At 45.0% G+C, this 72,089-nt stretch overlaps 1 protein-coding gene across 1 annotated transcript; it reads left to right on the top strand.

Annotated features, from left to right (window-relative positions):
• Positions 1-19,168: 19,168 nt before the first annotated feature.
• LOC138667409 (oocyte zinc finger protein XlCOF8.4-like) lies at positions 19,169-45,984 on the top strand. Its single transcript, XM_069755628.1, has 7 exons — positions 19,169-19,201; positions 35,453-35,603; positions 35,735-35,911; positions 35,995-36,118; positions 36,207-36,304; positions 36,503-36,593; positions 44,699-45,984. The coding sequence occupies exons 2-7, from the start codon at positions 35,526-35,528 to the stop codon at positions 45,625-45,627; spliced, it is 1,497 nt and encodes a 498-aa protein (XP_069611729.1). The 5' UTR covers positions 19,169-19,201; positions 35,453-35,525; the 3' UTR covers positions 45,628-45,984.
• The last annotated feature ends 26,105 nt before the right edge of the window (positions 45,985-72,089 follow it).

The following is a 72,089-nucleotide window of genomic DNA, read 5'->3' as shown; positions in this document are numbered from 1 at the left end:
CCTCTTCTAGCTCGTGTGCAACTTCGTCTGTGTCACCGTGTAGGTCGGTGGTATAGCGTTCGTGACAGGGCAACATAGTCTCATCAGGGTCTGATTCTGGATCAGTACCCTGAGAGGGCAATGTTGTGGTCTGAGTCAAAGGACCAGCATAGTAGTCTGGCTGTGGCTGTGCATCAGTGCACTCCATGTCAGAATCTACTTGTAATGGGCATGGCCTGTTAACTGTTTCACTTTCTAAGCCAGGGACGGTATGTGTAAAGAGCTCCATGGAGTAACCCGTTGTGTCGCCTGCTGCATCCTTCTCTCTTGTTGTTGTTTTTGCTGAAGAGGACAAGGAAGCGACTTGTCCCTGACCGTGAACATCCACAAACGACGCGCTGCTTTTACATTTACCAGTTTCAGAAGAGGAGGCAAAAGAGCTAGAGGCTGAGTCAGCAAGGTAAGCCAAAACTTGCTGTTGCTGCTCTGGCTTTAAAAGCGGTTTTCCTACTCCCAGAAAAGGGAGCGTTCGAGGCCTTGTGTAGCCAGATGACGAACCTGGCTCCACAGCTCCAGACTTAGGTGGAATATTTTTTTTCCCAAGACCACCTGATGCTCCACTACCATCATTACCAGCTGACAATGAACGCCCACGGCCACGACCTCTTCCACCAGACTTCCTCATTGTTTTAAAAACTTAACCAAAGTAACTTTATTTGTTGCTGTCAAACAACTTACACGGTGAGCTATAACTTCAGTATGATTTCGATATCCCTTTACAGGTTGGTGAAACCGCAAGGAAAATCAGGCACAATGTTACACACTCTGTTTTCTGTGGCACCAAATCAGAGAGATGCCACACACGCAGGACTGTCACTCAAGCACAAATGTCAATATTAATCTCCCACTGTATTTTTTTTTTCAGGGAGAATTTAGAAACCAAATTTAAAAAAAATTGCCTTTATATGGCCCAGTGCCCACTATTTGAGAGAGAGAGATGGCACACCCAGGAGTCAAGACTGGCACACAAGCAGAAAGGGCAATATTAATCTCCCACTGATTTTTATTTTTTTTTTCAGGGAGACTTTACAAACAAAATAAAATAAAATGATTTTTTCAGGAAGAATTTAGAAACCAAATAAAATATAATGATTTTTTCAGGTAGAATTTAGAAACCAAATCAACCAAAAAAATAAATAGGCTTTCTATGGCCCACTGAGTGAGAGATGGCACACACAGGAGTCAGGAGTGGCACACAAGCCCAGAGGCCAATATTTATCTCCCACTGATTGATTTATTGATTTTTTTCAGGTAGAATTTAGAAACCAAATCAACCAAAAAAATAAATAGGCTTTCTATGGCCCACTGAGTGAGAGATGGCACACACAGGAGTCAGGAGTGGCACACAAGCCCAGAGGCCAATATTTATCTCCCACTGATTGATTTATTGATTTTTTCAGGTAGAATTTAGAAACCAAATCAACAAAAAAAAATAGGCTTTCTATGGCCCACTATGTGAGAGAGAGATGGCACACACAGGGATGGCACTCTAGCAGAAATACCAAATTGCCAATCTTAATCTCCCACAAAAAGAAACAGGGACTGTCCTACAATTACTATCTGCCTGCAGTTATCTCAGCCAGGTATGGCAGGCAGCAATAAGGAGTGGACTGATGCACAAATGAAATAAAAAGTGTGGACAAACAAAAAAGATAGCTGTGCAGAAAGGAAGGAACAAGAGGATTTGTGCTTTGAAAAAAGCAGTTGGTTTGCACAGCGGCGTACACACAGCAATGCAGCTATCAGGGAGCCTTCTAGGGCAGCCCAATGAGCTACAGCGTGGAGAAAAAAAAAAAAATTTTGCCTCCACTGTCCCTGCAAACCGAAGGTGGTGTTGGACAGTGGAAATCGCTACAGCACAAGCGGTTTGGTGGTTAATGGACCCTGCCTAACGCTATCCCTGCTTCTGACGAAGCGGCAGCAACCTCTCCCTAAGCTCAGATCAGCAGCAGTAAGATGGCGGTCGGCGTGAACGCCTCTTTACAGCCCCTGTGATGCCGCAGACAGCAAGCCAATCACTGCAATGCCCTTCTCTAAGATGGTGGGGACCAGGACCTATGTCATCACGCTGCCCACACTCTGCGTTCACCTTCATTGGCTGAGAAATGGCGCTTTTAGCGTCACTGAAACGCGACTTTGGCGCGAAAGTCGCGTACCGCATGGCCGACCCCACACAGGGGTCGGGTTTCATGAAACCCGACTTTGCCAAAAGTCGGCGACTTTTGAAAATGAACGACCCGTTTCGCTCAACCCTAGTCCTCACTCTTCCGGGAAAGCTGCCAAAACGGGGATCACCAACTTGCCTGGTCGGCACACATTAGTCAGTCCAGACCCACCGAAGGACTGTAGCTTCCCCACACAGTAGCTGACACTGGCTCTGCAGATCCCGGTCCTCACCTCGTGCTATTCAGGGATCCGGTCCTACTCCCAAGACCTCCCAACACCCAGGTTACTCGGGATCACACAGGTGGCCAGTCCGGGTACTATTCAGGACGTCCGTCCCCAGCCGGGACCGTCCAATACCCAGGCCACCAGGTCTGAAGCCCCACCATGTGCTATTCAGGAAGCCTCCTCCCAGGTCTTCCAACACAGGCTTACACAGGTCACTCACAGCGACCATACACAGGGATCTCCATGTGACCCACACCCTGGTCACATTATATACCTTGAACCACTCCCCTGGATGGGAGTGTGGGTGTCTGGCTAGTTTGTCCACCCATCTCACATAACTAGCCCTGCCAAACCTCCCATGACTATTATTCAACACTCATACTTATAGGACTACAGGTCCCAGAACACCATATCGCTTCAGGCTGGCAGCGCAGAGTCCCCTCCTCTGCGACACATATATCGGCCATTCACCACAATGCCGGACTTTGTCACATCATCACATCCATGGCTGTGATTCCCATGCACTCTCACGGCCTCAATACACCTCTGTGCGCATACTGGGGAGACTATGCAGCGCCCCCTACCTGTTACAGGGGTTACTGCATCACAATATTGTATTGAGGAAAATGTGAAAACTCTCAAAAAAGGAAGGAAGTATAAATATTACATCAACAGGCATAAGAAATCTGAAAATCCTCCCTAACAGTTCAGTTTGTCACAAATAAATAATTTTCCTTCGGATATGTGGACAAATGATATAAAGAAAGACGAGGGTTTGTTAAAGGGAAACTGTCACCCCCAAAATGGAAGGTGAGCTGAGGCCACTGGCATCAGTGGCTTATCTGCAGCATTATGTAATGTTGTAGATAAGCCCCCGATTTATCCTGAAAGATAAAAAAAGAGGTTATATTATACTCACCCAGGGGCAGTCCCGCTGTGGTCCGGTCTGATGGGCGTCACGGTCAGGGGCCTCCCATCTTCTTACGATGATGTCCTCTTCTTGTCTTCACGCTGCGGCTCCGGCGCAGGCGTACTTTGTCTTCCCTGTTGAGGGCAGAGCAAAATACTGCAGTGCGCAGGCGCCGGGAAAGGTCAGAGAGTCCTAGCATGTGGGCGCTGCAGTACTCTGCTCTGCCCTCAACAGGGAAGACAAAGTACGCCTGCGCCGGAGCCGCAGCGTGATGACAAGAAGATGACATCATCGTAACAAGATGGGAGGCCCCGGACCGGACCGTGACACCCATCAGATCGGACCGCCCGCCCAGGTGAGTATAATCTAACCTCTTTTTCTCATCTTTCAGGATACAAAGGAGGCTTATCTGCAGCATTGCAGAATGCTGTAGATAAGCCCCTGATGCCGGTGGGCTTAGCTCACCTTCGATTTTGGGGGTGACAGGTTCCCTTTAAATGTGTTAACAATACAATTAAAAGCTGAAACTGTATTCAGACATGAGCAAGGGAATTTAAATGATGTTGTACATGAATGGACGAGTATGTCAGGCTCATCTTGGTGGAGAAATTTAGGGAAATCACTAACTAGTTGGTCCCAGTCTTCAGCGAAAATGGCAGCAGGAAATGTATTATCTAATCTGATTGTTTATATTTATTGTAGTTTTGCTGTGTATAATATGTCAAATACTTATGTGTAAAAATAAGAGAATTAATAAAAAGATAAAGACAGAAATGAAAAGAGATGATATTTTAAAAGAGATGATAAAACGGAAAAATATAACTCTCTGATTTAATTTTTATATAATTTTCAAAGCTCAGATGTCATTCAACACAGGTGTTGATACAAAGTTTTCAGAATTATATAAATAGGAGAAAGACTGGAGTAACCAATAAGTAGGTAAGAAAGTACAAAATGAAGTTCAAAGGTAGTACATCTATCTAATTTTCATTTGGATGCTTGTCCATGTACTAGGTAAGTGGAGCCAAAATAAGGCACAATAAATAGAGCCCAAGTATGGTATAACAATGCGGGGATCTACAGAAGCAGCGGGAGCTATATAGCAACTTTAAAGCCAAGAATAAGGCAAGGTAAATCCGGGTAAATAAACATAAATCAAGCCCAGCTATAGTTTTAATCACGTGGAGATCCGCAGAGGAGAGGGGCTGTATCATAGATTAGAGGCAAGACTTACCAAGCCCAGTGCACAACACTACTCAGATGGTGGTGAGCAGGGCCGCCATCAGGGCATGACGGCCGTGACTGGCGTATGGGGCCCGGTGAGCAGAGGGGGCCCGCATCGGGCCCCGTCTTATATGCTCACCGGGCCCCTACCGACAGCCGCAGGCTAATCGGGCCCTTAGCGCCGACGCTGCAGCTGTTTAAAGCTATCGACGTGCAGGCGCGGGCCCGCACGTCAATAGTTAACAGCTGCCAGCCAATCTGAGGCTGGCAGCTGACGTCAGCCACAGCGTGCGTGCATGTCGCCGGCGTCTGACATCATTGTCAGTCGCCGGCGAGTGCACGCTGCAGCTGCGTGGAGACTTCGCCCACCGCAGGAGCGCGGCCAGGTAAGAAGAACTTCTTTTGTTTTTTTCTTGAAAGCGGCGATCCGGGGGGGGGGGGGGGGGCCAGGGAAGAACGCTGGACACAGGGGCAAAAAGTTGGACAGAGATGGGGCAGAGTGCTGGACAGAGATGGGGCAGAGTGCTGGACAGAGATGGGGCAGAGTGCTGGACACAGATGGGGCAGAGTGCTGGAGAGAGATGGGGCAGAGTGCTGGACAGAGATGGGGCAGAGTGCTGGGCAGAGATGGGGCAGAGTGCTGGGCAGAGATGGGGCAGAGTGCTGGACACAGATGGGGCAGAGTGCTGGACACAGATGGGGCAGGATTGGAAACAGATGGGGCAGAGTGATGGACACAGATGGGGCAGGATTGGACACAGATGGGGCAGAGTGCTGGACACAGATGGGGCAGGATTGGACACAGATGGGGCAGAGTGCTGGACACATGGGGCAGAGTGCTGGAGAGAGATGGGGCAGAGTGCTGGACAGAGATGGGGCAGAGTGCTGGGCAGAGATGGGGCAGAGTGCTGGGCAGAGATGGGGCAGAGTGCTGGACACAGATGGGGCAGAGTGCTGGACACAGATGGGGCAGAGTGCTGGACACAGATGGGGCAGGATTGGAAACAGATGGGGCAGAGTGATGGACACAGATGGGGCAGGATTGGACACAGATGGGGCAGAGTGCTGGACACAGATGGGGCAGGATTGGACACAGATGGGGCAGAGTGCTGGACACATGGGGCAGAGTGCTGGACACAGATGGGGCAGGATTGGAAACAGATGGGGCAGAGTGCTGGACAGAGATGGGGCAGGATTGGACACAGATGGGGCAGAGTGCTGGACACAGATGGGGCAGGATTGGACACATATGGGGCAGAGTGCTGGACACAGATGGGGCAGGATTGGACACAGATGGGGCAGAGTGCTGGACACAGATGGGGCAGAGTGCTGGACACATGGGGCAGAGTGCTGGACACAGATGGGGCAGGATTGGAAACAGATGGGGCAGAGTGATGGACACAGATGGGGCAGGATTGGACACAGATGGGGCAGAGTGCTGGACACAGATGGGGCAGGATTGGACACAGATGGGGCAGAGTGCTGGACACATGGGGCAGAGTGCTGGACACAGATGGGGCAGGATTGGAAACAGATGGGGCAGAGTGCTGGACAGAGATGGGGCAGGATTGGAAACAGATGGGGCAGAGTGCTGGACACAGATGGGGCAGAGTGCTGAACACAGATGGGGCAGAGTGCTGGACACAGATGGGGCAGGATTGGAAACAGATGGGGCAGAGTGCTGGACACAGATGGGGCAGGATTGGACACAGATGGGGCAGAGTGCTGGACACAGATTGGGCAGGATTGGACACAGATGGGGCAGAGTGCTGGACACAGATGGGGCAGAGTGCTGGACACAGATGGGGCAGAGTGCTGGACACAGATGGGGCAGAGTGCTGGACACAGATGGGGCAGGATTGGAGACAGATGGGGCAGAGTGCTGGAAACAGATGGGGCACGATTGGACACAGATGGGGCGGAGTGCTGGACATAGATAGGGCAGGATTGGACACAGATGGGGCAGAGTGCTGGACACAGATGGGGCAGGATTGGAAACAGATGGGGCAGAGTGCTGGACACAGATGGGGCAGGATTGGACACAGATGGGGCAGAGTGCTGGACACAGATGGGGCAGGATTGGACACAGATGGGGCAGAGTGCTGGACACAGATGGGGCAGAGTGCTGGACACAGATGGGGCAGAGTGCTGGACACAGATGGGGCAGGATTGGAGACAGATGGGGCAGAGTGCTGGAAACAGATGGGGCAGGATTGGACACAGATGGGGCAGAGTGCTGGACACAGATGGTGCAGGATTGGACACAGATGGGGCAGAGTGCTGGACACAGATGGGGCAGGATTGGAAACAGATGGGGCAGAGTGCTGGACACAGATGGGGCAGGATTGGACACAGATGGGGCAGAGTGCTGGACACAGATGGGGCAGAGTGTTGGACACAGATGGGGCAGGATTGGAAACAGATGGGGCAGAGTGCTGGACACAGATGGGGCAGGATTGGAAACAGATGGGGCAGAATGGAGACAGATGGGGCAGGATTGGAGACAGATGGGGCAGGATGGATACGATGGAGACAGATGGGGCAGGATGGCGAGATCATATGGGGCAGAATGGATACTTATGAGGGCAGGATGGTAGAACATATGGCTGGAGCCTGGAATGAGACACACGGGGGCTAGGATGGCGAATATTACCATAGGGGCTAATTAAGGGATATTATTATTGCAGTGATGTATTTATTTTATTTTTTGAGTATACTTTTTAAATGGGGGGGGTCCTGTTACTGTGCAGAGTGATACTATGTCACCTTCTTTATGTGGTGTAATGTAGAGGCTGGGAAAATTAAGTAATGTGTTCTGCAAGTGGAACTCGAGATAACTGTGTTATTTCCTGCAGAGATGAGTCCTGGCTGGAAGAAATGATGGCGGTCTGTGCTGGATGAAAGATGAAGGACTTCACCTAGAGACGTCACTGGTGAGTCAGTGTTAACTATACACTGACACTATACACTGTATACTATATACAGAGGTCCTGTGTACAATGTCACCAGTGATCACTGTATAACCTCTACACAGACACTGCATACTAAGTACAGATCTCCTGTGTATAATGGCACTGATGGTGATAATATTGTGGGTTTTTTTTTATTATTGATCAGTATTGTAGTATTCAGTCATTGGTGGTAATATGCGGTCTGGTCATGGTGTAGCGGTATTTGTTCCTTGTATTTTATATTATTCGATCACTGTGGTGGTAATATGTCATCTGGTCATGGTGTAGCGGTATTTGTTCCTTGTATGTAGTATTATAGGTCATTTTAAAAATTGAAAAATAAATTAAAAATATACCTAAATTGTATTGCATATTTGAACAAATATTTAATAGGTTACAGCAGAGTAGGGCCTGGCCAAAAGTGTCTACCGTGTTATGGTGGCGGCTTAAAAAATATTTTGCCCAAAACAAAAGCTGCCGGCTATATGTGTGATCTGGTGATGGGAACTGTCAATGTGTGATAGGTGAGAAGTGGAGATTTTCCAAGAGAGAGCGGTGGGACTGTGGACAGTTCGAGGGGTGGCACCTGGAGGCGGGGCTGGGGTGGAGCCTGGGCGGAGTCTCAAGGGGGCCCCGAAAATTTTGCCAGTATGGGGCCCCGAAATTTCTAGTAGCAGCCCTGGTGGTGAGCCCCAAATGATGGCGGGTGACTCCGACGTACGTTTCGTGTCTATACAAGACACTTCCTCAGGGGGTGTGGAAATGTATTATCTAATCTGATTGTTTATATTTAATGTGGTTTTGCTGTGTATAATATGTCAAATAGTTATGTGTAAAATTAAGACAATTTATAAAAAGATAAAGACAAATGAAAAGAGATGATATTTTAAGAGAGATGATAAAAACGGAAAAATATAACTCTGATTAAATTTTTATATAATTTTCAAAGCTCAGATGTCATTCAACACAGGTGTTGATGCAAAGTTTTCAGAATAAAGAATGAATGTGATATGAATGGTGAGAGAATAAGTTTAGGATTGATTATAATATTTCTCAAATAATAATCTGGGGGAATGCAAAATATCTATTTCAATAATGAAAAATATAGATTACTTAACATATGCAGTTAAGTCTAACTCTGGTTAGTGGGCGACTGAGTTATTCTGAGGACTTTGGCCGATACAGCTGTTCTCTGTTTGTCAAAACTATAGGGCTTTTGTCAGAACTGTCAATATGTGTCTATTTGGAGATAGTAAATGGTTCCCAAAGGTCATAGGCTATTGGCTTAAGTATTTCAAAATGAGGTAATGTGCAATTAAATAAAAATCATATTCCATAGCGGCAAATCGCCATATGTGGTTATGAGACAGGAAAAAGAGCAACCAATGTAAGTCTATGGGTCAAAATAGTACATAAGCCGACCCAACTCCTGTTCAGACAGAGCTCTCATACCTTGAGAATCTCCAACCCAGACCACAACAACCTCAAGACCATATGTAAGAACCAATGAATGCTTGTTTTATCTTCTATAATCTAATACATATTTTTGGGTGCTATGAACTTACTTTTCATTTTTCTAATCAATTTTTTGAATGACCTTTAACGAAGATTTGTTTTATCCACACAATTCAATATTGTTTTAATTTCTATCCTCACTGTGCTCTTAGTTAAAAAGTAAGAAATTGTTATTTTTTCTAACAGGTGCTTTTGAGAAGATCTATCAATGGCGCGGCTGTTATAGCGAAACTCAGAATGAAAAGCAGATAGTACCCCACAATTTCAAGAAACGCCCTCACTTGCTTCATGGAAAGTGGTTGCAGCCACTATTGAATCGCCTTGATCTTGTTTATTTGTAGCTTATTTTGCCCCTCCAAACGACATAGCCTAGGTACGTGGCATATTTTTTCGGAATTATGATGAACCCGCATTTCTAAAAGCATCCATAACTGTCTGTACCTTTGGCAGATGACTAGCCCAGTCAGGGCTAAAGACCACAATGTCATCGAGGTACGCTGCGGCATACTTCTTATGCAGAGTCAGGATCCGATCCATCCCCCTCTGGAAGGTTACCGTGGCCCACTGAAGACCGAAGGATATTCTGGTGTATTGAAAACACCTATGAGGCATCGAGAAGGCCATCTTCTCCTTGACACTATGGGACATGGGGATTTACCAATAGCCCTTCATCAGGTCTAGGGTTATAATGTACCTTGCGGGACCAAGTCTCCCAATGAGCTCGTCCACACAAGGCATTGGGTATGCATCAAATTTTTAGACTTCATTCAGCTTGCGGTAGTCATTGCAGATTTGCCACTAACCATCGAGCTTTGGCACGAGGAAGACTGGACTCGATCACCCAATTTTCGACTCCTCTATCTCCCCGAGATCTAGCATCCTCTTCATCTCATTTGAAATCACCTCCTGACATGGTTCCGGAGCTTGAAGTTCACCCTGACATGCAGTTCTGTTAACATGTTATGCCCTACCACCTGAGTATGCCCTGACACCTCCGAGAACAGGTCATGGTTCTGCTGCAACAGCTCCCGACACCGTTGCCTCTGGGTGAGTGTTAGAGTCTCCGCAACAGTGACATCCTCCGCTGTGGCTTGGGGATTGGCTCCCAGGTAAGGGACGTCCAGCGATTCTCAGTCTCGCCAAGGATTTAGCAAGTTCACATGATAAGACTTGGTGCGGCTTCCTTCGGCGCAGCTGTGTACCTTGTAATTAATGTCACCCAGTTTTTCCACCATCTCATATGGGCCTTTCCACTTAGCTAGGAACTTGCTCTCCGCCATACAGATAAGCACTATTATTGTTTTATTATTATTATACATTTTTATAGCACCATTTATTCCATGGCACTTTACATGTGAAAGCACTAGCATGGGGTTCCCGGGCTGGAACTGCTTCAGTCTCACTGATTGGTCATAGACCCTTGCCTGTGCCTGGAGAAGATTCTCCTTCATGATATTAATTACTTTCGCCATTTACTCCTGCAGCTGCGGAACATAGAATAATATTAGGAAGAAGGAAAAAGACGCAAGATGATAATACACAGATAGGAATAATAGAGAGGAAATATTGGAGAACAATACATGTAATATTGAGATGGATCCAATCATTGTTTTATAAAAAAAAATCTACTTATTAAACGAAAAAAGCTCTGCTCCATATGCAGCGCCCCAGAGATCTGGTCGTTGCAGTAACCTCGCTCTGCCACTAAGGGGAGTGATGGTACGTCTGATGGCACTGAAGGAGTTCTACTGACCAGGTATCACCAAGCACACACTACACTTCACACTCCGGCCACTAGGGGGATTAATATTACTTATTTATTGGGCCACTCCTCACATTGGTAAAGCTAGGGGTTGGACAGGAAGTTGGGGAGAACGAAGCCTGGGAGAGCTCCAGGGAGGACCTGTCAGAACTGGGAAATATGGCAGGTACCTAGCGAAAGGACAGATCATTACGGAACCGCGCCTGCACTACCTTGCGGCGGTATCCTAAGAAAGAGACACGAAGCGAAGGATATTGTGGAACAGTGAGAAACGAGATCAGCACAAAGGAGATCCAGTAGGAGTCGTGCCCCGAGAACGGCAACATCTTACTGAGGCGCATAGCCGGTGGCCGGAGCACCGAAGAAGTAACAGTCTCCACGCATTACTTCAAACAGTGGCAGGACAGTTAATTACAGGTTGGCTGTCTACCATACAACACCTAAGAAGGACATAGGAGGCAATCGTGGGAGAGGGGCGACACTAGGGTTCCAGAATAACTCCAGGCCTACCTGTCATAAAGGTGCGTCCTAGCCATAACATACTTGGGGGACGGAGAAGAGAAAGATCTAGAATGAACGAGAACAGAAATTGTGAGGACTATCCTGAATGCTCAGCAGGGAAGCACTACAACACACAGGCGCTAGTGGGTAGACACTGATTTCCACCTGCAAAGGGAACTCTGGATGTGCCTTCGGACCGGCCGGTCTCAGACAGCCCTGTTGAAAGTGCCCTGGATTGAGGATCCTGAAACCTTCAGTAAAAGGTAAAGAAACTGAACCCTGTGTCCTCGTTATTCCTCGCACTATGCACCATCACCCTTTATTGGACGCCCCTTAGCAGGATCACGGACCGGGTCCAGCCACCGTGACAACCCAAGAACTGAGACAGAAAGGACCGGTACCAAGTAACCTGTGGCCCTGTGTCTGGGGGCGATCCAACTTGGCGTCACGCACAGGATTGTACTTAAGCCTGAAGAATCAGGTCATGTGTGCCTTGGAACTGTGACTTATTGCAAAGACTGTGTACCGCTATTTGCCGCCAAAAATCCGCCATTGCCGCGCCGTGTGGAGCGTGAAGGGAGGAGCCATAGCTTCATGGGTGGAGCTGGCTGGAAAAGCGCGCGGAGCGGAAGACGCGGTGAGGCGCCGACTCCGGAAGGAGAACCCCGACCCCGACAGATTAGCAAGGGGGAGGAACGGCTATGTCGGACCCCGGAGGAGCGGAGGCGGCGTCCACAGCTGCAGACTCGGGAGCACTTCCGGATTCCGCAGTAAGCGCAGCCACAAACCCGGTATCACCGCTAGAGGCCGCGGAGCTTACCGCTCCCACAAACCAGCCGGATAGTGCCGCCGCTAAAGCAGCCATAATGCCCTTCTCTATGCCGTATTTACCAGGGGCCGCATGGATCCCGTGATACTTTGGAGAAGCTCATACGTTAACTGACTTTAAAGAAGGGATTTTTATCCCTTGACGGTGCCTCAGAAGGTTCATATGATAATCGGCCAACTCTTTGGAGCGGCATTGAGGGAAGTAAAGTCCTGGCCCGCTGCGCACAAGAAAACTGCGCAACAATTATTTGCCAAGCTTAAAGCCACCTTTGACACCCGCACCGCTACGGAAATTAAATTGACGCTCTATGGGTGCAAGCAGCGGCCGCAGGATAGCTTACGGGACTATGCCCTTAATCTGCAGGAGGCGCTGCGGGCCATCAAGCAAAGTGACCCAAGCAGCATGCAAGATGAAGATAGACTCCTGAAAGAGCGGTTCATCGAAGGGCTCCTGTGCAGTAACCAAAGGGCCCAGCTACACTTCCTGGCCATGCAGAATCCAGACCTGATTTTCGCGCAATTCAAAGATAAAGCTATCCAGGAGCTACCGGAGCGGCAGCCCAGCCGTGCCACACTTCCCAGGTGGCAAGCCCTCACATACCACGAGGAGGTGGCGCCGGACGCACCTGTCTCCGCCGAGGCCGATGCCCAGATCCTGGACGACGACTCCCCTGCAGGACTGCGCCTCCAGGTACAGGAACTGACCAGGAGCATTGCTGCCTTAGCCCGGACCGTCCAGTCCCTACAGGAGGCCCCCAAGGAGAAGATCCAGCTGGCTTCCAAACCGGAGGATGTCCCCTGGCAACGACCAAGCAGGGTTCCATCGACCAGAGGCAGAGACGACGATCGTTTTCATCAGGATGGACGACCCATCTGCCGCATCTGCCATCAGGTGGGCCATCTTGCAAGGTACTGTCAGTTAAACAAGCAACCCCTGGGGCCAAGGGCCAACCCCCAGGAGTAGAACGCCCAGGCCCGCAAAATTGGAAAGCCAAATACGTCAGGGGGCGTCCTGTTCTCCCCATCGTGATCGACGGTATCCCCATGAACGCTTTGCTGGACACCGGTTCCCAGGTGACAACTATGCCCTACATTCTTTATAGGCGTTATTGGGAGGACACTGACATCACCCGTGCCCCTGATGATGATTTCACCATAATAGCTAGCAATGGTCAGCCACTGCCGCAAGTGGGATATAAAGAGGTCACTATTAAGGTGGGGCAGGTAGAATTGGAGGCCCAAGGAATTGTCATTGTTGATATCGACCGGCGTGAACGTAATCCCATGATGACCATCGGTACTAATGTCATAGAAAATTGTCTTGCAGAAGTTATTGTTTTGTTGCAGCAAGTAGCAGAGACAGCTGGTCACAGTGAACAACGTGCCTTACAGAAAGAAATCAGAGCCCTAATGCGGAGACAGCAAGTGGAGCTGACTGGTGGTGAAATTGGCCGGGTCACAGTGAGTGATTCAAACCCCATTGCAATACCCCCCAGGAGTGAAATGTTAATATGGTGTCAGGCAGCCATAGGTCTCGGGGGTAAAGAGTATCAGGCCCTGGTAGAACCTGTGTATTCGGAGAATAGGCCTACCCTCCTGACAGCCAGAGGGGTGGTTGACGTCCACAAGGGGAGGGTGCCGGTATGTGTTCTTAACTGCGGGGAGGAGGAAGTCCACCTAACTAAATATGTCACCCTTGCCATGCTGTTTACTGTTAATAATAGTGTGATACAGGCACCCGGGCCCTTGGCTCCGTCCAAGTCGGCGGAGGACAACGGCTCTGCAGAGCAGAGTTCCTCGCAGTCGTTTGGGCCATGACGGAGAGGTTCAAGCACTATCTGGCCTCAGCGAAATTCACCGTCTTCACGGATAATAATCCACTTACACACTTGGACACAGCTAAACGCGGCGCCTGGGAGCAGCGGTGGATGGCCCGGTTGTCTAATTACGATTTTACCATCTAGTACCGGGCGGGGCACAAGAATGCGAATGCCGATGCATTGTCCCGAATGCCTCACCTACCCGAAACGGAGGAAGACCCAGAAACATTTGAAGAAGTGGAGCTGCCCGCTTTCCATCGTCCCAAGGCAACTCAGTGTTCCCATCAGGTGGAGAACAGGTGCAGAAACAAACAGGGCACCCAGTTGAATCCCCTGCCCCACCACGGGTGGACAGAGAACCAGAATGGTGACCCTGCGGTCCGTCGGGTGAAGGAGCTCCTGACGCAGGTAGGTTTGCATCCTGGTCCGGATGATCCACCGGAGACATTACAGTTGTGGAAGGAGAGGGTCAAACTGTTTCTTCACGATGGCAAGCTGTGCCAAAGGAACATCGACCCTCGCACTCACGAATTAGTGTGGCAGATTGTGGTCCCCAGACATGATGTGCCCATGGTCCTGGGAGCATACCACGATGGGGCAGGACACTTTGGATGGAGAAAGCTGGAGAGGCTACTCCGTGGGAGGTTCTACTGGGTCGGCATGAGGAAGGCCATCGAGAAGTGTCGAGAGTGTGGCCCCTGTAGCCTAAACTGGAAGGATCGTGACAGCCAACGGGCTCCGCTGCAGCCCATAATCACCAAACGGCCGCTCGAGTTGGTCGCGCTGGATGACGTAAAACTAACACCTAGCCGGTCAGGGTATATCTACGCTCTCACCATTGTGGACCACTATTCCAGATTCCTGGTAGTCATACCAGTCAAAGACCTGACGGCTAGGACGGCTGCCAAAACCTTCCAGCAGTACTTCTGTCGACCCCATGGGTACCCAGAGAAGGTGTTGACCGATCAGGGGCCGGCATTTGAAGCGGAGGTGTTCCAGGAGTTCTGCAATTTGTACGGGTGTAAGAAGATCAGAACCACGCCGTACCATCCACAGACCAACGGGATGTGTGAAAAGATGAATCAAGTGGTGATCGACTTACTGAAAACCTTACCTGTAGAGGAGCAGAACTTGTGGCCTACAAAGTTACCAGACTTGGTGGACATGTACAACCACATTCCGGTGAATTCCACCAACTGCACTCCAACGTACCTGATGCGAGGAAGGTCTAGCAAGTTACCCGTCGATCTGGACATGGGGGTTCTGACCCCCGAAGATATATCACCAGATGCGGATTGGGATACCAAGAGGCAGCAGAGGTACCGCAAAGTACAGGAATGTGTGGAAAAGAGTCTCGCTCAGGCCAGACAGAAGCAAGAGAGGGACTACAACCAGCATGCTCCCGCGGCTCCATTGGCACCTGGTGAGCAAGTACTCAAAAGAAAGAGGAGACTACACAAGCTTGATGATCAATGGGAAGCGGAACCGTATACCATTCTCCCCTCCGACAATACAAAGGTCTGTCTCATCAGTAAGGACGGAGGGGAGACCTCAGCGGCCATATCCAGAGACCACCTGAAAATATGCCCGGATAAGCTGAAAGATGGGGAAACAGATCCCAGGATTTCTCCGCCCGTGGAAGAAGAGAAGATGATACACACTGTTCTTGGCGATTTTCCCCAGTCCTGGACTCAAATAAATCAGGCCATTGTGGTACCTGTTGTGAATTCCGTTCTTGGTTGTAAGTAGTATTTTTGTGAGTTCTGCTCTTGGGCTCCTCCTGTGGTCTTTAGTGGTATTGCTGCTTCTTGGATTTAGCTTCTCAGCTGTTTCCTTTGATTGTCTTTTGGGCTCGGCTATATTAGGCTGGCCTTAGCCCTCAATCAATGCCAGTTGTCAATTGTCTCTGCCTGGAGTCATTGCTCTTTGGACTTTCCTGACACTCTGACCAAGTTCTGCTAAGCTAAGTCCTTCCATGTCCTTTGCAGTTCACTTTTTGTGGACTTGTTGTTTTGTACTGTCTTGTTTTTGCTCATTTGTCCAGTTTATCAGTATGGATCTATTTAGCTAAACTGGAAGCTCTGGGCAGCAGAGTTTGACCTCCACACCTTTAGGTAGGTGTGGAGATTTTTGCATTTCTCTGCGGTGGACTTTTTCTAGTTTTTTCTACTGACCGCACAGAGCTCTTTTCTGTACTTTCCTTTCTAGCTAGAAGTGGCCTCCTGTGCTCAATCTTGTTTCATACTACGTATGTCATTTCCTTCTCCTCTCACAGTCATTACATGTGGGGGGCTGTCTTTCCTTTGGGGATTTTCTCTGAGGCAAGATAGTTTTCCTGCTTCTATCTTTAGGGGTAGTTAGCTCTTAGGCTGTGACGAGTTGCATAGGGAGCGTTAGGAGCAATCCACGGCTGCTTCTAGTTGTGTGTTGAGCTTAGGGTCTGCGGTCAGTATAGATACCACCTGCTCAGAGCTAGTCTCATGTCGCTCCATAATCACCAGACCATAACAGGTACCTGTCCTAACGTTCCGTCAACCGAGACCGCCAGAACTAAATGTGGTGCCAGGGCAGCTGGACCCGCCAGCGCAGCTGACCCCACCAGAAGATGCGATGCCAACGGTCGAACCAGCGGGTCCTCCCTCTGTCATCGGTGAATCTGCCATGCCCACCACTAATAGTGGTAGCACTCAGGACGCAAGTATGCCAGTGCTGCCCAGAATCACTAGAAGTGTAGCTAGAAGACAGTGCACTACACTAGCGATAGCAAGCTTAGCGGGTCCTGTCAGGCCAGTAGCAACCCCTGCGCTGCGGAGGTCCACGCGTTGCACCAAAAATCAGACTCCACTTCGTTATAGACCTTGGCGACATTAGCGATAGTTGTTATTTGGTTGAAAATGCTTGTGTAAATATTTGTGTTATAGGTTAAAAATGGACAATGGTGTGATGGACAGTGAATCACTCCAAAACTTTCACAGGGGCCCCTTTGTTTACCCGGGGTCCCTGCTATTCTATGGTTACACCTACAGAACTGGGAGTCATGGACTGTGCATGACCAATCTTTTGCAACGTTCAAGCGTCCTTACCTTCCATAACGGAAAGCACTGTTATATTTATTTGTTCATAGTATATATCTATATATAAGAATTTTTGTGTGTTTTCTATTAACATGTATTGCTGTTCTTCTTTTCCCAGTCCGGGAGTACTGGATTTAACCGGGGGGGAGTGCAGCGCCCCAGAGATCTGGTCGTTGCAGTAACGTCGCTCTGCCACTAAGGGGAGTGATGGTACGTCTGATGGCACTGATGGAGTTCTACTAACCAGGTATCACCAAGCACACACTACACTTCCCACTCCGGCCACTAGGGGGAGTAAAAGGCTTATTTATTGGGCCACTCCTCACATTGGTAAAGCTAGGGGTTGGACAGGAAGTTGGGGAGAACGAAGCTTGGGAGAGCTACAGGGAGGACCTGTCAGAACTGGGAATCTGGCAGGTACCTAGCGAAAGGACAGATCGTTACGGAACCGCGCCTGCACTACCTTGCGGCGGTATCCTAAGAAAGAGACATGAAGCGAAGGATATTGTGGAACAGTGAGAAACGAGATCAGCACAAAGGAGATCCAGTAGGAGTCGTGCCCCGAGAACGGCAACATCTTACTGAGGCGCATAGCCGGTGGCCGGAGCACCGAAGAAGTAACAGTCTCCACGCATTACTTCAAACAGCGGCTGGACAGTTAATTACAGGTTGGCTGTCTACCATACAACACCTAAGAAGGACATAGGGGGCAATCGTGGGAGAGGGGCGACACTAGGGTTCCAGAATAACTCCAGGCCTACCTGTCATAAAGGTGCGTCCTAGCCATAACATACTTGGGGGACGGAGAAGAGAAAGATCTAGAACGAACGAGAACAGAAGTTGTGAGGACTATCCTGAATGCTCAGCAGGGAAGCACTACAACACACAGGCGCTAGTGGGTAGACACTGATTTCCACCTGCAAAGGGAACTCTGGATGTGCCTTCGGACCGGCCGGTCTCAGACAGCCCTGTTGACAGTGCCCTGGATTGAGTATCCTGAAACCTTCAATAAAAGGTAAAGAAACTGAACCCTGTGTCCTCGTTATTCCTCGCACTACGCACCATCACCCTTTATTGGACGCCCCTTAGCAGGGTCACGGACCGGGTCCAGCCACCATGACAACCTCAGAACTGAGCCAGCAGAGGACCGGTACCGAGTAACCTGTGGCCCCGTGTCTGGGGGCGATCCACATACACACACGGCTCCGCTCCATACACCTCATACACACCGTACACTACACAGTACACACAGTACATGTCGTATACACACAGCTTCGCGCCATACAAACATGGCTTCTGTCCATACACAAACAACTCTGCTCTGTACACACAGTACACGCACGGCTCAGCACCGTACACCCTGTACACACACAGCTCCACTCAACACACCCTGTACACAGGCGGCTTCACTCCATATATCACACATGGCTCTGCTCCGTACACCTCGTACACACACGGCTCCGCTCCGTACACACATGGCTCCGCTCTGAACACCTCATACCCACACGGCTCTGCTCCGTACACCTCGTACACACATGGCTCTGCTCCGTACACCTCGTACACACATGGCTCCGCTCCGTACACCTCGTACACACATGGCTCCGCTCCATACACACATGGCTCCGCTCTGTACACCTCGTTCACACATGGCTCCGCTCTGTACACCTCATACCCACACGGCTCTGCTCTGTACACCTCGTACACACATGGCTCCGCTCTGTACACCTCGTACACACATGGCTCCGCTCTGTACACCTCATACCCACACGGCTCCGCTCCGTACACCTCGTACACACATGGCTCCGCTCTGTACACCTCGTACACACATGGCTCCGCTCTGTACACCTCGTACACACATGGCTCCGCTCTGTACACCTCGTACACACACGGCTCCGCTCTGTACACCTCGTACACACATGGCTCCGCTTCATACACCTCATACACACACGGCTCCGCTCCGTACACCTCGTACACACACGGCCCAGCTACATCCACACTGTAAACCCCTCCTGACCCCACACATAATCTTCCCCTCATCCAGCACCATGACAACGAGCACAGCAGAGTCCTGCATACACTGAGGCCCCTGATCATGTGACCCCTGACTCCTCCCCTCCTGTGACCTCATCACAGGTCCTGTGTGCACAGAACTGCCATATATGTGGTGTGCGGCTCTGCAGGTGAAGGTATGTGGAGATTCCCCATTACTGGCGCATTAATATTAGAAATATGTTGCTTGGTCTTCCAGACCTTATCTTGACCTCCACTGTTCCTGGTAACTGCTATTTCTTAATTACATTTAGGACTGAGGAAAGGGCAACTTGAAAACACTTTGTTATCTTCTTCTATCCTCCTCCTGCTTTGTGGCCTCCACCATTGTCAGAGCTCATAGTTAGTAAGTAACATAGTAACATAGTTAGTAAGGCCGAAAAAAGACATTTGTCCATCCAGTTCAGCCTATATTCCATCATAATAAATCCCCAGATCTACGTCCTTCTACAGAACCTAATAATTGTATGATACAATATTGTTCTGCTCCAGGAAGACATCCAGGCCTCTCTTGAACCCCTCGACTGAGTTCGCCATCACCACCTCCTCAGGCAAGCAATTCCAGATTCTCACTGCCCTAACAGTAAAGAATCCTCAGCTCGGCAGCTGCTTAGAGCCCATGGCTGCTGGTTTTTGGCACAAGGTTGGAGGAGGCTGGGTTTTATAAAGCTGGGAAATTTGCATCACCTGACCTTTCCTAACAATGATAGTGAACAAGCGATAACCCTAACAGGTTAATTAAGGTGTGAAACCTGGGTCAAAGTTATCTGAGCGCACACCTCTCCAAGCATTGCCCAAACTTTTTCATCACCGTCTTTTCCTTTTTGTACTTTTTAAAATGTAAAAAATGCAAATATATATATATACCGTATATACTCGAGTATCAGCCGAGATTTTCAGCCCAAATTTTTGGGCTGAAAGTGCCCCTCTCGGTTTATACTCGAGTCCCGGTCGGCGGGTGAGGGGGAGAGAGGTCTGTCGCATACTCACCTGCTTCCGGCGCTCCTGGCGCTGTCCCTGCCTGTCCCACGGTAATCTGGTGCCGCAGCTCTTCCCCTGTTCAGCGGTCATGTGGTACCGCTCATTAAAGTTATGAATATGGACTCCACTTCCATAGGGGTGGAGCCGCATATTCATAACTGTAATGAGCGGTGCCAGTGACCACTGACTGAGGAAGAGACTGCAGTGCCCGGAGACCATCTGTCCGGGATAAGGAGCCAGGGACTCCGGGAGCAGGTAAGTATGTCATGTTTATTGCAGCAGCAGCATTATACAGGTCCTTCTCAAAAAATTAGCATATAGTGTTAAATTTCATTATTTACCATAATGTAATGATTACAATTAAACTTTCATATATTATAGATTCATTATCCACCAACTGAAATTTGTCAGGTCTTTTATTGTTTTAATACTGATGATTTTGGCATACAACTCCTGATAACCCAAAAAACCTGTCTCAATAAATTAGCATATCAAGAAAAGGTTCTGTAAACGACCTATTACCCTAATCTTCTGAATCAACTAATTAACTCTAAACACATGCAAAAGATACCTGAGGCTTTTATAAACTCCCTGCCTGGTTCATTACTCAAAACCCCCATCATGGGTAAGACTAGCGACCTGACAGATGTCAAGAAGGCCATCATTGACACCCTCAAGCAAGAGGGTAAGACCCAGAAAGAAATTTCTCAACAAATAGGCTGTTCCCAGAGTGCTGTATCAAGGCACCTCAATGGTAAGTCTGTTGGAAGGAAACAATGTGGCAGAAAACGCTGTACAACGAGAAGAGGAGACCGGACCCTGAGGAAGATTGTGGAGAAGGACCGATTCCAGACCTTGGGGAACCTGAGGAAGCAGTGGACTGAGTCTGGTGTGGAAACATCCAGAGCCACCGTGCACAGGCGTGTGCAGGAAATGGGCTACAGGTGCCGCATTCCCCAGGTAAAGCCACTTTTGAACCATAAACAGCGGCAGAGGCGCCTGACCTGGGCTACAGAGAAGCAGCACTGGACTGTTGCTAAGTGGTCCCAAGTACTTTTTTCTGATGAAAGCAAATTTTGCATGTCATTCGGAAATCAAGGTGCCAGAGTCTGGAGGAAGACTGGGGAGAAGGAAATGCCAAAATGCCTGAAGTCCAGTGTCAAGTACCCACAGTCAGTGATGGTGTGGGGTGCCATGTCAGCTGCTGGTGTTGGTCCACTGTGTTTCATCAAGGGCAGGGTCAATGCAGCTAGCTATCAGGAGATTTTGGAGCACTTCATGCTTCCATCGGCTGAAATGCTTTATGGAGATGAAGATTTCATTTTTCAGCACGACCTGGCACCTGCTCACAGTGCCAAAACCACTGGTAAATGGTTTACTGACCATGGTATTACTGTGCTCAATTGGCCTGCCAACTCTCCTGACCTGAACCCCATAGAGAATCTGTGGGATATTGTGAAGAGAAAGTTGAGAGACGCAAGACCCAACACTCTGGATGAGCTTAAGGCCGCTATTGAAGCATCCTGGGCCTCCATAACATCTCAGCAGTGTCACAGGCTGATTGCCTCCATGCCACGCCGCATTGAAGCAGTCATTTCTGCCAAAGGATTCCCGACCAAGTATTGAGTGCATAACTGAACATTATTATTTGATGGTTTTTTTGTTTGTTATTAAAAAACACTTTTATTTGATTGGATGGGTGAAATATGCTAATTTATTGAGACAGGTTTTTTGGGTTATCAGGAGTTGTATGCCAAAATCATCAGTATTAAAACAATAAAAGACGTGACAAATTTCAGTTGGTGGATAATGAATCTATAATATATGAAAGTTTAATTGTAATCATTACATTATGGTAAATAATGAACTTTAACACTATATGCTAATTTTTTGAGAAGGACCTGTATATGGGGCACAGCTTTATATGGAGCATCTTATGGGGCAATAATGAACGGTACAAAGCATTGTATATGGCACAGCTTTATATGGAGCATCTTACGGGGCAATAACGCTTGTGCAGCATTATAATGGGGCAAGTGACTGTACGGAGCATCTTATCGGGCCATAAAGCTTGTGCAGCACTATATGGGGCAAGTGACTGTATGGATGATCTTATGGGGCCATAACGTTTGTGCAGCATTATATAGGGCAAATATCTCTATGGAGCATCTTATGGGGCCCGTATTACCCTTTATGCAGGATTATATGGGGCATATTTTAATATGGAAAATCTATTAGTTACATAGTTACATAGGTATTAAGGTTGAAGGAAGACTTTAAGTCCATCTAGTTTAACCCATAGCCTAACCTAACATGCCCTAACATGTTGATCCAGAGGAAGGCAAAAAAACCCGTGTGGCAAAGAGTAAGCTCCACATTGGGGAAACAAATTCCTTTCCGACTCCACATAAGGCAATCAGACTAATTCCCTGGATCAACGCCCTATCGAGGAATCTAGTGTATATACCCTGTAACATTATACTTTTCCAGAAAGGTATCCAGTCCCCTCTTAAATTTAAGTAACAAATCACTCATTAAAACATCATACGGCAGAGAGTTCCATAGTCTCACTGCTCTTACAGTAAAGAATCCGCATCTATTATTATGCTTAAACCTTCTTTCCTCCAGACGTAGAGGATGCCCCCTTGTCCCTGTCTCAGGTCTATGATTAAAAAGATCATCAGAAAGGTCTTTGTACTGTCCCCTCATATATTTATACATTATAATAAGATCACCCCTTAGTCTTCGTTTTTCCAAACTAAATAGCCCCAAGTGTAATAACCTATCTTGGTATTGCAGACCCCCCAGTCCTCTAATAACCTTGGTCACTCTTCTCTGCACCCGCTCTAGTTCAGCTATGTCTTTCTTATACATCGGAGACCAGAACTGTACACAGTATTCTAAGTGTGGTCGAACTAGTGACTTGTATAGAGGTAAAATTATGTTCTCCTCATGTGCATCTATGCCTCTTTTAATGCATCCCATTATTTTATTTGCCTTTGTAGCAGCTGCCTGACACTGGCCACGGAATATGAGTTTGTCATCCACCCATACACCCAGGTCTTTTTCATTGACGGTTTTGCCCAGAGTTTTAGAATTAAGCACATAGTTATACATCTTATTACTTCTACCCAAGTGCATGACCTTACATTTATCCCCATTAAAGCTCATTTGCCATTTATCAGCCCAAGCTTCTAGTTTACATAAATCATCCTGTAATATAAAATTGTCCTCCTCTGTATTGATTACCCTGCAGAGTTTAGTGTCATCTGCAAATATTGAAATTCTACTCTGAATGCCCATTACAAGGTCATTAATAAATATGTTAAAAATAAGAGGGCCCAATACTGACCCCTGTGATACCCCACTGCTAACCGCTACCCAGTCCGAGTGTGCTCCATTAATAACCACCTTTTGTTTCCTATCCCTGAGCCAGCTCTTAGCCCACTTACACATATTTTCCCCTATCCCCATTATTCTCATTTTATGTATCAACCTTTTGTGTGGCACCGTATCAAAAGCTTTTGAAAAGTCCATATACACTACATCTACTGGGTTCCCTTGGTCCAGTCCGGAACTTACCTCTTCATAGAAACTGATCAAATTAGTCTGACATGAACGGTCCCTAGTAAACCCGTGCTGATACTGGGTCATGAGGTTATTCCTCTTCAGATACTCCAGTATAGCATCCCTTAGAATACCCTCCAGGATTTTACCCACAGTAGAGGTTAAGCTTACTGGCCTATAATTTACGAATTCAGTTTTTGTCCCCTTTTTGAATATTGGCACCACATTTGCTATACGCCAGTCCTGTGGTACAGACCCTGTTATTATGGAGTCTTTAAAGATTAAAAATAATGGTCTATCAATGACTGTACTTAATTCCTGCAGTACTCGAGGGTGTATCCCATCCGGGCCCGGAGATTTGTCAATATTAGTGATTTTTAGACGCCGCCGCACTTCCTGCTGGGTTAAGCAGGTGACATTTAATGGGGAATTTATATCACTAGTCATTTTAATCTGGGATTTTCTTGTGTAAATACTGATGAAAAAAAGTCATTTAGCATATTGGCTTTTTCCTCATCCTCATCCACCATTTCACCTAGACTATTTTTAAGGGGGCCAACACTATCATTTTTTAGTTTCTTACTATTTATATAGTTAAACATTATTTTGGGATTATTTTTACTCTCTCTGGCAATGAGTCTCTCTGTCTCAATCTTTGCTGCCTTGATTTGCTTTTTACAGAATGTATTTAATTTTCTGTATTTATTTAATGCCTCATCACTACCTACTTCCTTTAATTCTCTAAATGCTTTCTTTTTGTCACTTATTGCGCCCCTTACAACTCTATTTAGCCATATTGGTTTCCTCCTATTTCTAGTATGTTTATTCCCATACGGTATATACTGTGCACAGGTCCTATCCAGGATGCTAATAAACGTCTCCCATTTTCTTTGTGTATTTTTATGTCTCAGGATATCGTCCCAGTTAATTGCACCAAGATCCTCTCTCATCCGTTGTAAATTTGCCCTCCTGAAGTTTAGTGTCCTTGTAACCCCTCTATTACACATCTTTTTAAAGGATACATGAAAACTTATTATTTTGTTATCGCTATTTCCCAAGTAACCCCCAACCTTTATATTTGATATGCGGTCTGGCCTGTTGGTTAATATTAGGTCTATCAGTGCCCCCCTTCTTGTTGGAAAACATTTCAAAAACCTGACCTGCACATCCAAACATAGACTAAGTGTGAACAGGTGCTGAACCTAGAGTCACCAACTCGTATATAGTTAAGTAAATAAGGCAGCACACTGCAGCGCTAGAACATGCAAACTTGAAATACGAAATTTGAACTGCATTACTGCACTAGAAATATGAAAAATGAGAGCGTTTAGCGCATAAAAATGGCCAATTTTATGTGTACCTGGTACACATAAAATTGGCCATTTTTATACCCCCCCTTCTTGTTGGGTCCTGAACCAGTTGTGAAAGGTAATTGTCTCTCATAGTTGTCAAAAAACGATCCCCAATCTATTTCAGGGTAGTTGAAGTCCCCCATAATAATGACTTCTCCTTGAGTCGCAGCTTCATCTATTTGTTTTACGAGGATATTCTCCATTGCTTCCATTATTTTTGGAGATTTATAACAAACCCCTATCAGTAACTTATTATTTTGCCCCCTCCCCTCATCTCCACCCACAGGGACTCTACATTTTTATTAAATTCCCCTATATTATCACGCAGGATGGGTTTTAAGGACGACTTTACATATAGACACACCCCACCCCCTCGCTTATTCGTTCGGTCATTATTGAACAGACTATAGCCCTGCAAATTAACAGCCCAGTCAGGGCTCTCATCCAGCCACGTTTCAGATATCCCCACCATGTCATAATTATGCTCCAACAACATTAGTTCTAATTCGTCCATTTTGTTGGCGAGGCTTCTGGCATTAGTATACATGCACTTGATGGTCCTCTCTGTACCTCTATTCTTTCTTAAATTATTAACTGTTTTAACCCCATCCCCCATGCCACCGCCACCGACAACTTCCTTATTTGTGCCCAGGTCTCTGTGTGCACTATCTTCCCCTCCTATAAATTGAATACCCTCCCCCCAATCCCTAGTTTAACCACTCCTCCAACCTTCTAGCCATTTTCTCCCCCAGCACAGCTGCACCTTCCCCATTGAGGTGCAGCCCGTCCCTAGCATAGAGCCTGTAGCCAACTGAGAAGTCGGCCCAGTTCTGCAGGAACCCAAACCCCTCCTTCCTACACCAATTCTTGAGCCACTTATTAACCTCCCTAATCTCCCATTGCCTCTCTGGCGTGGCACGTGGTACAGGCAGTATTTCGGAAAATACCACGTTGGAGGTCCTTGCTTGCAGCCTAATTCCCTGAAATCATCTTTAAGGACTTTCCACCTACCTCTAACTTTGTCATTTGTGCCAATGTGCACCATGACCGCTGGGTCCTCACCAGCCCCTCCCAGTAATCTGTCCACCCGATCAGCGATGTGTCAGACTCGAGCGCCAGGTAGCCAGCACACCGTTCGACGATCCCTGTCTTTGTGACAGATTGCCCTATCTGTTCCCCTAATAATTGAGTCCCCCACTACCAGCACCTGTCTGGCCTGCACTGCTCTCCTATTTCCCTCCTTACTGGAGCAGACACTCCTCCGGCTTTCAGAGGACATGCCTGGCTGCAGCAGTGCTACCCCTGTACTGGCACCCCCTCATCTGCCAACTTGGCAAACTTATTGGGGTGTTGCAGATCAGGACTAGCCTCCCTAGCACTCTTACCTCTACCCCGCTTCCTATCTGTCACCCAGCTTGCTACTTCATTGTCCTGCAGCTCCATCCTACCATCCCCCCCTCATCTATCCCATTGAGCGTCTGCTCTGTGAGCAGAAGACTCCTCTCCATATTGTCTATGGATCTCAGTGTTGCCAGCTGCACATTTAGATTCAGAATCTGGGTTTCCAAATGCTCAACGTGCTCACATCTCGCACAGCAGTATTCACCCTCGATCGGCTGATCAAGGACTGCATACATGTGGCAAGATGTGCACTGGATGGCATTAACAATAGTGAAGCACATTTCCTAATGGGGATTGCACCAGACAGAAAAGTTAAATAATAAAAAAATAAATAAATACAAAGTATTAATAAAAAACAGACAGCAATTCCTCCCTTGGAAACTCCCTGAATCCAAAGTCACTGAATCACAAGCCCCACTTACCGCCGTTCACACTTACGCTCAGCTCACACTCAGCTCGCTCACACTCGCTATGCTGAAGATTTATAGATTTTTTTTTCTCTAGTTCCCCTTAACAGCAATCCACCTTGCTGTTCAAATGCACTTCCAAAAAGCTGCTGTGAAGCACCTGAAGGATTAATAAACTTCTTGAATGTAGTTTTGAGCACCTTGAGGGGTGCAGTTTTTAGAATGGGGCCATATAGACTCCTCAAACTGACTTCAAATGTGAGGTGGTCCCTAAAAAAAAATGGTTTTATAAATTTTGCTGTAAAAATGAGAAATCGCTGGTCAAATTTTAACCCTTATAACTTGCTAGCCAAAAAATTTTTGTCTCCAAAATTGTGCTGATGTTAAGTAGATGTGTGGGTAATGTTATTTATTAACTATTTTGTGTCACATAACTCTCTCGTTTAACAGAATAAAAATAAAAAATTCGAAAATTGCGAAATTTTCTAAATTTTAGCCAAATTTCCATTTTTTTCACAAATAAACGCAAAAGTTATCGACCTAAATTTACCACTAACATGAAGCCCAATATGTCATGAAAAAAAACAATTTCATAATCGCTAGGATCCGTTGAAGCGTTCCTAAGATATTACCTCATAAAGGGACACTGGTCAGAATTGCAAAAGACGGCCAGGTCATTAAGGTCAAAATAGGCTGGGTCATGAAGGGGTTAAACACATGTGATAATTAGTTTTCCAGGTGTTTCTAATTAAATCCCAGCCCCCCAAGTAAGACATTGCGAAATGCGCGTCGGGGCGCGTGGCTACAGATGGACATCTACAGTACAGACCAAAAGTTTGGACACACCTCATTTAAAGATTTTTCTGTATTTTCATTACTATGAAAATTGTACATTCACACTGAAGGCATCAAAACTATGAATAAACACATGTGGAATTATATACCGTATATACTCGAGTGTAAGCCGAGATTTTCAGCCCAAATTTTTGGGCTGAAAGTGCCCCTCTCGGCTTATACTCGAGTCAAGGTGGGTGGCAGGGTCGGCGGGTGAGGGGGTGAGGGCGCTGAGGTATACTTACCTAGTCTCAGCGATCCTCGCGCTGTCCCTGCCTTCCCACGGTCTTCTGTGCTGCAGCTTCTTTCCCTCTTCAGCGGTCACGTGGAACCGCTCATTAGAAAAATGAATTGGCGGCTCCACCTCCCATAGGGGTGGAGCCGCCTATTCATTTCTCTAATCAGCGGTGCCGGTGACCGCTGATAGAGAAAGAAGCTGCGTCACCGAAGACCGTGGGACAGGAGGGGAGCGTCAGGATCGCTGGGACTAGGTAAGTATGTTATATTCACCTGTCCGCGTTCCAGCCGCCGGGCGCCGCTCCATCTTCCCGGCGTCTGCGCTCTGACTGTTCAGGTCAGAGGGCGCGATGACGCATATAGTGTGCGCGGCGCCCTCTGCCTGATCAGTCAGAGCAGAGAGACGCCGGGACCGGACGCCGGGAGCTGCAAGCAAGAAAGGTGAATATGTGTTTTTTTTTTATTGCAGCAGCACCGGCCATGGCACAGCTTTATGTGGAGCATCTATGGGGAACAATGAACGGTGCAGAGCACTATATGGGGCACAATGAACGGTGCAGAGCACTGTATGGGGCACAATGAACGGTGCAGAGCACTGTATGGGGCACAATGAACGGTGCAGAGCACTGTATGGGGCACAATGAACGGTGCAGAGCACTGTATGGGGCACAATGAACGGTGCAGAGCACTGTATGGGGCACAATGAACGGTGCAGAGCACTGTATGGGGCACAATGAACGGTGCAGAGCACTATATGGGGCACAATGAACGGTGCAGAGCACTGTATGGGGCACAATGAACGGTGCAGAGCACTGCATGGGACAAAATGAACGGTGCAGAGCACTATATGGGGCACAATGAACGGTGCAGAGCACTATATGGGGCACAATGAACGGTGTAGAACACTATATGGGGCACAATGAATGGTGCAGAGCACTGTATGGGGCACAATGAACGGTGCAGAGCACTGTATGGGGCACAGCTATGGGACAAAATGAACGGTGCAGAGCACTATATGGGGCACAATGAACGGTGCAGAGCACTGTATGGGGCACAGTGAACGGTGCAGAGCACTATTTGGGGCACAATGAACGGTGCAGAGCACTATTTGGGGCACAATGAACGGTGCAGAGCACTATATGGGGCACAATGAACGGTGCAGAGCACTATATGGGGCACAATGAACGGTGCAGAGCACAGTATGGGGCACAATTAACGGTGCAGAGCACTGTATGGGGCACAATGAACGGTGCAGAGCACTGTATGGGGCACAATGAACGGTGCAGAGCACTGTATGGGGCACAGCTATGGGACAAAATGAACGGTGCAGAGCACTGTATGGGGCACAGCTATGGGGCAATATGAACGGTGCAGAGCACTATATGGCACAGCTATGGGGCAATATGAACGGTGCAGAGCACTATTTGGCACAGCTATGGGGCAATATGAACGGTGCAGAGCACTATATGGCACAGCTATGGGGAAATAATGATCTATTTTTATTTTTGAAATTCACCGGTAAATGCTGCATTTCCACCCTTGGCTTATACTCGAGTCAATAAGTTTTCCCAGTTTTTTGTGGCAAAATTAGGGGGGTCGGCTTATACTCGGGTCGGCTTATACTCGAGTATATACGGTACTTAACAAAAAAGTGTGCAATAACTGAAATTATGTATTATATTCTAGGTGGATGCATTCAGGCTTCCACTATATGCGCCTAGTGGATCGCGCAGGTATTGTCAACCCACAGGATATTAACTTAAATGTGACCCGACTAAGGTGCTCTGCACACTACAGGGTATGGGTGTGTGGCGTATATATGCACACATGTAAATTGTGTAAACCACATACACCGGTAGGGCCGGCTGAGGACTCACCAGGATCCAAATGAGTTGTGGATGTGGTTCTGCTTTATATATTGCTGCCTATAAAGATCCGTGGTGTTCAGATGGCAGGAAGGCGGATTAGTGGCAGCCGCGGCACAGCAGGATTGCAAAGAAGCTGCGTAGAGCCAGGGAGAGCCCCGGCCGGTCGCGTCCGTGTATACGAGCTGGGGAAGAGTAGCCGTGGGAAAGCCTGGCGTGTGATGGAGCAGTGCTGAGGCCAAGAGGGCATCCGATGCGTTTCGAAGGAGTAGCGTCCTTCTTCATCAGGTTACCGCTAAATGAGACCTCAGTCGGGTCTCATTTAGGTTAATATCCTGTGGGTTGACAATACCTGCCCGAGGCACAGGATCCACTAGGCGCACTTAGTGGAAGCCTGAACGCACGACTATTTTCATACAGTTATCCACCCCTAAACTACCAGGGTTTTTGTTGCAGCCGCACCTATTCTGTCCCTGCGGTGTACATCTATGTTCTGGGGTTCAAAAGAGTTTATTTAAAAACAAATGTTTAGCATGTTAAAAATAATAGAATGTGTCTTCTGCTTTTTTATGTTTTTTCTTCTTCTTCCAAGAATTGTTGGTGTCTATTTTTTTTTAAAAACATTTTAATATTTGCATTTTTTTCTGGTGTCTTTCTTGTAATGTAGAAAGCCTAAGGCCAGAAATAAACCCCATAAAACACTGTATATGGAGACTTTGGTGTCAAGTACCATATTTTTTGGACAATAACGCGCACTTTTTCCCTCCAAAATTTTAGAAAAAAGGGTGCGTCTTATAGCCCAGATGTACTTTATAGTGGCTATGGGCAGGGGGGAAGTGGCAGAGACAGAGGAGCAGGTTACAGGAGGCAGGAGCCAGCAGCTGCGGCTAACACGTTTGCCCACTGTTAAAGAACATGAATATTCACTGCTCCCCACGCCCATAGTCCCTCTCGCCCACAGTCCCTCTCACTGGGCCTGTGGAGCAGTGAATATTCATTCTCTTTAATAGCGGGCACACATGATCGCCCACCCACTATTAAAGAAAATGAATATTCACTGCTCACCACGCCCAAAAATATGGGCGTGGTGAGCAGTGAATATTCTGGAAGCTGACCTTGGCGTGTGGAGACTACTTACACGTTGTGCGCTGCTTGCACTCTGAAATCAGCTGATTGAATCAAACATGGCGCTGAGCAGAGGGAAGGTGCGTAAAATCGTTAATTCTTTTATGTGAGCAGCGTGATAGGGCCATGTTTACCAGGATTGGGTGGCATCTATACCATGATAATGATGGGAGCCATGTTTACCAAAATGGGGATAGTAGCCATGTACTGTATATGAGGTTGGGGATAGGGGCCATGTATACTATGATGGAGATGGGGGGCCATGTATACTAGGATGGGGATGGTGGCCATGTAAACCAGGATGGGGTGCCATGTATACCAGGAAGGGGTGCCATGTATACCGGGATGGGGCCAGCCATATATACCAGGATGGTTAACCATGTAAACCAGGATGGGGGTGGGGGCCATATACACCAGGGTAAGGGGCCATGTATACTCAGTGGGGGGCACGTATACCCTGGATTGGTGGCCATATATAACTGAATGAGGACATACATACCATGATAGATGTTATATATACCTGAATGAAGCCACTTATATCAGGATTAGAACATATACAACTCTGGCAAAAATCAAGAGACCACTGCACAGTTTTCTAAAAATCACCATCTCTACATGTCTGACAGCCATTCCATTCCAGGGTCAGTTCATTTCCAACCAAAGTACACCTCATTCTCCTTAATGTGCTTCTGATTTGGTGATCACCTGAACCAAATCTTATTTAACGAGGGAAAGTATAAAAAAACACTGTTGTGGTGTTCACAATCCTCTTGCAATAGGACAAGCTGGATGACCAAACAAGTGCTAGAAATAGTCCAAAAGTACGGTCATTTGAATGAAAAAATAATTTGTAACCATGTCAAAGAAGTTGAAAAGAAAAGTTTTGAGTGAGGAAAAGATGGGCTCAATTCTGGCTTTACTAGTAGACGGACTGTAGTCCATTACAACAAAGTCAAGCAGCAGACATTGGGGACAACAAAGCTACAGACCGGCAGAGGGTGAAAGCGACTCTCCACTGACCGGGATGACTGTCCTCTTATTCGAATGTCACTCAGCAACCCCAGGATGACATCAAGTGACCTACAAAAGGAATGGCAAATAACAGCTGGGGTGAAGTGTACGGCAAGAACAGTTCATAACAGACTCCTAGAGGCAGGCCTCAAGTCATGTAAAGCTAGAAAAAAGCCTTTCATCAATGAGAAGCAAAGGAGAGCCAGGCTGAAGTTTGCCAAAGACCCTAAGGATTGGACCATAGAGGACTAGAATAAGGTAATCCTCTGATGTGTCTAATTTTCAGCTTTGCCCAACACCTGGTCGTCTAATAGTTAGACGGAGACCTGGAGAGGCGTACAAGCCACATCGTCTTGCACCCACTGTGACATTTGGTGGAGGATCGGTGATGATCTGGGGATGCTTCAGCAAGGCTGCAATTGGGCAGGTTAATCTTTGCGAAGGAAGTATGAATCAAGCTGCATACAAGGTTATCCTTGAAAACCACTTGCTTCTTTCTGCTCAGGCAATGCTCCCTTACTCTGGGGGCTGGTTTTTCCAGCAGGAGAATGCCCCATGCCATACAGCTAGGTCAATCAATGTGTGGATGAAGGAGCACCACATCAAGACCCTGTCATGGCCAGCCCAATCTCCAGACTTGAGCCCCATTGAAAACCTCTGGAATGTAACCAAGAGGAAGATGGATAGTCACAAACCATCAAACAAAGAACTGCTTAAATTTTTGTTCCAGGAGTGGTATAAGGTCACCCAAAAGCAGTGGGAAAGACTGGTGGAAAGCATGCCAAGACGCATGAAAACTGTGATTAAAAATCATGGTTATTCCACCAAATATTCATTTCTGAACTCATCCTAAGGCTGGTTTCACATTGGCGTTTTTTCGGGTGCGCTTTTGCAGTAAAAAACGCAAAACAACGCATGGTGAAAAAACGCGTGTAAACGCTGCGTTTTTTTGATGCATGCGTTTTTGCATGTGGTGAAAAAAATGCGGCGTTTTGACACGTTTACATGCGTTTTTACATGCGTTTGCGTTTTTTAAACGCATGCTGAGAAATGTGTGACAGCTGCCAATCATCAAAATAAAGTAAAAAACCCACTATAAACAGAAATAGTTAGGGGTAGGGGTAGGGATCATAACCCTAACCCTAAAGGGATCCTACCCCTAACCCTACCCCTAACCCTAAGGGATCCTAGCCCTAACCCTACCGCTAACCCTAACCCTAAGGGATCCTAACCCTACCCCTAACCCTAAGGGATCCTAACCCTAACCCTAACCATAAAGGGGTTAGGGTTAGGATCCCTTAGGGTTAGGGGTAGGGTTAGGGGTAGGGTTAGGTTCCCTTTATCACCTTTATGTTGGGGGGTGGCATATCAGTGTGTTTTCTGGTTTTTTAATAAAAAAACGCATGCGTTTTTTACAGCAAAAAACGCATGCACCAAAACGCATGCGTCCCCATTGACTCCAATGTAATTTTTTTACCCCAAAAAAACCGCATGAAAACGCATGCGTTTTTTTTTGGTCAAAAAAACGCTTCTAAAAATACTACAAGTAGCATTTCAGAAAATGAACGCATGCAGTAAAAAAACGCATGCGTCAAAAAACGCGACCAAACGCGTACACAAAAAAACGCATGCGTTTTCAATGTTAAATATAGGAAAAAAAACGCTGCAGACAAAAATGCAAGTGTGAATCCACCCTAAGTTAAAATATTAGTATTGTTGTTTCTACATGAATAAGAACTTGTTTTCTTTGCATTATTTGAGGTTTGAAAGCACTGTTTCTTTTTTATTATTTTGTCAATTTCTCATTTGCTGAAAATAAATACAACATTTTTAGCTTTAAATTTCGGAGACATGTTGTCAGTACTTTATAAAATTAAACAGTGTACATTTTACTCAAAAAACATACCTATAAAGAGAAAAATCAGAGAAACTGAAAATTTTGCAGTGGTCTCGTAATTTTTGCCAGAGCTGTATATATAAAATTTAAAACCTGGGTGCGTCTTATGGTCCAGTGTGTCTTATAATCCAAAAAATATGGTAATTTCTGACCATGGTTTTTTCAAAAACAAATTTTTTTATATATATATATATATATATATATATATATATATATATATATATAAAAGCCTCAAACTTATGTGTGTAAATCAGGCATGAGATCTCACGTGATAAAAGATTACAGTGCAGGGAAGACTGGAAACATTCATATAGACGGCTGGTGGTGATGTAGTCATGTAGTATGTTCCTAGAGCCGTAGTAGAAAATGATGTCAACCTCATCATGAAGTAGTTATTTCTCCTGTCACGTGGAATGAATATCTCCTGCAGTATTGTTAATGCCGATTTCAGGGTCTGTAAATGAGACGAGAATTAGCGTTATGGAAGATGAGTCTATGAGAAACGTATTCAGCTGCCGACTCCGAGGAACAAACTATTTGTTGTCTGTGGCCTAAACTTTATAGGTTTTATTAGTAGATGTCAGAGAAAAAACAATGTTGTAAAATAATAAAAATATACAATTTTTCAGACTATAAGACGCACCGGACCATAAGACGCACCCCAAATTTACAGAAGGAAAATAGGGAAAAAAAATGTGTCAAATGGTGGTCCGTCATACAGACCGAATTCAGCTTACCGTGAGAAATCAGTAGCGCTGGTGGACGGTGGTCCAGCAGTGATATGACTCCTATCGCAGACTGATGCGGTAGGTTTTGTGGTTCTCTACTGGTGCGGTAGCTCCTCCAACATTTTCTGAAAGCCCGGAGCCCCCGCACATCCATTGCTGTGAAGCAGTAGCCTCTGGGAAATCCCATCCCAGGCTGATGCGGCAGGTTTGTCGGTGCTCAGGGTTGCGGGGGCTACGCTGTCATTTTGTGAAAGCCCTCGAACCCCGCACACACCCACTGCTGCAATGTAGTGGCCTTCGGTAAAATGGCCTCTGGGAACATGCCGCTGCAAATTGAGATCTAGGCTCCAAGATCTCATCTCCCGAGATCTCAATGTGTGCATGTGCCAACCCGGTGGCTTTTTTCCCAGAGGCCATTTTATCAGGGGCTACCGCATGGCAGCAGTGTGGATGAGCAGTGCTTCGGGCTTTCCAAAAATGTTGGCGGAGCCCCGCACCACAGCACACCGCCGAATACTGCCGCACCAGCCTAGGAAGGGAGTGTGATCTCCCTACAGTGTCGGACCGCCGTAGAATCACCCGACTCCTACTGCCGTCACACTAATTGTAAGTATATTCCGACTAGAAGACGCACCCCCATTTTCCACCCAAACATTTTTTGGGAAAAAGTGCATCTTGCAGTCCGAAAAATATGGTAATTGCTGCTTGAGTCCCCGCCAGACTCTGTATTTTCTGGTCTGTCCCAACAAACTTGTGATTCCTACAGCAAATGAATTGCCAAAGCAGTGAGTAACATAGTGATTGGTTGCATGGAGGAGATGTCTTACTCAGTAATTCAGCTTATGTTCCAGTCCATACAAGACTAGAGAATACAACATCTACACGTTCTGTCTTCTGAAATGTTTCCCTTGTTATCTCCAGTAATTTTATTATTACACAGAATTCTTTATAATGATTCATCCTCTCATCGTCTTCCTCTTCAGGTCCCTACAATATCCGATCCTTTCAGTAGACATCTTCTATATTAAGAGAATTTTTCTTAACTACCCATCAAGAATGGATATGAAGAGGGACAAGATGGCAGAGAGGATATTACACCTCACCCTAGAGATCCTCTTCCGTCTTACTGGAGAGGTGAGAGATTTTGATAGCGTCACATTACATAATTCTTATTTATGGCAATAAAACTGTTGGACAGAACTCAAGAGGTGAGGAATCTGGAAATGTCTGTAGTGAGATTTATTAATGTGTCTCTCCATAACCAGGATTACATAGTAGTGAAGACCTCTAGTGAGCGCTGTCAGGACCCTGTGTCTGAGGGATGGGAAAGACCCCTGAGCCCAATCACAAAGCCTCCACCTCACCCCCTGATACATGAGGACATCAATGACCAGAAGATCCTAGAACTCACCTACAAGATGATTGAGCTGCTGACTGGAGAGGTGACACTGCTGGGAATGCTGGGACATTATACAGTAATGCTATGAAGGGATCGGAGTGATGACGGTATCATTGTATGTGTCAGGTTCCTATAAGGTGTCAGGATGTCGCTGTCTATTTCTCCATGGAGGAGTGGGAGTATTTTGAATTGCACAATAATCTGTATGAGGACATCATGATGGAGGTTCCCCAGCCCCTCACATCACCAGGTAAAAGGATTAAATACACACAGCCTATAATTGTCTGTATTATCTGTATGTAAGGAATGAATTCAGTGCCTGTGTGTGTTTCCTCCAGATCTATCCAGTAAGAGGGCAACACCAGAGAGATGTCCCCGTCCTCTTCTTCCACAGGACTGTAAACAAGAAGATCCCAATGTTCCTCAGGATCATCAGGTAGATGGAGAGAAGGTGTCATGAGATCTCTTCTATCATGTGTAGACGGGGTGAAGGTCTTGTGCTCAGTCTTGTTTTATCCCCCAGTATTACATGTTTCATACTGGTTTCATGAGAACGGTGGAGATGGCAGGATTAGAGCTGATCATAGATGTGACTTTCTCCAACTGTCTGTGACTTTTACAATGTTTATTTCAGGGTGAAGATCTGACCCATGTTAATACTACAGAGACATATGTGAGGGGTGATGAGCGGTGTAAAGAGGAGACTCCTACATATGACTACCCAGGTGAGTAGTGACCACTAACTACAGAGAAGTCATAGATTCTTCTCAGTCACCGGCTGTGGCTGCTTTATCAATGGTATAGTTCGGACGTGGCATCATGTGATCCCCATTTTGCCATTAGAGCATAACATTCTCCTCCATCCGAAAATGTTTAAATGGCTTTGTGAAATTGTGAAAACTCTTTTCTATTGCGCTTACAACCTGCAAGTGTAAGTCGGCCAGGGTGGTAGTCGTGGCAACGAACTGTAGTGTTTCCACACCCTGGCGCCCCGCAGATGAAATACAAAGTCCTTTATGGTGTGTATTTGTGTGTGTGATGTGTGCAGGAGAGTACTCATTTCAGTTCCCTCGGTTTCTTTCACTCCAGCTTCAGGATTCCAGGTTCCATAAAACACTGCAGCGTCACAGTCCTTTTCAAACAGTTCGACTTTACTGATAACATGGGCACCCATCACTTTTGCAGCGCATTTCACACAAAGCATCATATCTTGCACTTTCCCTGCCTTCTGGGCAGACTCCATTTCCTCTATGACCTCTCCTTCTTCTCTCCCGGCAATCCATGCAATTTCTGTGGACAATCTGCGCCCCTTCCGTACTACCTGCATCACCAGCTCCCTGTCAGCCCCTTGTCCGATTTCATCTTGCAAAGGTGCCAGGAGTTCATCTTACTGACTCCAGCCCCAGTCGTAGACCCCAGAACCGCCCTGAGGATGATCCTATTGAGCTAATGCCCGACTGTTCTATTCTCCATCCTGGGGCCCCTTATTGCCATCCGCAGCTTTACCCCCAGGACCTGTAGCTGTCTCATACACTGCATGCATCCTGCCCTTGGCAAGGCTGCCCGGGTGTCTGTCTCTAATAAGGAAGTATCCTGATTATACTTCCCTGCTCCTTGCTGTACCTCCCCTTTAATTAACCCCTGTGCTGCCTGTCTCCTGCTCTATTCTATGATATCATCTATCACTACTGTGCCCCCATCTATTCTAGCCCCACTACACTTCTAGCCTATCCTGTATCCTATTCTAGCCCCAATCCTATAAACACTACCCATTGAGTATATTTACATATAAATATATATACAGTACAGACCAAAAGTTTGGACACACCTTCTCATTTAAAGATTTTTCTGTATTTTCATGACTATGAAAATTGTAAATTCACACTGAAGGCATCAAAACTATGAATTAACACATGTGGAATTATATACTTAACAAAAACAAAGTGAAACAACTGAAAATGTCTTCAAAGTAGCCACCTTTTGCTTTGATGACTGCTTTGAACACTCTTGGCATTCTCTTGATGAGCTTCAAGCGGTAGTCACCGGAAATGGTCTTCCAACAATCTTGAAGGAGTTCCCAGAGATGCTTAGCACTTGTTGGCCCTTTTGCCTTTACTCTGCGGTTCAGCTCACCCCAAACCATCTTGATTGGATTCAGGTCTGGTGATTGTGGAGGCCAGGTCATCTGGCGTAGCACCCCATCACTCTCCTTCTTGGTCAAATAGTCTTTACACAGCCTGGAGGTGTGTTTGGGGTCATTGTCCTGTTGAAAAATAAATGATGGTCCAACTAAATGCAAACCGGGTGGAATAGAATGCCTGCAGGAGATGTGTTGGCATGACTCGAGTCCTGGTTTCATAGATTCACTCCATGTCATAAATTCCATTATGTTTTCAATCATAAGAAATTCAGATTACTGCACAATCTCTCCTGAAATGGGGGCACTAATTCTTTCTCTACTCTTCTGGTCAGGACTCAGTAGCTCCAATGGTCCACCATAAACGAGTGCAACTCCAGTTTAGTGTTAGAGATCTCCCCTCGTACATACTTTTTTGGGGGAGATGTAACATATTTTTTGTTCTATGTTTTTTTTTTTACATGTTCATTCTGGGTGATACTTTTGATTGTTGTAGGATCAGCCTGCCTCAGTTACGTGAGTTTGTAAGTTTGGAACTCCCTGGTATCTTTTTTTTTTTTTAAAGTCTCCATTACCTCATCCAAATGTGCGAGATCTAAATTGAAGATGCACCAGCTCTGCAGTATTATAAAAAGTTCTCTTTAAATGTCTAATTTTTTTCTTGAATCTCATCTGATAGAAAATATTGGCACTTATGATAGTTTAGATTGCCAAGAGCCACCGAGCACCATACTCTAATTACTCCTGAGAGTTGATACCACTACTCATATTTTACTGATGAAGACTGTTAAGTTTGAACATTTTGATAGATGTTATTGTCCATAGTCACAGCTTTTGACTACAGTAGTTACTGCCCAACATACTCACATTTTTCACATCTGACATGTCGCTTTTGTGGTGATAACTTTAGAATTCTTCACAAAGGATAATAGGAAACAAATGGACCTCACAAATTATTTTCCAACATCTCTTGAATCCAACAATACCCTGTATACGGTTGTACGGTCGTACACTCTTGTCTGGGCACATGGCAGGGTTAAGAAGGGAAGGAGCACCATTTAGCTATTTGAATGCATATCTTGTTGGAATAGATTCCAGACACAATGTATTGGTTACCTGGCAGCTCAAAATATGGCTACCACAATCAGGCTTGGCAATATCTACTCAGCTTTGCAGATCCCAAGGATTGCCTTGCTCAACATTCTTTACATGGATCTGTTCTTACACAGAGATCCCTAGGCTTGGGCCATGGTGATACCTGCTGTTCTGTGGAGTGAGGTGGGATGACGAATAGTGAAGTAGTTGGGTCAGATCCACGAGGGCAGAGAAAATACAAAATCATAAGAAGCAAGATTAAGGGGTCACAGCAGCTTAGCACAGAGAGGACTGAACCAGAGGAGAACAAGGCTGTATCTGGCATCTTCCTGCAATTTGCTTTGAGCTTTAGTAGGGTGGGGTGCTTTCCAATTGGCGAAAGCAGGAAGCAGATTACTCCAGATGGACAGCACACACACCCATAATGCCTGACTGGATGGTACTTGTCACGGGGCTACCGCGACAGAGAGGTTCCAGAGAACTGCAGCGCTCTGGGCCTCGTTCACACACCGTGAACAGAAGCTCTTCACCTGTGTTCTGACCTTTGTGCCAGCAGTGCAGGAGTTAACCTTATTGCTGAGAGCTGGGTCTCTCAGCTGACGTGGATTTTGTGATCTGCTCCTCTATATAGACCCAGTCCTGACTTCAAGCTATTGTCAGTGATCAGTTCTACTGCCTGGCTTGGAGGTTGAAGGAGCGTAGTGTTGGTGTTGGAGGTTTATTTACAGAGATTGGTGTCTGCTGTTTTGGTTGCATGTTAAACCTGTTTTCCTTCCTAAGTTTATTCATTCTCTTCCCATCTCTGTGTTTCCTCTGTGGTTGTGTGAGCATTTGGTGAGTTTGAGACTTTCAGTTACCTTGTCTGTATACCCTGTTATTTGTTGTATTATTACACTGGTGCAGTCCACCTCCTTTGGGGGAGAGGGGGCCACTGCTAGGGCCTGCACAGAAGTCAGGGATACGCTGGTGGCTCGGGCCTCCTAACCATCATAGGTACCCCCGAGATAAGGGAAAGCCAGGGCCCCATTAAAGTGGTAGGGACAGGTGCGGGTCCCAGTATGCCGTCCTGCCCCTTTATCGTCGCTTACAGCGTGACAGTACTACAGTTCACAGCAACCCTAATCTAAGTGGCTGAACAGAGCCTGCACCATCCAGAGCTTCTGGTTCCGATATCTCCTCCATCCCCAGTGTTGCCTGCAGAATGAATGAGGCCATGCCTGGTGACAGAAGTAGAGGTGGCAGATGTGGATCCCAGGCGAGATGGTACACGCCATTTTCACAAGCTTTAATATGACAAAATGCAAAAAACCAGAGCAGTTTAAAACCTCATAAAGTGACTCCATTTTGGAAATGATTGAGTCACCCCCAGGGCAGTGGGGTACTCTGTATCGGGTTCGGTCTCGAGGGGGAATGTCACGGTGGCTGCGATCCGGTCCGTGGCCCTGGGCCTCAACGTTAAAGGGGAACGGTCTTTTAAGGGAAAAGTGTCTAAAGCCTGTCGTGATGTCACCTGTTGAGTTCGGTCAATAGTGGGACCGATGCTGCATTAAAGGTGTCCTCTGGGGGATTTGTTGGCAGCACTGATGTTACTCTTCCCACAGGTGAAGCAGAGTCCTAAGATGTAAGGCGTGGATGTTATGTGCCGGTGAATAAAGATAGGACATAAGTTGTAAGTCTTTACCTGGTTTACTGCAGTTGGCTGGCCACAGTCCAGGGCACCAGGCACGGGTGGTGGTATGGTCCGGCCAGCTCAGAGGCAGTGGAGGGTCCCCTTCTCCAGGTGAGGTCCATGAGCCTTTCCTCTAGCGCCTCTTAAAGATGAAGTCCCTGCTGCCTGATATTTCCAAAAGGGTCCTCTATTTTCCCCCTGTCCTGGGACAGGTACCTGCATGATGGGCAGTTCGAGATGTTTTACAGGGACTCTATCATGCCCCGAGCTCCTTAGGTGCTGCTGCGTCTCAGGCGAGGTGTGGGCCAATTACATACAGTTCCTGGCCCTCCGGTTCTGCTCTGTGTCCTAGAGTTCCACAAAAGCCTCGGGCTCCTGGTACCTGGTTCCTGCGCTATGGCTCTGAGGGTGCCCGTTCACAGTTCCCCTCTGAGCCCTGTTCATAACCTTTGCTCCTTTCCTCTCCAGGTACTCCAGATCAACCCTCCAGGTTCTTTCTCCTTTCCCAGAGGCTGCAGCTCCCTCGTGGCTGTCAGACCTCTTTGCGTCTCTAGCCTGAAGATAGAAATACAAGCCTGGCTTGCCTCAGAGAAATACCCCAAAGGAAAAGGCAGCCCCCCACATATAATGACTGTTAGCAAGAGGAAAAGACAAAACGTAGGGATGAAATAGATTCAGCAAAGTGAGGCCCGATATTTTAGATAGAGCGAGGATAGCAAAGAGAACTTTGCAGTCTACAAAAAACCCTAAAGCAAAAAACCACGCAAAGGGGGCAAAAAGACCCACCGTGCCGAACTAACAGCACGGCGGTACACCCTTTGCGTCTCAGAGCTTCCAGCAAAACGAATAGACAAGCTGGACAGACAAAATAGCAACAAAAGCAAAGAAGCACTTATCTAAGCAGAGCAGCAGGCCACAGGAAAGATCCAAAGCTCAGATCCAACACTGGATCATTGACAAGGAGCAAGGAAGACAGAATCAGGTGGAGTTAAATAACAAAGCAGCCAACGAGCTCACCAGAACACCTGAGGGAGGAAGCCCAGAAGCTGCAGTACCACTTGTGACCACAGGAGTGAATTCAGCCACAGAATTCACAACAGAAGTCCCTGCTGCCTGAAATTTCCAAAAGGGTCCTCCCTTTTCCCCCTGTCCTGGGACAGGTACCTGCACGATGGGCAGTTCGAGCTGTTTTACAGGGACTCTATCATGCCCTGAGCTCCTTAGGTGCTGCTGTGTCTCAGGTGAGGTGTGGGCCAATTACATACAGTTCCTGGCCCTCCGGTTCTGCTCTGTGTCCTAGAGTTCCACAAAACCCTCAAGCTCCTGGTACCTGGTTCCTGTGCTATGGCTCTGAGGGTGCCCGGTCACAGTTCCCCTCTGAGCCCTGTTCATAACCTTTGCTCCTTTCCTCTCCAGGTACTCCACATCAACCCTCCAGGTTCTTTCTTCTTTCCCAGAGGCTGCAGCTCCCTCGTGGCTGTCAGACCTCTCTGCGTCTCTCCTAGACGTCCGTCCACTTCATTGTTCCTCTCCAACTAACCTAACTCCTCCTCCAGGTCAGGATACATATAGCTGGAGGACGCTCCCCTGGATTCAGAATGTGTTGCATGTGGGTGCCTTACCTGGTGAAGAGAACTCCCTTGCCTCTGATCATGACATTACCTTCCCCGAAAGAAAAGCAACATCACTGTAGCAACCGGTTACCTGGGGTGCTACATTAACCTTCAGTGAATTAATCTATAGTAGTGACTATTTTGACTCCACAGCCACTTTCCAAAAATTAGCGCGCAGTGGATGTTGGAGAGTGAAAACTGCGAATATACCATTTTATTACTCACCACATAGTGCCCAGATTGTGCTCCAAGAGACACACACCGTAAATTAAGTGGGTTCTTCTCACAATAATAATGACAACTACATGGGTCCTAATTTTGATTTAGGCACACTGAAAGGCTCAGAAGCGATGGGAAGTGTTATGATTAGGTAATTCAGTACCACAATGGACATAGAAGTCAGAGCACATACAGTGACCTGACAATAACCCAAAAACATAGAACGAGCTCTGAGACGTGGGAACTCTGCTGACCGCAATCCCTAATCCTCTCCAACAACACTAGAGGCAGCCGTGGATTGCGCCTAACGCTCCCTATGCAACTCGGCACAGCCTGAGAAACTAGCTAGCCTGAAGATAGAAAATAAGCCTACCTTGCCTCAGAGAAATACCCCAAAGGAAAAGGCAGCCCCCCACATATAATGACTGTGAGTTAAGATGAAAAGACAAACGTAGAGATGAAATAGATTTAGCAAAGTGAGGCCCGACTTTCTGAACAGAGCGAGGATAGGGAAGGTAACTTTGCGGTCAACACAAAACCCTACAAACAACCACGCAAAGGGGGCAAAAAGACCCTCCGTACCGACTAACGGCACGGAGGTACACCTTCTGCGTCCCAGAGCTTCCAGCAAGCAAGAAAAACCAAATAAACAAGCTGGACAGAAAAAACAGCAAACAAAAATAACACAAGAGCAGCTTAGCTATGCAGAGCAGCAGGCCACAGGAACGATCCAGGAGGAAGCAAGTCCAATACTAGAACATTGACTGGAGGCCAGGATCAAAGCACTAGGTGGAGTTAAATAGAGCAGCACCTAACGACTTCACCACATCACCTGAGGAAGGAAACTCAGAAGCCGCAGTACCACTTTCCTCCACCAACGGAAGCTCATAGAGAGAATCAGCCGAAGTACCACTCGTGACCACAGGAGGGAGCTCTGCCACAGAATTCACAATAGGGAAGTCATAATGCTATTTGAACATTTCCATTGAAGAAGAACTCTCCACCTCTTGTGGCAGCCTGTTCCACTCATTGATCACCCTCACTGTCAAAAGGTTTTTTTCTAATACCAATCTGTGTCTCCTCCACTTCAGTTTCATCCCATTGCTTCTAGTCTTTCCTTGTGCAAATGAGAATAAATCAATAAAGCTATTTTTACATACCATATATACTCGAGCATAAGCCGACCCAAATATAAGGCGAGTCACCTAATTTTACCTCAAAAAAGTGGGAAACTTATTGACTCGAGTATAAGCCGGGTATGCATTGTCCCCTCATCCCTATTTTTGTATGCATGGCTCCTCATCCCTATCCTTGTATGCAAGGCTCCTCATCCCTATCCTTGTATGCAAGGCTCCTTATCCCTATCCTGGTATGATTGGCCCCAGTCCTATCCTTGCATGCATGGCCTCCAATATTATCCTTGTATGATTGGCCTCCATCAAAAAACAATAAACAAATAAACCATTACACTTACCTTCCTTCGCTCCCTTGCAGTGTCTTGTCTCGATGCCAGCAGCTGCTTTATGCTTGTAAGCATTGCATGGCAGGGACGTCATGCGCTACTCACAAGCAGAGCACAGCTTCGGGAATACTCACCGCTCCCAATGCCGGAACTATGTGTGTGGGGCAGTGAGTATTCAGTAGCGCACACAGCATCAACCGACAGGCGGTCATGTGTGCCACTACTTAAGAGAAATTAATATTCAGAATGAATATTCATCTCTGTTAAGTAGCGGCACACGTGACCTCCCGGCAGCTGCAGGACCGGCTGCTGCAGCTGACACTACGCGAGCTTTTACAGAGAAATGAATATTAATTTCTTTTTAGCAGCGGGCACCGCAGTTAGCTGCAGCAGCCGGGTCCTACCTCTGTGACCTGCTGCTCCGCCGCTGCCTCTCACCCTCCATGTCCTGGACACCTCACTCGAGTATAAGCTGAGGGGGGTGATTTCAGCACAAAAAATGTGCTGAAAACCTCTACTTATAATCGAGTATATACATCAACTTACCATTTTTACAGACCGTTTTAGGGGTATAGTTCAAAAATATAAAGTTCAAGGATATTTTATTGAAAAATAATTGGTTTTATTCTTGACAGATGACTGTACCTGGAGATCAGAGGGACAGCTGACATCTTCAAATTTAAAATCAGATGATCTTGAGATCTCACAGGATATAATTGAAGTGAATGCCATAAGTATATCTGGAGTATCATCCCTTCACAGCAAAGATCTGCCATCTGATTCACTACCGACTACTGAGGAAAATCAAAGACCCAAAAGAGGCATTAAAAAACAAACTGCTCCTAAATCAAGGAAGTCTTTTTCATGTTCAGAATGTGGGAAATATTTTAATACGAAAAGGCATCTTGATGACCACCATAGAATTCACACAGGTGAGAAGCCTTTTTCCTGTTCAGAATGTGGGAAATGTTTTACCCTCAAAGAGAATCTTGTTAGACACCAAATATCTCACACAGGGGAGAAGCCTTTTTCGTGTTTAGAATGTGGAAAATGTTTTGTGACTAAATCAACTCTTATGGAACATCAGAGACTCCACACAGGGGAGAAGCCTTTTTTCTGTTCAGAATGTGGAAAATGTTTTGTGAGAAGATCAGATCTTGTTAAACACCAGAGACTCCACACAGGGGAGAAGCTTTTTTCATGTTCAGTATGTGGAAAATGTTTTGTGACAAAATCAGATCTTGTTAGACACCAGAAACTCCACACAGGGGAGAAGCCTTTTTTCTGTTCAGAATGTGGAAAATGTTTTGTGACAAAATCAGATCTTGTTAAACACCAAAGACACCACACAGGGGAGAAGCCTTTTTCATGTTCAGAATGTGGAAAATGTTTTGTGAGAAATTCAGATCTTGTTAGACACAAGAGAACCCACACAGGAGAGAAGCCTTTTTCATGTTCAAAATGTGAGAAATGTTTTGTCCGGAAATCGGATCTTGATAAACACCAGAGAACCCACACAGGGGAGAAGCCTTTTTTTGTTCAGAATGTGGGAAATGTTTTTTGACAAAATCAGATCTTGTTAGACACCAGAGACTCCTCACCGGAGAGAAGCCTTTTTTTGATCAGAATGTGGAAAATATTTTGTAGCCCTGCGCTATGTAGCAGAAGCAATCAGACAAGTGCAGCTTCTAGTCTCCCATGGGGACTATTGAAGCAAGTAGATACCGTATATACTCGAGTATAAGCCGAGATTTTCAGCCCATTTTTTGGGGGCTGAAAGTCCCCCTCTTGGCTTATACTCGAGTCATACCCAGAGGTCGGCAGGGGAGGGGGAGCGGGGGTTATCTAATTATACTCACCTACTCCTGGTGCGGTCCCTGCACGTCCCTACTTCTTCCAGCGCTGCATATTCTTCCTGTACTGAGCGGTCACATGGTACCGCTCATTACAGTAATGAATATGCGGCTCCATCTCCCATAGGGGTGGAGCCGCATATTCATTACTGTAATGAGCGGTAACGGTGACCGCTCAGTACAGGAAGAATATGCAGCGCCGGGAGAAGCAAGGACTGCACCGCGCCAGGAGCAGGTAAGTATACGGGGAGGGGAAGCGCAGCGCTGCGTGATATTTACCTCTCCTCGTTCCGATGCGGCTCCGTCATCAGCATCCTCTGGCTGTGACGCTCAGGTCAGAGGGCACGATGACGTTGTCAGTGCGCGCCTTCTGCTGAACATCAGTGCTGAGGATGGAGCCGCACCCGAACGAGGAGCAGGTGAAAGTGCTGGGGTCCTAAGCGACGGAGAGGTGAGTATGTGAATTTTTTTTTTTTTATGGCAGCCACAGCATATGGGGCAAGTGACTGTATGGAGCATCTGTATGGGGCCATAACAATTGTGCAGCACTATAAGGGGCAGTGACTGTATGGAGCAGCTTATGGAGCCATAACGACTGTGCAGCACTATAATGGGGCAATGACTGTATGGAGCATCTTATAGGGCCATAACGATTGTGCAGCACTATAATGGGGCAAGTGACTGAATGGATCATCTTATGGGGCCATAACTTTTGTGCAGCATTATATTGGGCAAATGTGTCTATGGAGCATCTTATGGGGCCCTTATTACCCTTTATGCAGGATTATATGGGGCATATTTTAATATGGAGCATTTAACCCCTTCCCGACCTTTGACGCCACGTAGGCGTCATGAAAGTCGGTGCCAATCCGACCCATGACGCCTATGCGGCGTCATGGAAAGATCGCGTCCCTGCAGACCGGGTGAAAGGGTTAACTCCCATTTCACCCGATCTGCAGGGACAGGGGGAGTGGTAGTTTAGCCCAGGGGGGGTGGCTTCACCCCCTCGTGGCTACAATCGCTCTGATTGGCTGTTGAAAGTGAAACTGCCAATCAGAGCGATTTGTAATATTTCACCCATTATAACGGGTGAAATATTACAATCCAGCCATGGCCGATGCTGCAATATCATCGGCCATGGCTGGAAATACTAGTGTGCCCCCACACCACCCCTCCGATCGCCCCCCCACCCCCCCGATCTGGCCGGTACACTGCTCCGGCTCCCCTCCGTCCAGTGCTCCGCTCCCCCCCGTGCTCGTGTCCGCTCCCCCCGTGCTCCAATCACCCCCCCGTGCTCCAATCACCCCCCCTGCACTCCGATCCACCCCCCCCGTGCTCCGTTCCACCCCCCGTGCTCCATTCCAGCCCCCCCGTGCTCCGTTCCACGCCCCCCGCGCTCCGTTCCACCCCTCCCGCGCTCCGTTTCCCCCCCCCGTGCTCCGATCCCCCCCCCCCGTGGTCCCCCCCCCACCCTATCATACTTACCGATCCAGCCGTGGTCCCGTCCGTCTTCTCCCGGGCGCCGCCATCTTCCAAAATGGCGGGCGCATGCGCAGTGCGCCCGCCGAATCTGCCGGCCGGCAGATTCGTTCCAAAGTGCATTTTGATCACTGAGATATAATCTATCTCAGTGATCAAAATAAAAAAAATAATAAATGACCCCCCCCCTTTGTCACCCCCATAGGTAGGGACAATAAAAAAATAAAGAAATTTTTTTTTTTCCACTAATGTTAGAATAGGGTTAGGGTTAGGGGTAGGGTTAGGGGTAGGGGTAGGGCTAGGGTTAGGGTTAGGGGTAGGGTTAGGGGTAGGGTTAGGGGTAGGGGTAGGGTTAGGGGTAGGGTTAGGGCTAGGGTTAGGGTTAGGGTTAGGAATGTGCACACGTATTCTGGTCCTCTGCGGATTTTTCCGCTGCGGATTTGATAAATCCGCAGTGCTAAACCGCTGCGGATTTATGGCGGATTTACCGCGTTTTTTTCTGCGCATTTCACTGCGGTTTTACAATTGCGATTTTCTATTGGAGCAGTTGTAAAACCGCTGCGGAATCCGCACAAAGAAGTGACATGCTGCGGAATGTAAACCGCTGCGTTTCCGTGCAGTTTTTCCGCAGCATGTGTACAGCGATTTTTGTTTCCCATAGGTTTACATTGAACTGTACACTCATGGGAAACTGCTGCGGATCCGCAGCGTTTTCCGCAGCGTGTGCACATACCTTTAGAATTAGGCTATGTGCACACGGTGCTGATTTGGCTGCGGATTCGCAGCAGTGTTCCATCAGGTTTACAGTACCATGTAAACATATGAAAAACCAAATCCGCTGTGCCCATGGTGCGGAAAATACCGCGCGGGAACGCTGCGTTGTATTTTCCGCAGCATGTCAATTCTTTGTGCGGATTCCGCGGCGTTTTACACCTGTTCCTCAATAGGAATCCGCAGGTGAAATCCGCACAAAAAACACTGGAAATCCGCGGAAAATCCGCAGGTAAAACACAGTGCCTTTTACCCGCAGATTTTTCAAAAATGGTGCGGAAATATCTCACACGAATCCGCAACGTGGGCACATAGCCTTAGGGTTAGGGTTAGGGTTGGAATTAGGGTTGTGGTTAGGGTTAGGGGTGTGTTGGGGTTAGTGTTGTGGTTAGGGGTGTGTTGGGGTTAGGGTTGTGATTAGGATTATGGCTACAGTTGGGATTAGGGTTAGGGGTGTGTTGGGGTTAGTGTTGGAGGTAGAATTGAGGGGTTACCACTGTTTAGGCACATCAGGGGTCTCCAAACGCAACATGGCGCCACCATTGATTCCAGCCAATCTCGTATTCAAAAAGTCAAATGGTGCTCCCTCACTTCCGAGCCCTGACGTGTGCCCAAACAGTGGTTTACCCCCACATATGGGGTACCAGCATACTCAGGACAAACTGCGCAACAATTACTGGGGTCCAATTTCTCCTGTTACCCTTGTGAATCTAAAAAATTGCTTGCTAAAACATAATTTTTGAGGAAAGAAAAATGATTTTTTATTTTCACGGCTCTGCGTTGTAAACGTCTGTGAAGCACTTGGGGGTTCAAAGTGCTCACCACACATCTAGATAAGTTCCTTTCGGGGTCTAGTTTCTAAAATGGGGTCACTTGTGGGGGGTTTCTACTGTTTAGGCACACCAGGGGCTCTGCAAACGCAACGTGACACCCGCAGACCATTCCATCAAAGTCTGCATTTCAAAAGTCACTACTTCCCTTCTGAACCCCGACGTGTGCCCAAACAGTGGTTTACCCCCACATATGGGGTATCAGCGTACTCAGGAGAAACTGGACAACAACTTTTGGGGTCCAATTTCTCCTGTAACCCTTGGGAAAATAAAAAATTCTGGGCTAAATAATTATTTTTGAGGAAAGAAAACGTATTTATTATTTTCACGGCTCTGCATTATAAACTTCTATGAAGCACTTGGGGGTTCAAAGTGCTCACCACACATCTAGATAAGTTCCTTTCAGGGTCTAGTTTCCAAAATGGGGTCACTTGTGGGGGGTTTCTACTGTTTAGGCACATCAGGGGCTCTGCAAACGCAACGTGACGCCCGCAGAGCATTCCATCAAAGTCTGCATTTCAAAACGTCACTACTTCAATTCCAGGCCCCGGCATGTGCCCAAACAGTAGTTTACCCCCACATATGGGGTATCACCGTACTCAGGAGAAACTGGACAACAACTTTTGGGGTCAAATTTCTCCTGTTACCCTTGGGAAAATTAAAAAATTCTGGGCTAAATAATTATTTTTGAGGAAAGAAAACGTATTTATTATTTTCACGGCTCTGCATTATAAACTTCTATGAAGCACTTGGGGGTTCAAAGTGCTCACCACACATCTAGATAAGTTCCTTTGGGGGTCTAGTTTCCAAAATGGGGTCACTTGTGGGGGGTTTCTACTGTTAAGCCACATCAGGGGCTCTGCAAACGCAACGTGACGCCCACAGAGCATTCCATCAAAGTCTGCATTTCAAAACGTCACTACTTCACTTCCGAGCCCCGGCATGTGCCCAAACAGTGATTTACCCCCACATATGGGGTATCAGCGTACTCAGGAGAAACTGGACAACAACTTTTGGGGTCAAATTTCTCCTGTTACCCTTGGGAAAATAAAAAATTGCAGGCTAAAAGATCATTTTTGAGAAAATAATTTTTTTTTTTATTTTCATGGCTCTGCGTTATAAACTTCTGTGAAGCACTTGGGGGTTCAAAGTCCTCACCACACATCTAGATTAGTTCCTTTGGGGGTCTAGTTTCTAAAATGGTGTCATTTCTGGGGGATCTCCAATGTTTAGGCACACAGGGGCTCTCCAAACGTGACATGGTGTCCGCTAATGATTGGAGCTAATTTTCCATTTAAAAAGCCAAATGGCGTGCCATCCCTTCCGAGCCCTGCCGTGCGCCCAAACAGTGGTTTACCCCCACATATGGGGTATCAGCGTACTCAGGACAAACTGGACAACAATATTTGGGGTCCAATTTCTCCTATTATCCTTGGCAAAATAGGAAATTCCAGGCTAAAAAATCATTTTTGAGGAAAGAAAAATTATTTTTTATTTTCATGGCTCTGCGTTATAAACTTCTGTGAAGCACCTGGGGGTTTAAAGTGCTCAATATGCATCTAGATAAGTTCCCTGGGGGGTCTAGTTTCCAAAATGGGGTCACTTGTGCGGGAGCTCCAATGTTTAGGCACACAGGGGCTCTCCAAACGCGACATGGTGTCCGCTAACAATTGGAGCTAATTTTCCATTCAAAAAGTCAAATGGCGCGCCTTCTCTTCCGAGCCCTGCCGAGTGCCCAAACAGTGGTTTACCCCCACATATGAGGTATCGGCGTACTCGGGAGAAATTGCCCAACAAATTTTATGATCCATTTTATCCTACTGCCCATGTGAAAATGAAAAAATTGAGGCGAAAAGAATTTTTTTGTGAAAAAAAATTACTTTTTCATTTTTACAGATCAATTTGTGAAGCACCTGAGGGTTTAAAGTGCTCACTAGGCATCTAAATTAGTTCCTTGGGGGGTCTAGTTTCCAAAATGGGGTCACTTGTGGGGGAGCGCCAATGTTTAGGCACACAGGAGCTATCCAAACGCGACATGGTGTCTGCTAACGATGGAAATAATTTTTCATTCAAAAAGTCAAATGGCGCTCCTTCCCTTCCGAGCCTTACCATGTGCCCAAACAGTGGTTTACCTCCACATGTGAGGTATTGGTGTACTCAGGAGAAATTGCCCAACACATTTTAGGATCCATTTTATCCTGTTGCCCATGTGAAAATGAAAAAATTGAGGCTAAAAGAATTTTTTTGTGAAAAAAAAGTACTTTTTCATTTTTACGGATCAATTTGTGAAGCACCTGGGGGTTCAAAGTGCTCACTATGCATCTAGATAAGTTCCTTGGGGCGTCTAGTTTCCAAAATGGGGTCACTTGTGGGGGAGCTCCAATTTTTAGGCACACGGGGGCTCTCCAAACGTGACATGGTGTCCGCTAAAGAGTGGAGCCAATTTTTGATTCAAAAAGTCAAATGGCGCTCCTTCCCTTCCAAGCCCTGCCGTGCGCCAAAACAGTGGTTTACCCCCACATATGAGGTATCAGCGTACTCAGGACAAATTGGACAACAACTTTCGTGGTTCAGTTTCTCCTTTTACCATTGGGAAAATAAAAAAATTGTTGCTAAAAGATAATTTTTGTGACTAAAAAGTTAAATGTTCATTTTTTCCTTCCATGTTGCTTCTGCTGCTGTGAAGCACCTGAAGGGTTAATAAACTTCTTGAATGTGGTTTTGAGTACCTTGAGGGGTGCAGTTTTTAGAATGGTGTCACTTTTGGGTATTTTCAGCCAAATAGACCCCTCAAACTGACTTCAAATGTGAGGTGGTCCCTAAAAAAAATGGTTTTGTAAATTTCGTTGTAAAAATGACAAATCGCTGGTCGAATTTTAACCCTTATAACTTCCTAACAAAAAAAAATTTTGTTTCCAAAATTGTGCTGATGTAAAGTAAACATGTGGGAAATGTTATTTATTAACTATTTTGTGTCACATATCTCTCTGGTTTAACAGAATAAAAATTCAAAATGTGAAAATTGCGAAATTTTCAAAATTTTCGCCAAATTTCCGTGTTTATCACAAATAAATGCAGAATTTATTGACCTAAATTTACCACTAACATGAAGCCCAATATGTCACGAAAAAACAATCTCAGAACCGCTAAGATCCGTTGAAGCGTTCCTGAGTTATTACCTCATAAAGGGACACTGGTCAGAATTGCAAAAAACGGCAAGGTCTTTAAGGTCAAAATAGGCTGGGTCTTGAAGGGGTTAATGAGGCCCGTCAAACTGTATGGAGCATTATATGGGGCTCCTGATTCAATATGGATATTCAAAAACACATATCCTGCTGATGTCTCAATTAATTTTACTTTTATTGGTATCTATTTTTACTTTTGACATTTACCGGTAGCTGCTGCATTTTCCACCCTAGGCTTATACTTGAGTTAAGTTTTCCCAGTTTTTTGTGGCAAAATTAAGGGGGTCGGCTTATACTCGAGTATATACGGTAGTTAACAAAAATGTTTTTAAAAATATTGAATAAAAAAAATATAAAAGTTCATATCACCCCCCTCTCGCACCATTCAAAAAAATAAAAATAAAACAAATATACACATATTTGGGATCACCGCATTCAGAATCGCCTGCTCTATCAATATATAAAAAGAATTTATCCAATCAGTAAACGGTGTAGCGAGAAAAAAAATTTAAACGCTGCAACATTGCAATAAAATGCAAAAATGCAATCAAAAGATCTTATCTACACCAAAATGGTAACAATAAAAATGTCAGACCGGTGTGCAAGCAATAAGCTCTCATCCAGCCCCAGGTCCCAAACATGGAGACGCTATGGGTTTCGGAAAATGGAAACTTTTTTTTTTACAAACTTTGGAATTTTTTTTTTCACCACTTAAATAAAAAAGTTTAGTGTCTGTGAGCTTGTAATGACCTGGAGAATCATAATGTCAGGTCAGTTTTAGCATTTAGTGAACATGGTAAAAAAATAAATGAAAAAACTGTTGTGGAATTGCACTTTTTTGCAGTTTCACCGCATTTGGATTTTTTTCCCATTTTCCCTTACATGATATGGTAAAATAAATGGTGCCTTTCAAAAGTACAAATTGTCCTGCAAAAAACAAGTCCTCACATGGCCATACTGACGGAAAAAATATAAAAGCTATGGCTGTTTGGATAAGGGGAGCAAAAAATGGAAACTCAAAAACAGAAATAACCCTGGTTCTTAAGGGGTTAAATAGACCAATCATGAGGAATAAGAAGGGGTTGTCCTAGTACTGGACAACCCTTTTAAACATCTAAAATCCCACACAGATAGCAGTCATTATTAGCAATGAGCGAGCACTAAAATATATGAGTCAACAGGTCGCATGCTCAGCAGACGTTTCCAGGAAGACTGAGGGGGCAGGAAAATTGCTGAAATGGATGAAAACGGCGCTAAATTGAAATGAGAACAGCATGGGGAAGATGGCTGGATGCATCTCTGACTCTCTGGTCGCTTTTGGGATCAATGTTGTCGGAGTAGTACGCCACTTTTAAGGAGTGACAACAAAACATCCAAAACTGAAAATAAAATGTACAGGGGGATTGGCCCCTACACCCGTCCGTCATTAACGGACAGGTGACGTCACCGTTCAGTCACTCCCCCCCCCCTTTCCGCTCACCACGCTACTCCTACAGCGGCGCCATAGGCTGAGGCTAACCGCTGTGAACACCAGCATTTTCACGGGGTGTTGCAGCTTTGGGAGGACGCTCCCGCATCTGATACAAGTGGACATTGGGCAGGAAACTACCACGCAAGTCCGACCACCCTTTACAGGACCACACGTGCACCTGTAAGTGCCTCTCAGCGCAGCAATCTAACTTTTACTGTTCATTTATTTCTCGGTTTTAAGGCAGTTTTACACAACACACCTGTCGGATTGCCTGCTGCTTTGGCTTCAGGCACATTGTGACTAGCGCCATTGTGATTTGCTGGTTCAGCATTTGCATTACGAAAATAAAATGTGTTTTACAAGTAAAAACATTTGTTCTTGTATATAAGGCAATTTAAAAAAGAGAAAAAATAAGCTTCCTTCACCCCTTAGTTTGTGTTTACACGTAGCCTCTTTGCTGCATTTTTCCATTTTCTCATTGCTTTCAATGGTGAAAAAAACATTCATTGTAAATGTAATTTTAATATTTTAATACCTTATCTGGACATGTGATGTGTGACATAGTGAGACACATCCTGTTTACTTGATAAAGGGACTCGGAAAATCACAAATCCTATGCGGACAATGCAAGAACTTCCAAAAATGAGTAGGAAGAGGGACTCTGATACACCCTGTATTAGATATAAAGGAGAGTCTCATAAACATTCTTTTAAAATTGTTAGGAAGTGGGACTTCTAGACTCATAAGGTTTATGCACGGTGCAAGGTCTAGCAAAAATTTAAATGAGGGTGTGATGACACAGAATTTTATTTTAGTTAACCAGATGTCTATTTTCAGTAAGCCAGGAGGAATAGACTGTTATCTATATGACGACTTTTGAATTTATGCAATTGTTCTTCAGTTGGTCAAAAACCATACACTGTTGTCATGAGTCTTAAATGTTGATTTTTGATCATTTTAAATGGCTGTTTGCCTCTTACATCAGCTCCTACAACTAAAGGTACCTTCACACTGAACAACTTAACAACGATAACGATAGCGATCCGTGACGTTGCAGCGTCTTAGATAGCGATATCGTTGTGTTTGACACGCAGCAGCGACCAGGATCCTGCTGTGACATCGCTGGTCGGCGCTAGAAGGCCAGCACCTTATTTCGTCGCTGGATCACCCGCTGACATCGCTGAATCGGCGTGTGTGACGCCGATCCAGCGATGTCTTCACTTGTAACCAGGGTAAACATCGGGTTACTAAGCCCAGGGCCACGCTTAGTAACCTGATATTTACCCTGGTTACCATTGTAAATGTAAAAAAAAAAAAGCATACTCCCATTCCGGTGCCTGTCACGTCCCCGGTGTCCGCTTCCCTGCACTCCTTCTGCATCCTGTGTCAGCGCCGGCCGGCCGTAAAGCAGAGCACAGTGGTGACGTCACCGCTCTGCTTTACGGCCGGCGCTTACACAGGATGCAGGAGGAGTGCAGGGAAGCGGACGCCGGGGACGTGACAGGCACCGGAATGTGAGTATGTGTTTTTTGGTTTTTTTTACATTTACAATGGTAACCAGGGTAAACATCGGGTTACTAAGCGCGGCCCTGCGCTTAGTAACCCGATGTTTACCCTGGTTACCTGGGGACTTCGGCATCGTTGGTCGCTGGAGAGCTGTCTGTGTGACAGCTCTCCAGCGACCACACAAGGACTTTCCAACGATCACGGCCAGGTCGTATCGCTGGTTGTGATTGTTGGAAAGTTGCTGAGTGTGACGGTACCTTTATTGTCTGCTTTCTGTGCAAGACACTGATGCAGGGTCATTAAACAATGGATGTTTGCTTAATTTATTGAATGACCATTGTGTGGGTCTTGTGGCTTGTTGACTTACTAAACAAAGGAATAAGAACTATGCAAATAGATTAGTCAAACTATACAAGTTAACATTCAAGAAAAGAGGAGGGGGGAGAGGGAAGGTTAGGAGCTTGACACGCCGAGACGTGCATCTGTAAACCGTTGCAAATGAATGTCGCTGGTGGGTGCCGTACCTGCTGGTGATTTCAGCTGAAGTGGAAGAAAGAAAAAGGGAATATCCAGCACGTCCATCCAGTGTAAGTAAAATATCCAAAATTTATTGAAGCATTTTAAAAACCATATTAAAAAAGAGAGAGAGAGACTCTCTCTGCCTGACGCGTTTCTGGCGCACCACGGCGCCCTTAGTCATAGGAACTGTTCGCAGCATCAATAGTAAAAAGTTGGTCACACAGGGTTAATAGCTGAGTAACCGGAGTGCGTTACACCGCGCTCCGCTAACGCTGGCATTAACCCTGTGTGAGGGCTGACTGGATGACTGGAGGGGAGTATGGAGCAGGCACTGACTGCGGGGAGGAAAGAGCTACCATATTGCCGCCGGACTGTGGCCGTCGCTGATTGGTCGTTGCAAATCAGCGACTTGGATTCCATGACAGACAGAGGCCGTGACCAATGAATATTCGTGACAGACGGAAAGACAGACAGAAGGACAGACAGATAGAAGTGACCCTTAGACAATTATATAGTAGATAAAGAACAATGTAAATATATAGATCAGAGCAATAAAAGTATCGTACAAAATCTGGAAATATTGATAGGAACTCCTAATTACATGCAAAATTCGAAAAACTACTGTCTACAAAATACAAAAAGCATTTATTAAATAAATAACACCGATAAAGTCCGACCAGAGGATTCAAGTTCTTAAGGCTAATAAGCCGTATAATGAAGTATATGTTGGTCTTAAAAAACCTCTAGTCAGATCAATTAGCCCAAGATTGATCCTCACCCATATTGGTCGCAGTGTGGAAGAGGGGCTGCTATTTAATAAATGCTTTTTTGTATTTTGTAGACAGTAATTTTGACTCCGTATTTTTTGAATTTCACAATAAAGAACAATGCCTATTCATTATGCTGCACAGAGTGTATTAAAGGTAGATGTTGGTACGGTAAAAGCAGTATTAGTCTGACTGCTACCGTATAGAATATGGCTCAGTCTCAGCACTGAAGGATCAAATGTCTTCCTGGGATTGTTGCCTGCCAGGCAATTGCACAAGAGAAATAGCGGAGAGCTGCCCGGCCAGTGCCAGCAAATCTCTGTTCAGTATCTTCTAAGATCAGCGGTGGGTCCCGTCACAGTGCCTTGGTGCTGCGCCTCGATACTGCGATCGTTGTGGATAGTGCAGGTTCCGATGATGCTTCTCAGTTCCTGTGTACTCCATGTGCCGGTAAGGCAATTGCTGCGGCTGGAGCAGGGCCTGTGTGATGTGTTAGACCAGGTGATGTCTGCGTGACATGAAAGAGGTATGGAACGTAGTAATGACCATTCAAACCAATGCATTTCGGAAAACAGGCCACCCTTTCTCTAAACATTTTGTTGAAAAACATGGGTCTGGCACGGGATATGGTGACTTGAAACATCTACCTTTAATAGACCCCGTGCATCATAATGAATATGCATTGTTCTTTATTGTGTATAATTGCATAACTTTTTCTTGTGGAAATAGGGGTTAATGAGTACAGCCCTTTCATCTAACAGTACCTACCAGTATTTATATGCATGAACAACTAACTGGGCATCTTTCACAATTAAAATAGTGTGAATAGGCGCAAGCTTAAATGCCAATAAAAAGTATCAATATTTTATTAATCACAACAATAAATAAAAATAAGTCTCATAGTAGCCAGTGGAAATACATGTGACAGAATAATACTGTCTGCATACAGGAATATAACAGGTCAAGAAATACATATACATATGCCTAAAGCAATAGCCACAACCTTATAAAAAGATAGGGTAGGTAGTAATGAATCTCCTATGTGTTATTAGGATACCCTATCAAATATAGCCCACTCATTAAGTATTACTGCAAAGTAATCAGAGCATATACTGGTATGTTGCTCTATAAACGCATATATATAGATGCTACAGTGTCATATACCTAAGTAGGAAAAGAAAAGCCTATATATATACAAAACAGCTAACAATAGTAATGAGGAGAGGGCAAGTATATGCACAAAAGTCCAGAGTGTCTACCTATGATCTATAATGTTACAGTGAACAATGCTGGAAAGGGTTAACACCGTGAGGCACAATCCATAGCAAAGTTGCTTACAAGCAAAAAAAGAACCTCATCCAGTAGAGCAGGACATATAGCATATTGCACCACTAGTAAGAAGTGCAAATAAGCGGCCTAAGAATAAAAAATGGCATATTACCTAGATACGCAGGTCAGTATAAGGACCCCGACGTGCGTTTCGCAGTATGCTTCATCCAGGGGGATAGTCACAGCACATAGTGGCTATTACAGGGTTTATATATAGGGTGTAATCAGTGGTGGCAGCAGTTTCTAATGGCACTTGTTTCAACAACCCAGCTTGGACGTCACTGTCGGTCAGCGTCACATGCGGCCTGTCCAATCCCCTCCCCGACGCATCAGGGCAGGGGGCGGAGTCAGCCACACTACAGACGCGTCTCCATAGTGACCCAAAAACCGGAAGTATCAACATGCGCACACCGCAGGAATAGTAAGTATAACTAGGATACTGGCGGGATAGCTTGCGCCTGCATAAAGAAAGTGTCTAAGTGCTAAATAAAGTGCATAACTAGTGCCTCGGTGTATAATATATATACTGGTAGCCACACTATATAGACGCGTATCCATAGCAACCCGAAACCGGAAGTGGTCATAAGTGCCCTCCTCAAGATGCTCAATGTCGCTGGAATACTAACTGAATATACTGCGCCAGCTCATACACTATAGACGTGTATGCATAGCAACCCAAAACTGGAATTATTTATAAGTGCTCATCGCACGATAGTGAATGTCGCTAGGATACTGAAGGGGTATACCGCGCCTACCCGTCCAAGACGTCTCAGACAAATAAAGTGCTCAACTAGTGCCTACGTGCAAAATGCATAAAAAGAGCAGTATATATATATATATATATATATATATATATATTAAATTAAAAAAAAAACATCCTTATAAAGTGTCAATGTATGTATATATAGTGATTAACACTATATAACTAAAGAGGTGAAAATGTAAATAATTACCTATATAAGAAATAATAAACAAATGTGCTATACCAATGAGTAATTGGTTCATCTACATAAAAAATAAATAAATAAGATATATGTGTGTAGTATTATATATTATAGTGCAAATATACTACCCGTAAAACATTGTGTTAATTAATGTGGCTATAATATATATACTCCCTATAAAATATACACATAATAAATACTAAATATAATAGTGATATATATGAAAAATATAACAAATAATAATACGATAAATGATAATACCAAATTTAAAGAAAATATATATAAACATACGTGTAATACGGTATAATACAAAAAAAGAATTATTATATAAGAAAAAACATTGTTGATAGATGCAGGTCCCAATCCAGACGGGAAATATCCTAGGATGTCAAAGCCAGAGCACTGTGTTGGTCAAATCAAGTATTATGGAGACAATATCAGGAGCTAGAAAACTAAAAAACACAGAATTAAAATCAAGCAATAAAAACACCACTACAATATAATAAAATATACATTAAAGAAAGGGGGCAAAGCTAAGCACCTCATTCAAACCACACGGTTGAACAGAATTAATTTTTGAGATCCAACGAGCTTCCATTTGTGCCAAAGTTTTTCTCCAGTTTCCTCCTCTCTGGTCCACATATACCTTGTCTATCCCAATTACTCTGAGAAGCTTAGCATTGCAATTGTGATGGGACTTGAAATGTCTCGGTACAGGTTTGAGCAAGGACAGATCATCAATTCCCTCTGCATTGGTAATGTCTCTGAAATGTTCCCTCACTCTGATTTTAAAAGCTCTAGACGTTAGTCCCACATAAATCTTGGGACATGGACACTGTGCATAGTAAACCACTCCCAATGTATTACAAGTGATATGTTGAGTTATATTAAAGTTCTTCTTCCCATCACTTGATGTGAACGTTGAAGCCTGTAGAATATTTGGACACGCAATGCAATTCTTGCAAGGGAAACAACCCCATTTTTGTCCTCTCGATCCAAAGGCCTTATTGATATTAGGGCCTGCATAGTAACTATGTACCAATAAATCTTTCAAGTTACTAGATCTTTGATATGTGATAGATGAATACATAGGTAAGTATTTAGTCAAATCCTTATCTGTTTGTAGCAGAGGCCAATACTTCTTCAACACTTCTCTCATCTGGTTCCATTGCTCAGTAAAGGTAGATATAAATCTCACCTTTTGTTCTACCATTGGTTTAATTTTGGTCTTCATTAATGCAGAACGTGTCAGTCTCTTCGAATTGTGGAGTCCTCTCTGAATACTATGCCTTGAATAGCCCCTGTCCTCAAATCTAGATGAAAGGTTGTCCGCCTGTTCGGAAATTTTTTTTTAATTAGAACAAATTCTCTTGATTCTAATAAACTGTCCAGTTGGTATGCCTTCAATTAAGGATTTAGGATGAGAGGATGAGGCGTGCAGTAAGGAATTTACTGCCGTGTCTTTTCTGAAAACATTAGTTTCCAAGAAACCATCAGATCCTTTAGTGATCTGAATATCTAAAAAGTCCAGAGACACTTGACTGTACTTACATGTAAGTTTGATATTCATAGTGTTGTTGTTAAGAATATCCAAAAAAGCGAGAAGTGTTATGATCTGGTGGTTTAGGAGCAACATGGGACGAGCTCTGAAGGAGGTGGTACCTGTACTGACCGCAGTCCCTAAGCTCAACACCACACTAGAAGTAGCCGTGGGATGCTCCTGTCATTCCCTAGGCACCTCGTCACAGCCTGAGAATTAACTACCCCTAAAGATAGAAACAGGAAAACTATCTTGCCTCAGAGAAAATCCCCAAAGAATAGATAGCCCCCCACAAATAATGACTGTGAGTGGAGAGGGAAAATACATACACAGAATGAAACCAGCATGTAGCACAGGAGGCCAGTTTAGCTAGATAGATAGGACAGGATAGAATACTGTGCGGTCAGTATTAAAAACTACAAAAATCCGCACAGAGTTTACAAAGATCTCCACACCTGACTAAAGGTGTGGAGGGTAAATCTGCTTCCCAGAGCTTCCAGCTTAACTGAATTAATCCATACTGACAAGCTGGACAAAACATAGAATGCACAGAACGAATAAGTCCACAATATGTGGACAGAAAAGAGAAAAGCAAGGACTTATCTTTGCTGAACTGGTCAGGATATCAGGGAAATCCAAGAGAGATGTGAATCCAACCAGGAACCATTGACAAGTGGAACTGGCTGAAGGGAAGAGCCAGGCATAAATAGCCGAGCAGAAAGACAATCAGTGGAAGCAGCTGCAGACTGCTAAATCCAAGGAGCAGCCATTCCACTTAAAACCACCGGAGGGAGACCAAGAGCAGAACTCACAAAAGTGCCACTTACAACCACCGGAGGGAGTCCAAGAGCGGAATTCACAACAGAGAAGGTCCTGTTCTGAGCCCTGCCACACCATGAGAATGTCATCGATGAAGCGGACCCAGAACAAGACCTTCTCAATGTATGCGATGGGGTTGACAAAAAATATCTGTCTCTCCCAACTCCCCATAAAAAGGTTAGCATATGAGGGGGCAAATGCCGCCCCCATTGCAGTACCTCTTTGCTGTACATACAGTGGGGCAAAAAAGTATTTAGTCAGTCAGCAATAGTGCAAGTTCCACCACTTAAAAAGATGAGAGGCGTCTGTAATTTACATCATAGGTAGACCTCAACTATGGGAGACAAACTGAGAAAAAAAAATCCAGAAAATCACATTGTCTGTTTTTTTTAACATTTTATTTGCATATTATGGTGGAAAATAAGTATTTGGTCAGAAACAAAATTTCATCTCAATACTTTGTAATATATCCTTTGTTGGCAATGACAGAGGTCAAACGTTTTCTGTAAGTCTTCACAAGGTTGCCACACACTGTTGTTGGTATGTTGGCCCATTCCTCCATGCAGATCTCCTCTAGAGCAGTGATGTTTTTGGCTTTTCGCCTGGCAACACGGACTTTCAACTCCCTCCAAAGGTTTTCTATAGGGTTGAGATCTGGAGACTGGCTAGGCCACTCCAGAACCTTGAAATGCTTCTTACGAAGCCACTCCTTCGTTGCCCTGGTGGTGTGCTTTGGATCATTGTCATGTTGAAAGACCCAGCCACGTTTCATCTTCAATGCCCTTGCTGATGGAAGGAGGTTTGCACTCAAAATCTCACGATACATGGCCCCATTCATTCTTTCATGTACCCGGATCAGTCGTCCTGGCCCCTTTGCAGAGAAACAGCCCCAACGCATGATGTTTCCACCACCATGCTTTACAGTAGGTATGGTGTTTGATGGATGCAACTCAGTATTCTTTTTCCTCCAAACACGACAAGTTGTGTTTCTACCAAACAGTTCCAGTTTGGTTTCATCAGACCATAGGACATTCTCCCAAAACTCCTCTGGATCATCCAAATGCTCTCTAGCAAACTTCAGACGGGCCCGGACATGTACTGGCTTAAGCAGTCGGACACGTCTGGCACTGCAGGATCTGAGTCCATGGTGGCGTAGTGTGTTACTTTTTTTTTTTTTTATCAATTAGTGTTTATTGAAGATTTCCAAAACAATACAGTGCAATCAAACAGTAATAACAGTAACAGAAGTCAACTAAAAATGACCAGAAATAAGTAAGGAGAAAAACCAAACCAATCAGAAAGGAAGAAGTACGGGAGAAAGGCGGGGGGAGGGATAGGTACAGTAGGGGGAATAGGGGGGGGGGGGGGGAGGAAAGGAGTATAGGCATTCACAAGACATTATCTAGCAATTCAGTTATAGACAAGGGGTCCTGGCAAACTATGGCAGAATAAGAATATTACAAACACAAAAACAGACATGTCAATTATGCTTACTTATTCCCACTCAAGTAAACAATCAAACAAGGTGGTGCGGGTCAATAGAGGAATGACCACTATGTAACCAAGGGTGCCAAATATTTTGTCTTTTGGTTTTGGCAGTCATTGAGTGAGCCAAAGCGAGTTCATATTGGCAGTGGACATTAAGTTTATTAATTAATTCACTAATATTGGGAGGATTAGTGTCTTTCCATCTTGAGGCGACTAATAACCTGGCAGCTATTAGAATATGTGATAGTGTACCTCGAAGTATGTGTGGAATGTCCTCCAGGCCGATGTGAAGAATGGCCTGCCTAGGTGACATAGTCAGCTGGATCCCCAAGACCTGTGCAATTAAAAGGTCCATATCTCTCCACCAGGGCTGAAGAATTGGACACGACCACCAGGTGTGTTCCAGAGTTCCCCTGTGACCGCACCCCCTCCAGCATTTGTCCGACCCGGTAGGGTCATAGTGAGCCACCTGAACTGGATATTGATACCATCTAAGGTGTAATTTTTTCAATTGTTCGAGATGATTGACACAGGCTGATACCCGTAATACTTCACCCAGTCCCTCCTCCCAATCTATCGGGTCCGATAGGAAGTCCAGATCCTGTTCCCACTTGATCATATATGGCAGTTTAACATCTTCTGCTGGGTCGTTTAAGGCTTTATATAATATTGAAATTCCCTTTGGGCCAGAGTCAGGCAACAAGAAATAACCATTAACCCTGTTATTTAAATGGGAGTTGAAGAAAGGCGAGTTTGGGGAATTATGAAGTAGATGACGTATCTGCAAATATTGATAGAAATATCTCCGGACATTCGGGAAGCTGGAGGCCAAGCGGTCAAAGGGGACAAGGCCAACGGCATCCAATATCTGCCGTAATGTTACGATTCCAGCATCAACCCAAGGCTGGAGATTAATAAATGGGATGTGTGTCTCAAGGGCTTTTAAGGATAGGGAGTCATGAGATAATTTAATCAAGGAAGGGACCAGTGTCCTCCAATAGTGGAGCGCGATTTTCATGGTTGGTAAAGGAGGGGAATAATCAGTGATTGCAATAGATTCAGCCTCAAGAATTGTGCGGGTAGATCTAGTTTTGGCATAATAGTTTTCTATTTGGAGCCATCTGTGGTCTTTGCCTGCCTGCCACCAGTCTCTAAGTCCAGTTAGTATGGCCGCTCTATGGTACAGCATGAGTTTCGGCATTCCCAGCCCTCCCCGTTTGTACGGATAGTACATCAAGGTCCTAGAGATTCTGGATTTTTTGTGTGACCAAATATAATCGTATGTCATAGTTTGTAATTTCAAAATCAAACGTTTGGGAATTTTTAATGGGATACACCTAAGGAGATACAGTATTTTAGGCAGGATCATCATTTTGAAAACATTAATCCTGGCAATCCAGGATGTCATAACTTTGTGAAAATGGTCAAGTTGTGCCCTAACCTGTGTGATCAATTTAGAGAAATTCTTCTTGACAATCTGTTCAGAGCCCATCAATATAACTCCCAAGTACGGGATACCCTCTGTCATCCATTCAAATGGAAATTCAGCCTCCATTTTCGACTTGGCCGCGCACGGAACCGCCACCGGAAACAACAAGGACTTCGTGGGATTCAACCTGTAGTATGACACATTACTGAATTCCCTGAGTTCCAAGGTAATAGCTGTCAAGGATGTCTCCAAGTTGATACAGGATAGAATAACATCATCAGCATACAAGCCAATTCTGTGCTCCATCTGTCCAACCTTGATGCCGGTGATATTAATAGAGGTTCTAATGCGTTCAGCAAGCGGCTCCATGCACAGTGCGAAAGTAATATGAGAGAGTGGGCAACCCTGACGAGTGCCATTTGTGATCTGAAACGGACCAGATAAAAAACCGGATGTCAAGACCCTGGCACAAGGAGTCGAGTACATAGCACAGATTGCTGAGAATATTGGGCCCGACAGTCCAAACCTTTTCAATACTGCCCGAAGATACCCCCAGTGCACCCTGTCAAAAGCCTTCTCAGCATCAAGCGACAGGAATGCACTGGGTAGGCCAGACAGCTCGGCTATTTTAATCAGATTCAGCATGCGCCGCACCCCATCTTTCGTCTCCCGTCCGGCCACAAAACCCACTTGGTCCGGTGAAATTATAGTTGGGATAATAAGCTTTAGTCTGGACGCTATAATTTTAGTGAATATTTTGACATCTGAATTGAGCAGAGCAATGGGTCTAAAGTCACCAGGGTGTGTGAGGGGTTTCCCAGGCTTGGGTATGGTAGATATGGTAGCTTCCACGTAGTGTGTTACTTATGGTAGGCCTTGTTACATTGGTCCCAGCTCTCTGCAGTTCATTCACTAGGTCCCCCCGCGTGGTTCTGTGATTTTTGCTTACCGTTCTTGTGATCATTCTGACCCCACGGGGTGGGATTTTGCGTGGAGCCCCAGATCAAGGGAGATTATCAGTGGTCTTGTATGTCTTCCATTTTCTAATTATTGCTCCCACTGTTGATTTCTTCACTCCAAGCTGGTTGGCTATTGCAGATTCAGTCTTCCCAGCCTGGTGCAGGGCTACAATTTTGTTTCTGGTGTCCTTTGACAGCTCTTTGGTCTTCACCATAGTGGAGTTTGGAGTCAGACTGTTTGAGGGTGTGCACAGGTGTCTTTTTATACTGATAACAAGTTTAAACAGGTGCCATTACTACAGGTAATGAGTGGAGGAAAGAGGAGACTCTTAAAGAAGAAGTTACAGGTCTGTGAGCGCCAGAAATCTTGATTGTTTGTTTCTGACCAAATACTTATTTTCCACCATAATATGCAAATAAAATGTTAAAAAAACAGACAATGTGATTTTCTGGATTTTTTTTTCTCAGTTTGTCTCCCATAGTTGAGGTCTACCTATGATGTAAATTACAGACGCCTCTCATCTTTTTAAGTGGTGGAACTTGCACTATTGCTGACTGACTAAATACTTTTTTGCCCCACTGTATATGGTTTCCTTGAAAATAAAATAATTATGCTCAAGGACAAATTTAAGTAAGTCAAGGAGAAAATGAATCAAGTCTCTGTCCATATCCGTGATCTGTAGAAAGGACTCCACTGCCAAAATGCCATGATGATGTTGTATGGCAGTATATAACGACTCAACGTCTAATGACACCAACCACATATCATCTTCCATCGGTATGCCATCACTTCTACCCAAGACATCTCCTGTGTCTCTGATATAAGAAGGTAAATTGCATACCAAGGGCTTAAGGTAAGAATCAAGGTATTTACCAATTGTCTCACATAGACTCGTAAAAAACTATCTGAAAGTTTGACAACATCAGAGATGGAGATATTAAACATGGAGATTGAAGCCCAATTTCCATCGTGGGAAAAAGTGAAAGAAACAAAAATGAAAAAATGTCAATGGGATCTCCAAGATTTTAAGAGTGGTACAGTATATAGATGGCAGAGTAACCGGACAAATAGAGAATACAGCATCTCTAGAGCATCCTCTATTTCATCCATGTCATCCAGGTAGAATGAGAGTGTGCCTACTAACCGTATCTACAATCTGAGGAAATACACTAACAAGAGGAGGAATGATAGCTACAAAAGACGAGAAAAATGGGCGGATAATCCTGGTAAAGCAGGGCTTCAGGTGATTAATTTATCTGAAACACAACTAACACAACCACAGTTAGAAGTGCTAAGCCTAGGTCTTACTTTCTCACCTACCTCCCCCTTTAATTCTTTCTCAGCGATAACAGACCTCAACTTATTCGCACGTAAACTGGTTTTTAAAAAATTGCATGGAAAATTAGACCCTAATATGGAATGGACAGAACAAGATTTAGAGATTATGACGACGTTGGAAGAATTAAGTGGAGAACAAGAAGAGAATGCAAACATGGGTAAGTTTTTACCTCCTAAACCCAAAAAATTTCCCCCATTGAATCTATATCCTAACATAGATTTATATGTAAAACTTGTCTCCAAGGAATTTGGTGAAATTCCTAGCAAGGTAGTGAAAGACAACCTATCTGCAGATCAAAGAAAGGCACTGAAGGAATTGAAAGGCATGAGGGATATAATAATCAAACCTGCAGATAAAGGGGGAAATATCGTTATTCAATCCACCAAAATGCATGAAAAAGAGGCGTTCAGACAGCTGAGAGACACTAGCTGTTATCGAAGACTTACTTTTAATCCAACTCTTACCTTCCAGGGCGAACTACATGATATATTGGAGAAAGCATATCAGGAAGGAGTGATAACAAAGGAACTTAGATCCAATTTAATCCCGATGTATCCGAAACTGGCCTGCATTTATTTCACACCGAAAATTCATAAGAATATGACTACACCCCCTGGACAACCAATCGTATCGGGAAATGGGAGTCTATGTGAGACAATTGGTAAATACCTTGATTCTTACCTTAAGCCCTTGGTATGCAATTTACCTTCTTATATCAGAGACACAGGAGATGTCTTCGGTAGAATTGATGGCATACCGATGGAAGATGATATGTGGTTGGTGTCATTAGACGTTGAGTCATTATATACTGCCATACAACATCATCATGGCATTTTGGCAGTGGAGTCCTTTCTACAGATGACGGATATTGACAGAGACTTGATTCATTTTCTCCTTGACTTACTTAAATTTGTCCTTGAGCATAATTATTTTATTTTCAAGGAAATCATATATGTACAGCAAAGAGGTACTGCAATGGGGACGGCATTTGCCCCCTCATATGCTAACCTTTTTATGGGGAGTTGGGAGAGACAGATATTTTTTGTCAACCCCATCGCATACATTGAGAAGGTCTTGTTCTGGGTCCGCTTCATCGATGACATTCTCATGGTGTGGCAGGGCTCAGAACAGGACCTTCTCACTTTTTTGGATATTCTTAACAACAACACTATGAATATCAAACTTACATGTAAGTACAGTCAAGTGTCTCTGGACTTTTTAGATATTCAGATCACTAAAGGATCTGATGGTTTCTTGGAAACTAATGTTTTCAGAAAAGACACGGCAGTAAATTCCTTACTGCACGCCTCATCCTCTCATCCTAAATCCTTAATTGAAGGCATACCAACTGGACAGTTTATTAGAATCAAGAGAATTTGTTCTAATGAAAAAAAAATTTTCCGAACAGGCGGACAACCTGTCATCTAGATTTGAGGACAGGGCCTATTCAAGGCATAGTATTAAGAGAGGACTCCACAAGGCGAAGAGACTGACACGTTCTGCATTAATGAAGACCAAAATTAAACCAATGGTAGAACAAAAGGTGAGATTTGTATCTACCTTTACTGAGCAATGGAACCAGATGAGAGAAGTGTTGAAGAAGTATTGGCCTCTGCTACAAACAGATAAGGATTTGACTAAATACTTACCTATGTATTCATCTATTACATATCGAAGATCCAGTAACTTGAAAGATTTATTGGTACATAGTTACTATGCAGGCCCTAATATCAATAAGGCCTTTGGATCGAGAGGACAAAAATGGGGTTGTTTCCCTTGCAAGAATTGCATTGCGTGTCCAAATATTCTACAGGCTTCAACGTTCACCTCAAGTGATGGGAAGAACTTTAATATAACTCAACATATCACTTGTAATACATTGGGAGTGGTTTACTATGCACAGTGTCCATGTCCCAAGATTTATGTGGGACTAACGTCTAGAGCTTTAAAAATCAGAATGAGGGAACATTTCAGAGACATTACCAATGCAGAGGGAATTGATGATCTGTCCTTGCTCAAACCTGTACCGAGACGTTTCAAGTCCCATCACAATTGCAATGCTAAGCTTCTCAGAGTAATTGGGATAGACAAGGTATATGTGGACCAGAGAGGAGGAAACTGGAGAAAAACTTTGGCACAAATGGAAGCTCGTTGGATCTCAAAAATTAATTCTGTTCAACCGTGTGGTTTGAATGAGGTGCTTAGCTTTGCCCCCTTTCTTTAATGTATATTTTATTATATTGTAGTGGTGTTTTTATTGCTTGATTTTAATTCTGTGTTTTTTAGTTTTCTAGCTCCTGATATTGTCTCCATAATACTTGATTTGACCAACACAGTGCTCTGGCTTTGACATCCTAGGATTTTTCCCGTCTGGATTGGGACCTGCATCTATCAACAATGTTTTTTCTTATTTTTTTGTATAATAATTATTTTTTTGTATTATACCGTATTACACGTATATGTTTATATATATTTTCTTTAAATTTGGTATTATCATTTATCGTATTATTATTTGTTATATTTTTCATATATATCACTATTATATTTAGTATTTATTATGTGTATATTTTATAGGGAGTATATATATTATAGCCACATTAATTAACACAATGTTTTACGGGTAGTATATTTGCACTATAATATATAATACTACACACATATATCTTATTTATTTATTTTTTATGTAGATGAACCAATTACTCATTGGTATAGCACATTTGTTTATTATTTCTTATATAGGTAATTATTTACATTTTCACCTCTTTAGTTATATAGTGTTAATCACTATATATATACATACATTGACACTTTATAAGGGTGTTTTTTTTTTGTTTGTTTTTTAATTTATTACATATATATATATATGCTGCTCTTTTTATGCATTTTGCACGTAGGCACTAGTTGAGCACTTTATTTGTCTGAGACATCTTGGACGGGTAGGTGCGGTATACCCCTTTAGTATCCTAGCGACATTCACTATCGTGCGGTGAGCACTTATAAATAATTCCAGTTTTGGGTTGCTATGGATACGCGTCTATAGTGTATGAGCTGGCGCAGTATATTCCGTTAGTATTCCAGCGACATTGATCATCTTGAGGAGGGCACTTATGACCACTTCCGGTTTCGGGTTGCTATGGATACGCGTCTATATAGTGTGGCTACCAGTATATATATTATACACCGAGGCACTAGTTATGCACTTTATTTAGCACTTAGACACTTTCTTTATGCAGGCGCAAGCTATCCCGCCAGTATCCTAGTTATACTTACTATTCCTACGGTGTGCGCTTATTGATACTTCCGGTTTTCGGGTCACTGTGGAGACGCATCTGTAGTGTGGATGACTCTGCCCCCTGCCCTGATGCGTCGGGGAGGGGATTGGACAGGCCGCATGTGACGCTGACCGGCAGTTACGTCCGAGCCGGGTTGTTGAAACAAGCGCCATTAGAAACCGCTGCCACCACTGATTACACTCTATATATAAACCCTGTAATAGCCACTATGTGTTGTGACTATCCCCCTGGACGAAGCATACTGCGAAACGCGCGTTGGGGTCCTTATACTGAGCTGCGTATCTAGGTAATATGCTATTTTTTATTCTTAGGCCGCTTATATGCACTGTATGCACTTCTTACTAGTGGTGCAATATGCTATATGTCCTGCTCTACTGGATGAGGTTCTTTTTTTGCTTGTAAGCAACTTTGCTATGGATTGTGCCTCCCAGTGTTAACCCTTTCCAGCATTGTTCACTGTAACATTATAGACCATAGGTAGACACTCTGGACTTTTGTGCATATACTTGCCCTCTCCTCATTACTATTGTTAGCTGTTTTGTATATATATAGGCTTTTCTTATCCTACTTAGGTATATGACAATATAGCATCTATATATATGCGTTTATAGAGCAACATACCAGTATATGCTCTGATTATTTTGCAGTAATACTTAATGAGTGGGCTATATTTGATATGGTATCCTAATAACATATAGGAGATTCATTACTACCTACCCTATATTTTTATAAGGTTGTGGCTATTGCTTTAGGCATATGTATATGTATTACTTGACCTGTTATATTCCTGTATGCAGACAGTATTTTTCTGTCACATGTATTTCCACTGGCTACTATGAGACTTGTTTTTATTTATTGTTGTGATTAATAAAATATTGATACTTTTTATTGGCATTTAAGCTTCCGATTGTTCTTTTTGATTGATTTTGCATTTATGGGAGTGCCTTCTTTAGTTAGGCCTTTTATTTGGTTAATGAATAGGCACAAGGTCTACAGTATTTTAATCCTGTTCACTTCCCCCTTTATCCACACTGCCCACAGATGATTCTATATGTTATACTATCTCATGGGTCCTCTTTGTACTGACTAGTGTGAACAGGTACAAGGCCCAAAGCTAGCTCACACTGTTCACCAGTCATTTTTCAATTTTACCAAGATATATCAGCGCGAATATTCATAATACTTATCTAATTAGTTATTTGCCTGTTTTGTGGTTCAATAAAGAATTGCCACATTGTTTTATCCTCATCCTGTGTTGTCTGAGTAGTATTGTGCACACGGTAAAAAGAGAGTGGGCATTCAGTGGGATGTGCTCTGGTCCATGCGATTTCGGCTAGCGGACTAGAGCACCCGCTGACCCCAATGTCTCTACAGAGGGACTACAATACACTATGGAAGACTGTGAGGGACAAAGTAAATGTCTCTCCACTCTTGAAATTTGCCCCCACCCTTGGCATTCATTTATTCCCCAGGATCATTGTTTACCTTTAATTAACTCAAGCTCTTTGAAGCTCTTGACACAATGGTGTGAAACCTTCTGCAGCTGCAAGCCAGCTGGCCCCTTTGTGTGACTAAGCAAATGGTACAACAAGTCGCAGCAAGCTCTGAGGTATTGAATCTGGAAAATGATTTATAATAGCAGAATGAAATATCTCTGTGACTAGCCAAGCACATAATCCGAATCATCGTTCCTTTCCCAACGCGCCCATATTATTTAGCCACATGTGGCACTCTGAATTATGGAGTTACAAAGCATAGCTAACAGGAATTACATACGGTAGGCAAATTTAGTCTCTATGCACAGATAACATCCAGCGGAATCTAGTATAACCAACCCATTCAGAGCTTTGGCCACAAAGTTATGGGCCAGCCACCATTCTGGACAGATAATCATGTTCTCAGAGAAGGGAGGTGAGAGGCTGCACCACCCAGGGGTGGGAGCAAATGTGTGAGGTAGCAGCCTAGGAGAAATAAGGTAGCCCCTCATTTTAGGCTTAGTTTTTCTGATGGCCGGAGGATACATTAGCTGACATAGCCCGGAAAGCCTGTTACTAAGATTTGGACCTGTGATCCATCAGCTCCTTCCTGTGGTCACATGCTACATAACATACATAACACGGTAATTGCAACCTATCTATACCCTATCTTTGTACTACACTCCTGACTGTATATATTTGCTCTTGTATATATAACTGTAGTTTCTAGTGCTCCTCGTCAGCGATTAAATATAAAATTAATCTTGGGCTGCTCTTTTATCTCTATCCACGAATCCCCACGTCCTCACACTCAGTTGGCCCGATATAAGCCTATTGTCGGAAGGGGCTTACTTGAAATGAGGAGCTAGTGGCAGAATACCATACTGTTTTAGTGAGGAACTCTGGCAGCGACATCCTGGAGGTTTAGCTATATATCCCCAGCCTGGACTAGTCATATATTTTCCCCCTCACTAACTCGTATCTATAATGGAAGCCTTTCCAGCGACTATCCGCCTTCGGTTCAGTTCC

This window comes from Ranitomeya imitator, chromosome 2, assembly GCF_032444005.1.
Source record: "Ranitomeya imitator isolate aRanImi1 chromosome 2, aRanImi1.pri, whole genome shotgun sequence".
Taxonomy (NCBI): domain Eukaryota; kingdom Metazoa; phylum Chordata; class Amphibia; order Anura; family Dendrobatidae; genus Ranitomeya; species Ranitomeya imitator.
Note: the sequence above shows the minus strand (reverse complement) of the source record. Positions and strands in the feature narration are given on the sequence as shown.

Excerpts from the sequence above, each read along its gene's own strand:
- LOC138667409 (XM_069755628.1), top strand. The coding sequence starts at position 35,526 with ATGGATATGAAGAGGGACAAGATGGCAGAGAGGATATTACACCTCACC. Across the intron at positions 35,912-35,994 it reads TTGAGCTGCTGACTGGAGAG|GTTCCTATAAGGTGTCAGGA; the intron begins GTGACACTGCTG and ends TGTATGTGTCAG. Across the intron at positions 36,305-36,502 it reads ATGTTCCTCAGGATCATCAG|GGTGAAGATCTGACCCATGT; the intron begins GTAGATGGAGAG and ends TGTTTATTTCAG.